This window comes from Caloenas nicobarica, chromosome 2 (genome assembly GCF_036013445.1).
Source record: "Caloenas nicobarica isolate bCalNic1 chromosome 2, bCalNic1.hap1, whole genome shotgun sequence".
Taxonomy (NCBI): Eukaryota; Metazoa; Chordata; class Aves; order Columbiformes; family Columbidae; genus Caloenas; species Caloenas nicobarica.
The window spans coordinates 47738977-47799924 of record NC_088246.1 but is presented as its reverse complement, the minus strand read 5'-3'; the positions used below and the strand labels follow the sequence as shown (position 1 = coordinate 47799924).

At 42.7% G+C, this 60948-nt stretch overlaps 1 protein-coding gene across 2 annotated transcripts; it reads right to left on the bottom strand.

The window, feature by feature from the left end:
* Positions 1 to 6862: 6862 nt before the first annotated feature.
* Positions 6863 to 34167, bottom strand: CDCP1 (CUB domain containing protein 1). Of its 2 annotated transcripts, XM_065629433.1 has the most exons (10): positions 34050 to 34167; positions 27306 to 27370; positions 19848 to 20051; positions 18161 to 18517; positions 16471 to 16839; positions 11949 to 12176; positions 10834 to 11214; positions 10011 to 10376; positions 8655 to 8736; positions 6863 to 7520 (listed from the first exon to the last, which is right to left on the bottom strand). In XM_065629433.1, the coding sequence occupies exons 1-10, from the start codon at positions 34133 to 34135 to the stop codon at positions 7073 to 7075; spliced, it is 2586 nt and encodes an 861-aa protein (XP_065485505.1). In that variant the 5' UTR covers positions 34136 to 34167; the 3' UTR covers positions 6863 to 7072. The 2 variants fall into 2 exon arrangements, with proteins under 2 accessions (XP_065485505.1, XP_065485506.1); XM_065629434.1 differs by lacking the exon at positions 27306 to 27370.
* Between the last annotated feature and the right edge of the window lie 26781 nt (positions 34168 to 60948).

Genomic DNA, 60948 nt, shown 5'->3' with positions numbered 1-60948 from the left:
AAGTATAAAGTAAATTGCCCATTTTCCTCAGATGTTTGACTAGTAAGGAAAAATATTAAATTGTCTTCTGGAATATTAGACATATGCATGAACCCATATACTTTCCTAGGCTGGTCTGAGATATTTAGAAACTTGTCTGTTAATCCAAATAAAATAAATTAGAGAGGAAGATCTAACGGCTTGCTGCCTTTTGGTTTTTTTTTAATTGCTCTGAAAGGCTAAGCTATAAAATGGTTACCAAACAATTGTACTAGAAGATTTCATTATGCCTTTGCTTACCTTTTAGGGTTTACCACTTATTAAATAAACTCTCATTAATTTAAGGAAACAAATGAAGGGAAAACACATGAGCCTTTTCAAACTTTTGAATGAGTAAAGCAGTAAGTTGTGAAAGTAATTACCAAGTATCTAAACAGGTTTGATCTGGCAGAAAGTAGAAGAGTTTAATTTACTATGGAAACGTGAAATCCATAAAGATTCAAGCTTTTGAGTTTGCATCTTACTAAGATGATTATTCTTATACAAAAACATTTATCACAGCATTTATCGTTAAAGTCCTCACTTTTGAGGACATCAGAATTCGCATTATTTTTCATAACTCTGACAGTTTCTACAGCGTGAGAAGGCACTGGTGGATATGCAGGCCTTCAAAGCTGAAAGCTTCATGAAATCATGCCCTGAAGTGCAAATGTCGTGTTTAGTATGAACGAAACTCTACTTGGCAGCTTAAACTGTAGAGCAGTCACTTTTTTGCCTTTGTACTTTACCATATGTTACAGAACAACATCTATGCATATTTGTTTTCAGGTTACTTTTTTCAGAATCCAGCAATTAAAGTAGCATTTGGAGAGGAGAAACACCCCATTAATTTGCTTCTCTTTTAATTAAAACAAAATAAAAACAAAGTTTTAAATAAAAGGATTGGCAATGATGAATTTGAAGCAGATGCTTGGGCTCAGGAGCCTGCAGTTTGTACTCCTGAGACCAAGGGGTGAATCTCACTTAAAGCCAGGTTGTTCTGTGCAGAAAACTAGGTTTATACACATATACTTAAGAGATGCCTTGCTGTGATTAATCTCATGTAGGGAAGAAGTCATCTGTATAGGGTCTGTCTGTTGTTTTTTAGCCCTTAAAATAATGATCAAAGACAGGGATACTTTTCACATGGTGGCAAATGGCAACGGTTCAGAATATCCTAATACAACCCTTCAGGCAAAACCATACCCAAGGCTTCTGAGAAAGAGGAACACCCAAACCTGTCCATGTTTCATTTGAGGTACCCCCTGAAACTGAAACATTCCCTCACCTCTCCCAGTATTTACCCACACCACCCCACTGGAGAATGCAGCCTTTCTGACCTTATAGGATCACAGAATCATAGAATGGTTTGGGTTGGAAGGGATCTTCAAAGGCCATCTAGTCCAGCCCCCCTGCAATGAGCAGGGACATCTGCAACTAGACCAGGTTGCTCAGAGCTCTGTCCAGCCTGGCCTCGAATGTCTCCAGGGATGGGGCATCTACCACCTCTCTGGGAAACCTGGGACAGTGTTTCACCACCCTCATTGTAAAAAATTTCTTCCTCATGTCCAACCTGAATCTCCTCTCCTTTAGTTTAGAACCATCACCCCATGTCCTATCATAACAGGCCCTGCTAAAGAGTCTGTTCCCATCTTTCTTATAGGCTCCTTTTAAATACTGAACGGCCGCAATAAGGTCTCCCTGGAGCCTTCTCTTCTCCAGGCTGAACAACCCCAACTCTCTCAGCCTGTCCTCACAGCAGAGGGGTTCCAGCCCTCTGATCATCTTGGTGGCCTCCTCTGGACCCTCTCCAACAGGTCCATGTCTTCCCTGTACTAAGGGCTCCAGAGCTGGACGCAGCTCAGCACGCACTAGTGATGGCCTCAAGTAACATTCAGAAATGAGCATCCATGGCTCCAAAGGCCTCTGAAAAACATTGGGGAAAAGGTCAGCCCAAGTGGGAAAAAGCCTGTGGGAGAGCTTCAACACCCTCCACTACCAGGAAGCCTAAGGCCACTCAAAACTTCTGCAGCTCTGAAGGAAAAAGTCCCATGCAACAGCAGAGGCAATGCCCAGGCATGCCCCAGGGAGAAATTGGTTTCAAAGTCCAGCAACGAGGTGCACTTCAGCCAAGCACAGCTTGCTGCTTGTTTTTTTTTTGTTTTTTCTTAATGAAGGGGCTGTGGCTGTGCAAGTATTGCGGTAAAAATGGGTATTCAAACCTTGCTGGGAAAAACAGCAGATATGTTGAAGGTGTCGCAGGGACCCTGATGTACCCTGAAGCTCTTGCACCTTTCACAAACTTGCTCTCATTTTGTGCATTTAAAAGAAACAAACAAAACCAAACAACAGCAACAACCACCCCAGCACAAACAAACAAAAACCCCCACCTCAGAACAAAAAGCACTCTCCTCCACCCCATGAGCAGATCACCATTCCTTTCAGCATGGATTTGCAGCCCTGTGTGTAGGACAGACATTCTCCTTGGTGAGCAATATCAAAACTCAGCTTTATGCTGACAACAAAATTTAAAAAAAAGGGACTACACACTTTACATTGAACATGTCCTTTGTTCTAAATAATACTTCTCAAAATCAAATAATTTCCAGTTAGAAAAAAGAAAATGCTGCAAAGATGACAGGATATCACCAGAATTTTTCCTCCCATTTTCTTCTGAGAAAACAGCTTACACAAAGTGAGGTCATTTCTCTAGCCTCCTGCCTAAAAAAAGTTCTGTGTGCTGACAGAATATTGCTCTGTTAGAGCACCTCTGACAGGATGCAGCGTGGCACTCTTTATACAGCTATGAGTGACTGTAGCTGTTGTACCAGGATTAAAAAACCCCACATCTATACATAAAACACACACACAAATATGGCAAGAAACGAAACAGCTGCTTCAAGTTTTTGAAGATTCATCTTGTCCAGAAGCACAAAGCCTGACTTGTGTGCAGCAGTGTAGCAATTCTTTCATACAAGAGAGGGATGCAGCCCAAATCACACACACAAAACTCTTTTTAAATGCTAGGAGTGTTGCTAATTGAAACAATTTGGCATGCTTCTTTTATGTTGCTGAAGAAACATGCCAGAAGTTTCTAAATCCCTGTAAAAAGACCATCCCTTCCTCCAGGCTAGATCAGTTTTCTGCACCAGAATTCCTCAGTTTCAAAGAAAATTAGGTAACCCATGCTTACTTAATTGCTGGGAAGCTGTAATTTATCAAAAATAAACCAATCATTAGATTGGATGTAGAAAGCCATTTAGACTACAGGAATGAATTTTTTTTTTTTTTTTTTTTTAGTTTCTGGCTTCAGAGTTTTTGGGGAGACAGATTTGTTCCCATCTTTGTGCACATTGCAGCCCACAATTAGACGATGGCTGGTGAAGATGTGCACATGGATGAGGGTTATTGAGCATTTTGCTTCCTCCCTGACCAACAACAAATTCTCATACTTACGTTTCTTCTCTGTCACACTCAACGGTATCCCAGAATAGTTTCTTCAGAGTAACATGATCATTTTTTTTCCACTAGGGTTGAGGTATTGAAGTCTCAATATTTGTCTGGTGAAACTACTTTTTCATTTCTTACTGGTGCTCTACAACTTTTGCTATAATCCAAAGACTAATCCAAAGGGTCTTGATTTGTCTGGAAATTGCACTAGATTATTCACATATATGCTTAAAATAAAGCACTTACTGAGTGTTTTGATAGACTGAAATTGTCCAAACCTCATAGACTCAAGCCGAAGAGGCAAGATGTATATTTTCATCTTTGCTGCTTTGGGCAACAAACATCTCCACTTCTCTTTGCTCCTTAAAAGCAAATTACATCCTGACCAGGTGTTTCTGGACTGCTGTCTATGGACCCCCATCTTCCAATTAATGGTTAAACAGACTTAGAAATTTTCATTTTGAGATAAAGACCACTGCACAGGAACTGCTCCAGGATGGCACAATCTCAGTGGATATCCAAATGATAAGTACCTTAATTTACATTCATATTAAGTGGCAGTTTTGGAGACTAGGGACTAGTTGATCCTTGCTGAGTTTTCTGTTCCTTCAAAGAGTAGATCTAATTTAGCCTAGGATCCATTCCCAGAAATTACTGGGATGCTCAGTAATGAGAATTTCGAACATCATTCTCTATGTGCATTAAACTTGCCTCAAAACAATTAAAAATCAAACAAAACAATCAACAACACAAAAACCAACAAAGCAATCAGTATGTACTGATTCCATGCACTTTAATTTAGAAAAAAAAAGGCCTTCACACATTTTCAAAAGGGTCTCCTCTGGGCTGAAGAACTAGCATTAAAACATACTTTTATTGTATTATCCCTGAAAAGAAATTAATTTAGAATTAGATTGTATGTGTCAGTTGGGTGTGAATAAATCACAAACATCATGACCCTACCGAGAAGCTGCTGAACCATTTTTATATTGAAAGCTTCAAATATTTTACAATCCTTCTCACTAATGATCTAAACGCATGCTTTTAAAACCCGCAATTAATAGCATATCACTGGTTATGCAAGAAAAAGGATAAGCACAGTCAGCAGTATATTATCCCAAGAAACTAGGTTGTCTAGAAACCCATTTTTATCATCTAGGGCAACGGGGTACCTACCAACAGCCGGACATAAAAATACTCAGGGCTGTTTACACACATAAGAAAGACATACGCTAGTTACTCCAGCTGGTAGTATCATTATATTTTATTTATTTTTTTAAAAAAATTAAGTCACAACTTTCTCTTAATGAAAACCCAATTCAAATTTGTGCCTGAACTCTAAACATACCAAAGTAAGCACTGTTAAAGCCAACCTTAGACTGGAAACAAGTATAAACTAGGGTTTGTATTGCCATACCAAAAGCTGAGTTAAAATAGAACAAATAAAAACAATAGTCAACAAGCATCATATTCTTCCTTCAAAGATCAAGAGCTTGTGAACAAAAGCCCAACCTCCATTATATTTTCTTCAGTTGGACAGAAAGAACATGAACTAAAAAATTTCATCTAAGAAAATGCAGAAACTGAGCTAGAGGGATGAGACAGTCTTGAATTTCTCTCATAGACTTCTCATTCCTTTTCAATAAAGGAGAAGTAAAAAACATTGACTGGATGAATGCACAACTGGAATACTCTGATAAAAAGGTATTGTGGCAATTCAGTTACCTGAGAAAAACAGAAATTGGTATTGCAGAAATCTTTTTAAGTTCTCAAATGACATGAAAATGACCCAGTAGACTTTGAAATATGTGATCCCAGTGACTAGCCAGAGATCTAGGAATACACATTTCTATATTAAAAGTGATAAACGTAATCAGGAAAACACCTGAAACAATTAAAAGGCTCTTTTGGACAGCACATGTTTTGCTATATGCTACAGAAAACTGAGTCAGGTATGACATTATACTGAATCTTACAGTGGTCCAAGCCGTATAATGGTATATACACTGTTAAATACACACACTTGATCATATAAATAGTCAATTTGCAACGCTAGCATGGTTAATATAGGAAGAAATCCACATTCTTTTTTGATGTAAACAGTAAGGTTCTTAGTAAAAACATTTTCATTTTAGACACTATTATATGTTTAGTATTATTGCATGCAATACTGTATAAAAGCTTAAAGGCACCTTTGTGTATCTTTAGGCAATTAAAAAAATCACAATAAGACATTTGGAGAGAAATTCTCAAGTCGTTTGGTCTAGCACTGCATGAAAAATTGGGAACATCCTCAGTAGCTGCACACAAGCCAGATGTTTGTATAAAAAAGGCAACTTAATATACCCATAGTCCTCTGCATGAAGATCTGACCCTCAAGTTTTAAAAGGCACAGAAATTGAGGGGCGTGCTACTACAGCACTTAAAAATGAGACCTACTGTTTACCTGATTTCAAGAGGTGGCTTTCAAAAGCAGCTAGATGACTGAAGTATAAGTCCCACTAGAAATCAAGAGCTGTCTGCACCATCATTTCAACATGGTGGTTAAATTCAGATCAATGAAAAAATAAAAATAATAATAATTTTTTTAAAAAAATCTAGGCTTTCCTTATGAATTCATTCTCATACTTTGCATTTCAGAGAAATCACTTCCTGGAAATGTTTTCTTCACTCCTTTTTCTGATCATTATTAAATAATAAAATCATTATTTCTTCATTGAATAATTACTCTTACTTGAGCCAGAAGTGCAAAGTGTAAATGCTACAGGCATCTGAAGAGAATCGCAAATTGTTTCAGACTTTTGAAACTGTTTTTGTAAAAAAGTAAAGAAAACACAGTCTTTGGTGTAGGCTCACACAGTGCTATCCAAGTATTATAACATCAGTTGGAAACTAGAGAAAACCCATAACTTTACTTCCGAACTAGAAGAGCCCAAGCTCAAGCGTTCACACTGATTTACAGGCACAGAGCTCTTCCGTGCAGCATACGTGGTCTTTCACTACACTTACATTGCCACCAGTCTGCTAAATACGGTGAAATTTCAAGCAGCAAGTGATGGAAATGACAGCGTCCTCTCCTTTCCTTAGACATCTGCGCAACCTGGAGCTGCCTTGAGATGGCGATGTCGCCTACGCCTTCGAGGAGTCACCGACCAACACTCAGCAGCAAGTAACTTGTGAGAGAGGAGGGAGGGCATTCTGGACAAAACACTCTTCCCGCTCTATTTAAGCTGGGAGTTAGGAATTAATTTTCCTGATGTCTTTATAATAGAAAGCAGGAGTGTACGCTTACCACCTGTTTCACAACTAGAAGTGCATGCAGTCCTGGAGTGTCTCAACTGTTTTTGAGTTTGCTGGATGTTAACTCTAAAACTGAAAGTTATCAACAGCTCAATTTAAAAAAAACAAAACAAAAACAAAAAAACCCAAACAAACAAACAAACAAACCAACAACAACAAAAAAAACCCAGACCCCCAAAACTCTACAAACACAAAACATCAAAACACATTTAAAAATAACACTCCTCTTCAGTTTTCTTCCCTAGACCCTTTTCCTTACAGGTAACCTGTATTTCCACAGGAAACTGCTATACCTGGCATAAAATCACTCCACTAAACCATCCTGTTCCTGATTTTCCAGCAAGGATGTGCTCGTATCTCCATTAATCTTTTCATTTTTATCTCCATTGTCCTCCGTTTGCCCCGATTTCTGATGAGCAAAAGTGTAAGTGTCATGGTCTGTGTCCGTCAGAGGTGGAGGTTCCTCACTGTTAGGAGAATGTTTAATGTCTTTTCTGAAGGAGAATGGAGGTGGAGAAGGTGGCAAGCTACCAACGGGTCCATCGAAAGGCCTGTACACATCAACTTCTGGAGTGACAGTGCCATTGGATTCCTTCAGCAAGTGCCCATAGACCATAGCATCATCAATAACTGCATAGATGTGAGACTCATTGTTTTTCCTCCCTTTTGCGAATAAGCCTTTTTTTCCGGGCACCTGGGTATTCACGTTAGCATTGTACACTCCCACCATGGGATTTTGGCTTTTCTTCTTCCTGTTACAGAGTTGGAATTGTTAACAGGTCAGAAAGAACGCATGGCTGCTGTGTTTGAACTCAATAATGGCAGCTTCTGTTTACCCAACCCACCTACCGAGGGTCAGACGACCTACCTGGATCGAAGGCTTTACTTGCAACCTTAGGAAAAATAACTCTCAAGTCTAGACCTGCTTTTTTTGGCAGAGCAGAAAATAACTTCACACTATTTGGTTACCTACTGCTGTTCTGCTGACCCTGAAGTCTTCAAGATTAACTCCAACAGCCTCCCAAGTACAGGGGTCCAGCTGTGCAGTGTACTGAGCCTCCCTACATCCACAGACACTAATAGGACCTAGAGGCCATCAGATCCTCACAAAACACGGCTGAGTGTTGCTGAAGGCCAGTAAGATAGTGGGTGCTCTATGAAAGTTGAATGAATTTTTCTTGACTGTATTTGCAAAGTCTTTCCTGTGCGGCAGAGAAATGTGCTCATAACGGCTCCAGTTATCATATTGCACAATTGCACTCTACAGCTTCAGGACCCAATCACCCTGCCAGCACCGAGCATACGTGTAGAGAAACCCCAAGCTATCAGTGACTTCAGACTCTGCTTGCATGAGTAAGGCTACGCCTGTTTGCTTTGCACAACGTAGTTCTCTCCCCAGGGGCTCATCTCATAGAAAAATGCCCCCACTTGGTGTGCAAACTCCAGAAGAAGCTGCTGGAGTTTGTGTAGATGAAAGATAGCTATTAGTGTATCTCAGTGAGTTTGCAGCTTATCTGAACAAAGCCTTGTCTAGAGGCACAGGAGCCACATTCATTGCGATTTCATTTCACAGGAATTGCTGATGAAGCCAAATACTTTACTTCAGTACAGCCAGAAGTCCATGCTAAGTAAGGCCAAAGCAGGCAATGCACTGGGGGTGAAAGTAAGGCCACTCAAAGAATGGTGCTCTACTCCTAAAGTCAATCAATTTAGAGTAAAGCAGCGTTCTTGGGGGCACACTACTTCAACCCCCAATGTGTTGCCTACCTCATGCTTCAGACCCTTGCTCAAGGGACCCATGTGAACACGTGAAACAGAGGCCCCAGCAGCTCTCTTGAAACACCTTCTTGAACTGCTAAGTTACACATGCCAAATTATGAACTTACTTCTTCTTAACACAGCATACAGCGAGTCCGATAGCCACAAGAACTCCAGCCCCAGCCACCACAGCAAGTATCACTCCCAGGTCTGCAAACAGACAAGGTACAAGGACATTGAGTGAGACAGAAAACATTTAGCTTTTTTCCTAAAAGCCAGCTGGGTTTGAACCTCCTCAAGAGTTTCTAAGTGTATGAGCTGCTTGTGCAGCAGGAGTTTCCAAGGTGTGCTCACCATGGGGTAACACAAACCATTTCCAAGAGGTTGGAGGCCAAGCAACAACAAACTCCTGCTGCTAGCAGTGAAGCACAGACAAAAAACCCAACCAGCCCACCATCCTACCTCCAAGAATTCAACACAGCTGATGGGTTGCTAAACTTACATGAAACGCCTCGCATACCTCTGGCTGAATAGGCAGGGAAGAGAACAAAGTGCAGAGAGAGACAGAGAGGGATTCAACAAAGGAAACAGTGACATTTCACCAACTTCTCCTCAATACAATCGTTTCCACTGAAATACACAGATTATGTTGACCTAGGGTTTTCTAAAAGTCATAAAATTGATCAGGAAAGTCCATGTGTGAGCAAAGAAAAATGCCGTGTGTTTTAAAAGAAATATACATTACCAAAAAAAGAAAAAGAAAAAAAGAGGAAAAAAAGAAGAAATTAATTTGACACTGTTTCATTTCTAGCCTGTGCAGCCAATACTTTTACAGGGAGCAGTCTCCCACAGATGAAGAGGAATGCAAATGTGAAGCAAATTTATACAAGCAAAGCCTACCCTAAAAATGCCTTTTTAAAAAATGATTTATGTTTCAGAGAGATGAGAGACACGAAGAATACAGATTTTGCTGTTAGTAGTCAGTACACTCTCCACTAAATGGTTAGACCTGTCCCAGGGATGATTATTTGCTCATGTGAACACTGAGACTAATTGAACTGCTAACATGAAGTAGAGACTACTTGGATGAATACGTTTGCATAATCAAGTCCCAGGTTGTTCACCAGGTCTGTGACCTTGGGAGTGAAAAAACATTACTTGATCTTTTAATATCTTCTAACTGTGATCTCCAATTTAAGAAGCTAAATTAAATAAAGAAAATAAAATCCAGACTTACTTCCTCGGGCCCTGCAGTTCCCTGTCTCAAAAAAAATCCCACCCAAACACACTAAAAACCTTCCTTCCTCCCCAGCCTCTAGGAGCACCCAGCTGTAACTCTCAGAGGTTTTTGTGGGACATGTATTTCTGAAAGCAGAGATTTCATAAAACCCACACCCAAGGTGGACCAGCATCCATTACTGTTCCCCCAAGGAAAAGCAAGGAAATAAGCAGAAAGCAAACCACCACAGCCTCACAGGACTCACCTATCTGCTTGTCAGCTAAAGCCACCCAGAACTGCAAGGTCAGCTGCGTCTTATCCACAGGTTTACAGTTGGAGACGTTTACCCAGAAGTCGTGATACATATTTCGGGGCTTGGGCAGAAGCTCATCCTCACGGCGCACGATCTCCTCTGCCCCCAGCGTCTCTTCCTTTATGTTGACGTAGGCACGGCCCGTCTCGCACGTGATGCCCATGCGGTCCTTGGAGAACCCTAGGCGGGCAACTTGCTTGCTGGGCACAACGACGTACCAGGATATGGAGACATAGGGAGGTAGACCATAGGGCCAGTTGGGAGTCTGCAAGTAAACTTTAGCTTTTGGATCTGGACTCACAGTGAAACTGCACTCATCTGTAGTAAAGAAAAGGAATAACGGAATTAAAACTTTGTTTTGACACTTCTTGGTTTTAATTTTTAAAGGTTTCTCTTTCAACATGTAAAATTATCTGGTCTTTCTTCTACATAACAAAAAAGTGTCACACCTGCGATCAGCAAATTTATACAGTCAATTGCATCTCAGTACTAGCAATACAACTCACCTATCGTCCCTTCCACACCAGTAATTATCCCAATTAGCACAGATGTATCTGCAGAATTTCCCACAAACAACTAATTGCCACATAGAGTAGAAAGTTCCTTCCTTCTTCCAGGAAAAAAACACTTCATCGATTCAGATTGATGCTAGCAATGGCTCCAAGATTAGACTCTAAGGAATTTAACTCTTACCTCTAATTATTTATATGTGCTCTAACGAGCCTATGGAGAGGTCCAACACTGTACAACAAAGAAGTACAAACCACTACCTTACCTTTAATATGTGGCACAAAAGACATTTTTAGATCCTGGTGGTTAGAGTCATTGAGGAATCCTTTACCGAATGTTTTTAAGGATATGGTGATATTATTCCTCATCTGAATCTTTTCGATGGATCCACCAGGGCAGAATACACCAACATTCAACTCTGTCTCTGGAGTGGCACTAACAATGCTGTAACTGTAGCTTGTGTTGCACCTTTGCTCTGGGACGTGTTGCTGAAGTTTCAAGGACGGAGAAGTAATTTCTACGTTGATCAAATCAGGAGCTGAGACCTTCCAAATAAACTTATGCAGCCGAATTGGCAATTGGGTAATAACCTTGGGCACCAACAGGGAATACATCTTCCTCTGACACCACCGAAGATCGACACAGCCTGCAATCACAAAAACAAGTCCCAAGGGTTGTATTTTTCTTGCAGAGGCAATATCTAGGAAAAGCAAGTTTTCTTGTGTACCAGAGTACACATACCCAGAGTACCGTCAGTTTTGTGTTACAGACTCAGAAAAGCATTTATGTGAGAAAATACCCTCTCTTAGCAACCTTCACTCAAGCATGTACCATTTGTTGTTAAAGAGCTTTCCTTAAAAGGGTGCATAACATCAAAGAAACCAACAGATAAAAACACATTCAAAATTCCTCACTCAAGACAATACTTTCGCTATATCACTGGTTGACTGGGCCACAGCTGCAGCCTAGTCAAGGTCCAGATACATACTTTAAAACTCTACTGGTAGTTAAAAGCATTTGGGAAAATCCTACACTAAGTGGACATGCGAGCAGCACAAGACGCATTCCTGGTGGCCACCTTGGTCCTGAATTTTCATGGCTCTCCTATTCTAATTCCTTATTTTACAGTTTTCAGCAAGAGGATTCTTAGGTGCCTTCTGTCCCTTCCCTTCTAAGAATAGCTATGCAGTTTCTATTTTTAAAGGTAGAATGACGTAGCAAATAACAAGGTCACCTCCAGGTTCATTGTACCCATCTCCCAGCTGGCCAGCACCTGGTTTCCAACCCCACTCTATTTAAAGGCCAAGCAGGAGAGAACACTGGGGAAAAGCACACAAAAGCATTCCCTAGGGAAAAAACATTAAGGCACTTTTGCCATACTTATGCCTTTTTCAGCTGTGATCCTCAGACGGGACAAGTCCTTGCACAGAAAGGAGATCTTGTAGATGGCACCAGACACCAAAGTCAAGACACGGTCGCAGGTGCGAGGATCCTTGCAGATCAGGCATATCGGTTCAGACATGAGTGGGACGCGGCTGGGCCACCCTTCGAAGTGTATCGTTACAGTCACGTTCCATTCCTTGCTCAGGTCAACCAAATGGGTGACATCTGCAACGAAGAACACCCCAGAGCAATTACTGGCAAGATGCATGTGAGGCAGAACCTCCTCGGTCTCTTCTCACCCCATCAGATGAGCAGCTGTCACAGCTGTTTCTATATTACCTAAGACAACATCATTTACTTGTTTCCATTAGTGTAATACAAACTCAGGCAGTATTGTATCACTCTCTGAATTTAGAAGTTTTAATCTTTCCACACACAAAACCCATTTCCCCGCTGTTTTCCAGCTATAACAGGGTAACATGTATGCTAGCCCCTTTTAAACAGGTTAGGCTATAATGTAAGGAGCTCAACTGACTATGTTAGGTTTGTTTTCCTTAAGATGTCTCTTGTATTTCTTTTAAAATCAGTTCTACTGATTACACAACAGTTGATCAGAAAAAGGTTCTCCGTTCTCAAATTTTGTATTTATTGCAAGATTGCCATCTCAGCTAACTTTTTGTTAGTTTAGGTTTTTCAGAGCAAAGCTGAAGAAAATTGTCCAAAGTAAGTAATTAAGCACATCTGGTTGTCTGGAGTCAGTTAAAAATTAAGCTAATCTAAATGCAAGCAGCAATATGGTTCAAAAGTGAAAAAAAATGCCAAGTGCTGTACTTCAGCTGAAGTGCTGGCAGTCACCATGAGGGTCACTGGAGTCTTCAAAGATGCTTTCTAAAAGCATCTTCTGTTTGGCAGTTAAAAACATACAGAGATGCTGCAAATTATCAGTCTGTCACCATGCCAGTGGGAAGGCTGAGGACCAAGCCTTGCTAGACTGCTTTGTTTCCTTCAAACAGCACGACTGAACTACCACACTGCCCTTCCATTTAATTGCTCAAAATCATTCTTCCAGAAATTTTTTCTGACTTGCTTTAACAAGCAAACCAGGGAGCTGGCAGAGTTAACTCTGAAAAGTAAAGAGCAACCTTCCTTTTCCTCAACACTAGCCACCACTTCTCTTGCTGTCCACCCCTTTCGCCGTACCAACTGCACACCAGCTGCTGCAGGAAGCCTTGTAACACCCTCTGAGTTCGCTGGACCTGAGGTGCTCAGGTGCACAGTGACCATCATCCCTGGCAGCCTCTCTCAAACCTATATTCAGTCCAAAGATCTGCTTAAGGAGGCACATACTGAGGCCAAAACTGCTTTCACTAGTGGGACAGAGTGCACCCTCAGCAAGTTTGCAAGAGTAGGGCTGGAAAGACACTCTGCAGAAAGACCTGGGGATCCTGGTGGACACCAAGTGGAAAACGAGCCAGCAGTGTGCTGCTGAGGCAAAGGTGGCCAACAGCCTCCTAGGCTGCGCTAGAAAGCATCAACAGCAGGTTGAGCAAGGTGAGTGTACCCCTCTGCTAAAGCACTGGTGAGACATCAGAAGTGCTGGGTCAAGTTCTGGGGTCCCCAGTACAAAAGAGACATGGATGTACTGGAGTAAGGCCAAAGAGCCACAGAGATGCTTAAGAGCATCTGTCACAGGAGAAGAAACAGAGAACCAGGACTGTTTAGCTGAAGAAGGTGGCTCAGGGGGATGTGTGAACCTGCGTGTAAATGATACGGTGCCAGACTCTTCTCAACGGTGCCCAGTGACAGGGCAAGAGCCAAAAATTGAAATATAGGAAATTCTGCTTAAACATTAAAAAAAAAAAATGCAAGAGAGGTCAAACACTAGAAGAGGTTACCCAGAGAACTTGTGAAGTCTGCAGAGAGACTCAAAATCCAACTGGACATGGTCCTAGGCAACCTGTTCTGTTTTACCCTGCTTGAGCAGTGGGTTGGAACTAGATGATCTCCAGAAGTTTCTGCCAACCTCAGCCACTTCGTAAGTCTGTGATATCCTAGATGACTTGCTACAGCAAGTCGGAACAACAGGGGTAAGCGGGGATGACAAACACCTTCTCCCACATAAGCTAATGGCAGTTGCAAATACTTGGAACATCTGGAAGGGGGAGAGGAAAACAAAGAGGAAAAAAAATTAAAGATTATGGCCGTGGCCTAGTTCACAAAGATTAACTATCATGTGCAAAGACAGACACCAGACGCACAGAGCATCCTTATGCTGTTAACAATGCACGTGTCTCTGATGACAAAGCAAGCAACCTGATCTAGCGGCAGGTGTCCCTGCCCGTGGCAGAGGGGTTGTAACTAGATGATATTTAAGGTCCTTTCCAACCCAAACCATTCTGTGATTCTACGATTCTATAAAGGACAGATTAAAAATAAATAAAAAAATATATATACACACATATACACATGATTATTACTCTTAATTTTTGGGTTTTAGTTATGGATCTTAAAGGCATAAACAAAAGGTGAATAAAACAGCTTTCGCCTGTGTGGGAACTCATGCACACAAAAGGGCAAATAGTAAGGTGGAAATCTCCAAGTCATCGCCACAACCAAGCACAGAAGCTAGGATTACTACCACAAGGTTACTCATTCTTCAGAGGTTTGTTTTTCTGCTGCAGCTAAACACAGAAAGGGTTAGATCAATAAATCATTTTGATTGGAAAGAGCTATATTTTCCTCTTGTTTAATGACAAGCATCACAGGCAGCTGTGGAATACTCAAATGTTTGGGAGGCTTTGAGAATATGCAGATATCAATGCATTTTTAATAAGAGCTATGTTTAACTTGTACACTGCAGATGGCATTTTTTGCGTTTTTTTTTTTTAATAAAAGTTTCGGTACTGTCTTGGGGGCTGAATTTGAATCTTTGGCAGAACTTATATAACTACAAAATCACTCATGAAATCCTACAAAATCCCTAGAGAAACCGCTGCTGTCTCTTAAATCCAAGTGGTTTATTACTTGCATTTCATTCAATAAATGACAACTTGGTTTTTATTTTTCAGGTGATTATCATCTTGTCTACGGCCCATAAACATATTAAAATTCGTCTTTGCTTTCCAAAGTAGAAAGGAGATAAAGCTGATTAACTTTATACAACGTTTTCTCTCTGTCTGGCTTCCGAAGTGCAACACACCGTAAATGTAAGCAAACATGATTTGGTTAACAACAATTTCAGGAGGATTTCCTGTTCACGAACGGAGCCAGACTAGGCAAAGAACTGAGGATTACAATGGTGAGATGCTATAGACCCTTTCTGGATGCATGACTTTAAGGTCCATGCCATTCAAACTTCATCCCCTCTAAAATGACTTAGAAAGCCTCTAAGTAGCTCCTGCTGCAGTGGTAGTCCAAAGCATGGAGTTCCTTTCACCTGCTCCTCTGCAGTGAGGGTACCTTGACTATTAACCTCCACCATGAACTGAGATCAGAGCTAAGAAGCCAGAGGATAAATCACTTTTTTCATAGCTCATTACTTAGCCAGGTCTTTAATTTTTGGTTTTAGATAGATGCTGTGGCACTACACGCCATTGTGTTAAGCCTGTCTGAATTTGGGGACAGAAAACAGAAAAAAAAAATTTTCGTAGTGTAGCAACAAGAAAACTAATGAACAACCAAATGTGTAAGGCATATTATCATTGGAGTATCTTATTGACACCTTTCATATCTAATGCGACTTCTTCACACTAAAAGATGTTTAGGCTTCCCTAGGAAGCAAAATAAAACTCAGAGGAACGAAAGAAATGCATATTGATGCCATTAGTAGTAAGAAGACAATTTTACGTTGCCAGTTTCACCAGTTCATGCTATGGATCCTGACCAGCTGTGACAGCAGGTTTCACCTGGCTAAGCACAGCTGCTTACGTACAGAGCAGAAACCTGGGCTCGCATTTTAAGAATTACCTTTAAAATGTTGAATCTTACAGCTGAAAATTAAATTCTCCAAACAAGCCTGAACTTTATTTCTGTACTGCAGAAAAGGCAGTAACACGTCAGCCTTGACAATTCTGATCCACCTTATAGTCCTTGCCCGACAGCTGGATCAGGGCCCAGAGGGAACACAGTTGCAAGGAAAAGCTGGCTTTGTTTATACAACATGCAAGACCTGATACCACAGGTGTTAAAAGTATTTTTCAATTACATGATGCAGGTGCTGGAAAGGATAGGAATCTCCATTTACAAGCTACAGTGTAAAATCTATGATGGAGCTTTGCACTCCATCACAAATTGCAAAGTTTAGCATTGCTGTTCGCCTTGCCATAATGACAGCCAGTGGTACCCAGGGTAGCAAAACAGGCCTCAGTGTTGCTTGGCAACCCACCTCCTTAAACACAAAGAGGGACCAAAGTTCAAGAAAAATTATGACCAAAAAAACCCCCTGGTATTTCTCTTCCCTGTGGTGTTTTGCCCAGCTGACTGTAAGCAAAAGCCCTGGAAGGGGCAGGCAGGTACTCACTCTCATCGACCTGCGGGTGCTGAACGATGACTTGGAAGAGCAAGCGGAGGATGCCAGGATTCTGGGCATCCTGATCGCAGCCCTGCAGGGACAGGTTGAAGCTGCCAGCGATATTGGCAGGCTGGCTGTCGCTCAACTTGAACACCTCCGGGTTGCTGAAGGAGCCGGGGAGGTAGTACTCCACCCTCTCCTCTTTCCTTTCGCAGTTGGAGAGGCTGTAGTTGTGGAAAAACACACTTGCTCTCATGTTGGAAGGGATCACGAACTGCCACGTCATGAGCTCATCTTCTGGAAAGCCCAGCGGGTAGTTTGGGGACATCAGGGTGATTGCAGACTCCCCCTTCAAAATGGATTCAATAATGCATAACCCTAAAACATGGGAGGAAAAACAATATACAAAACAAATTGCAATTAAAGGTGACGCGCTGGCAAATGTAGCACCCCAGCAGCAGAGTATTTTTATTTTGACAGTGAGATCATCCACTTCAGCTATAGGTTAGGTTATTGCAAAACCTTCAGGCTAAAACACATACTTGAGCTGATGCTTTTGTTTTCAATTACATAAAAGGTAAGGGATATTTTAATGCCATATTTTCAGTTTAGTGGTTTTATCTTTCAAACACACAGATAGAGAGGCCTTTGTGTTTTGGAAAGTAAATATCCTATCTCCTACTTCTGATCCTGGCTTTACAAGAGCAAACATGCAACCTGACAAATGCTTCGGCTTCACTGGGTTTTAGGAAATAAAGATGTGAACTTTTATATCAGCACAGTCCAAAAACCTCCTAGATCTAACAAAAGCATGTCAGCAAAGAGCCTCAACCACACATGATGAAACATGAGTAGAGAAACTGTGTAAGACACTTCATGCTTGGATGACCCTTGGCAGCACGAAAGTTGGTACACAGAGATTACAGTCCCACTCTAGCACTCCGGTGAGGATGTGCAACTGTCAGGACTTAGAAAAACTCATGTTCTAGAAGCTCAAACCTGGACCAGATGTCTTCTATAACTGACGGCAACAACTGCAGAATTCAAGTAAAGAGCAAGAACATTTCCCAAAGAGGGTTTGTCACAAAATCACAAAGTAATGCACTGATTGCTATATAATAGTCCAGGAATTTAAGAAGATTATTACACAACTTTTTGTGTTACTGTGCAGGTTGAAACAGACAGCTGTATTTAAGCAGCTTCATGTGCCTTCCAGGCACTGCTTCCTCTTTGCTCACCTTCCCCTCCTGAAGAGAGGCATTGGTTCGAGACACCAGCAAAGCACGAAACATTTATTTAAAAGTAAACAAACCCAACTACACACTGTAAGCAGCAAATAACTTTCTTGGCTCATTCTAATTATGCCATCTAGTCTCATCTGGCTGAAAAAAATAAAAGCAACAGAGCAGGTATGTTTAAGTTTTATGAAATTTAAAATAATTGAAAATGAGAAATGTGCACCAAAAGCAGCTTCACAAAGTTTTCATAATTTTTAGGTTAACCAATCAAACTGAGATATTTTGATGCTAGAAGACCAACAGCTACCAAATTAAAAACCACACAACAACAGATGAAGTAGAAGCGAGTCAGGGGTAGCAGCACCAAAGCCAGGAGGTTACCCAAGAAGAAAGGTTTAAAGAATTCTGCTGCACTCTGCAGGAGGCGATTACAGGCAAGGAAACACTGCTCAGGTACGTACGTTTTATGGAAGCCCTGTTAGCTATGTTGAAGCCCGAGGTGGTGAGAGGCGAGTCCCACGGGAGGTGCAGAGACATGATGACTCCTCCCAGCAGCTTGACGCGAGACACCGAGCCGTTCCTGCAGAAGGTGCCAATGTTGACTGTGGCCTTATCGATACAGCTGTTGATGTTGTAGCTAACGAAATCTGGGCACGTCTCTCCTGGGTCAATCTGTCTTAGCCACGGGGTAGAAAATTCCAGTTCAAGTCCAGCCTTTGTACTTGCCTTCACATCCCAGATGAAAGTCCTATTAAGGTGAGGTAGCCCCGGTGGGTAAAGATGAACATCTCCATAGGGACATGGACCTGACGCACAGTCTAAATGCAGAGAGAGAACAGCCATGATACACTATGGAAAGCATCCAAATTAACAAAGAAATCGACACTTTCCTCTTCATTGCTATTTTCACAATTTTTAGGTTGCACTTAACTTCTATATGCATTAAAAGACACTCCTATGAGATGGTCACATGTTATCACTATACAGGACTCTTTGCCCACAGAGTAGACAGGACAAACCTGCTTTAGTCAGGCTGACTAATAGCAGGGATTCATTGTAGTACTACTGCCTTGTTTGCTAAAGAATTTAGAAGGTATTTACTGAACAGGGTAGAGAGCTAAATGAACAGAAGGGTAAAATTCAACATCAGGAGAGCTGGAAATCATGGATCTAGAGAATCAATTTTATCACCTCTCACTCAGAGAATTCCTGGCAAAACATTAATCTTTAAATTTCCACTGCTTGCCATGAACTGTATCTTTTCCTTGGTGCCCAGATAAACAACCTCAGGCTCAGATTTTGCAGAAGTGATGAGTAACAACTGACACTGCAGGATTCTGGGGAGAACCTGGAAAACTTTTATCTGAAAAATCCAGATTATTGATATTTCAACCTGGACACTAAAAATAAGCACACTTTAATCTATGTATAGGCTCCAGTTTAAAAGAAGAAATATCACAAGTGCATCTTACAAATATATAATGAAATATTGTGAATATTACTGTTTGCGTGAATCATATGAAGAAAACTACAAAATGTGAAGAGAACTATTGTTGAATACCACCCACAAAATAGGAAGGATGTTACCAAAGACTGAATGCCCAATCTTGTTGAGAAGTAGCACGTGCTCATACCATTAAAGAGTACGTTAACATACATACACCAGGGATAACATTCAAAGAAAATGAAGGTTTAGTTCCAACTTCCAAATTTTCAGTTTCTTGACTTCAATAATGTTTGTTGATTAAATATAAGGAAACACACGTGTGTCTAAAATGTTTATGTTGCCCTTATAGACACAATCAAGCTGTTCAACAAATAAATGTGGGTAACATCATTATCAGTGCTTAGAAGCTTTGGAAAGGAAAAAATATTCTTTGACAGGTTTTTAAACTGTGGGAGAAGTGAAGGCAGCAAGGAATTTATGGAACAAACTATCATTTAACTATTTCCAAAAGAGCCAAGTAACATTAATTCTGCCAGACATAATAGAAAGTTCTTTAACTTGTGTAGTTTCAACAATTCAAGGTTATTTATCAGTGTTCAAAGATTTCTTCTTATCCAAGATTATAGGAGACACCTTAATACAGTAACTGGAAAAAGAAGTATGTGGTTTTACTGGAGGAAAATTTCAAAACTGTATCTTACCAATATTTTTCTGAATTTCCATGACGAAATACTTCTCTGGAGTACTACAAGTGAAGGTAAAGGTTATGTCGTCCCCAGGTTTTATCTTGAGTTCAAACACGATGGCATGTTTAACACGAATTGGGCAGATTGGTAAAACACCAGGTCTCAGTTTAATCACAACTGTGATGTTGTCCACCTTACGAAGAGAGATTGTAAAGGAAGCTAAGAGAGAAAAATAAATAGACATGTTTTGTTACAAGCATGTACGAGTATCACCAGCCTCTCCACACATCCCACAGATGTGATGCTGTCAGAAGGAATATTTGCATCCGTGTTCTCAAAAGTCCCTGGCGTTCTACTTATAGAAAGTGCTTCAGCTCTTCCAGTCCAGCACAGACAACATAGAAATCCACTTGCTGCATGTGCCCAGAGAGAGGTGTACATGGAATTTGTGTAGGACCAGTTCTGCTGCAGTTTACTTTCACTGGTGTTATTTGTTTCACATTTAAGAAGTAGCTCAGCTATTCCTTTCAAAATTCTGTTGTCCAGACTTTGGTTTTCAGTCTTTTATGCCCATCATAGAGCCTGCTTCATTTTTGAAGGCAGCCATCAAGTTGTGACTCAATTCAGGAGGTTTATTCAGCAGCCAAACAACAAATGAATCCTCAACTTAAATTGTACATGACAGAAACAGGTGAATCTCTGGGTATGCCCCAACAATTGCTCCAGGCCAGACTAGGTACTCCAGCGATACCGGAAGTACATACCAACAGACAGGTATACATGTGGTCACGGCCTTCTCCCACCTTCCCCACCTTTTACAACTAATTCCTTGAAGGTATAGGACATCCGTCAACACCCCTCAGCAGCACAGAAGACATTTGTAGCCTGAGATGGACCACGTGTGCTTGGATACATCCTTTCCATCCCAGACATGACCATCATAGACTTACTGCTTTTGAGGAATACATAGCCTCAGCCCATCCTCAAGCACTACCAAATGCAGTAGCAGCTCCCACAGGAAATAGTGGAGCCACAGAATAAACCAGTTGTTGAATAATCTTCTCATATCAAATTGCTAGCAATTTATCAACAAATGGACCAAACTTGACTGTCTTCTAAAACCTACATGCAATAGAAGACACAAAGGAGCACCGGCTGGACATTCAAGAAGACTAGAAAACTTAGTAGCATCAGTTTGACGATTAGCAAAGATTGAGCCCAGACCCGGCTGAAGCAAGTAAAGTTTGCATTGAGGTTAACTGTATACCAGCCCCAGGTGAAAATCTGAGGAAGGCCACTTGACAAGTTTTCTGCCACTGGTTTTCACTACTCTCCCTTCCTTATTTCTCTGTACAGAAGAGAAGATACAACCAGTGTCTACAGCACTCTTGCTTTTAGTGTTTATGGAAAAAAAACCAACTTATATATATAGAGAGAGATCTAGAAATAAAGTAACCCCAAGTTCTGTTCAAAAAGGTTTGTTCCTTGAGTGGGACATCACGCAGGGCTGCATGACAAAGCTCTGCCCATATGCCAGGCTGGGAATCCTCTTGCTCATTAACCCTGATAAAGAGATTTACCCTAGCAAACCCAGCAGTGCAGCACCCCAGGAGAGCCCCTGCAGCCATTCCCACTGCCAGGCAGCATGCCAGCAAAGTGTGAGAGAACAGCTGACTCAGAAATGCACATCTGCAGGGCAACCCAGGCCCTACCCAGCTGCTCACCATCCCTTGAGCATCTAAGCATCCAGCCTGGCCCACACCAGCTGCTGTCACCCTGGTGGTGGTAAAGAGGCTGGCCAAAGCTCAGAGACCCAGGGGCTCACCTGGAGAGGGTTGTGGGGAGCAGGGCTGAGCACGCCTTGGGAACTCTTGGTTGGAAAAGCCCTCTCGTGGGAGACGAGCACACCAGAGACCCTCAACCAACCCACCCAACTCAAAACTTCAGCTGTCACCGCTGCAGAGAGAAGTGTACAGCTTTAGTGACTTATGTTCCCACAAAAAACCCTGCCTGTCCTATTTTTAAGCCTCCCTTTTAAATTCTCCTGATTTTTACAGCAATCTCATGGTTGCGGGGCCTGACTTTGATTGCAATGTTTTGCAAAAGCCCCAGGGATCGATCAGTCAGCACGGGCTATCGTCCTTCCCTGCCACGGGGAACATTGCAGCTCTGGGTTTGCAAACACCAGGCATCAAAAATCTCACCGCTGGGTGGAACAGGGCAGAAGAAAGTACACAAAGAGATACCCCATTGTGCATTTATTTGAGTTTTGTTGGTCTTGAGCCTTTTTCCAGCCTTTTCAGCTTTTCTTCGCAATATCTTAGAGTCAAAAGACTTAGCAAGCCCTTGAAACTGCCTTACCTATTTGCCACCAGGATCAAAGGCTTTAAATGAAAACCTCGAACATCACGAGGCTTGCCAAATTTCTGCACATACTTGTAACTATGATTTTACCAATCCTCTATAGCATTAGTAATAATCTAGTCACTTAGTAACTTTCCTATGGCTTTTAAGTCACAGAACAGCTCTCTGCCCTGAGGGTCTACACTGAATTCCCTCACCTCTTCCAATGGCTGGCACTACTTGACATCTGCGTTTCTGACTTGGAAATGCTCTCATAGAGGTTTTCAGTCTGGGTTTTCCCTGAGTTTTTAGAAAAATAATTTTTAAAAAAGACCACACGGGCTAGGAACTGCCTCGTGCAATGACCTTCCAAACACACAAGGGACAATCACAGGGGCAACGTCCACGGGGTGCAGCAACCAGGGCTGCTCCTCCTCCTGCTTCAGGAAGAAGAAGTTTTCAAAACACAGACTGAAACAACTACTTCCAGCCTAGCCCAGAATTTTGTTTTCCATATCACTGGAAGATTTTGGGCTTTATTTTTGTTGTTGGTGTGTTTATTTGTCTGTTGTTTTGGTTTTTAAAATTATTGTTGTTGTTGTTGTTGTTGTTGTTGTTGTTGTTGTTGTTGTTGTTGTTGTTGTTGTTGTTGTTGTTATTAATGCTTAGTGCACAAAATATCCTTTGACCTTGATGGTCATAATTATTCTGATGTTTCTGTCATCCAGATATGAAGTGTAATAGCATAATACCAAAAATTCATAGCTATGGGCAAAAGAGACTTCTTTCTTACATAATGGTAATTGTCACTCCCATCTACAGTCTACAAGTAATGACTGAAAAGTCTGTTCCTCACTTTCTTGTCAGTTATCACTCTTCCTTTTCCCACTCCTGGGACAGCACAACCACATTGCCAACCTGGCAGGCTGGAGAAACCCACTGGGGACACTAACAGCCAGCACTTCTGCACCAAATGCTTGGGCACAGCTCTATGACCATTTTTAGTCATGAGGATTAAGTTTAGGCATAACCTTAAGGCCATGACTAGCTTCAAAACAAAACAAATGCATGCCCTGAGCTGAAACCAAGGAAGAGACATTTTGAATGACATTTTGAAATAAATTAGTAAATACTTCCTACAAAGGGCCAAAACAAAGCATCATCTTCCCTAGCCCTTGAAAGACCTGACTTCTGCTGCCTGGGTTTTTTGCCTCCCCCAACTCCTTTCCAGACTTCATGACCACGTAAACATTCATTTGATCTCCCTGCAAGAAAGAAGACATCAGGCAATGGCAAGTGAGACAAGGCTCTTGACAGCATACAGGAGAGACTGACCTTGCTCTCGGCTGCAAGGAAAAGGCATGCAGATACAGGTAAAATAAAGCAACGTTGCCTCTGGTGTTCACAAAGCCAGCCTCATGAAACTCCACAGATAATCATTTTGGACAAAGAAACAAGAGCACACTGCTGTGATGTCAACAGCAGCTGGATGCTAGAGAGGTGCTGTCAAATCATAGGGGGGAAAAAAAAAATCAGCAGAAAGTGATCTCAAAGACACTAAAAATTACTGAATTGCTAACATCACCAAAACTATAGCCACACACATGCAGCACAATAGACTACTTAAAATCACTTTTATTGCACAGCTTTTATAGACATGAGTGAGTCTCTTGGTGACTCATACTGATCTGTCATTGTCTACGATTCCCACTGCATGCCTTTTTGTTAGGATTACCAGTAACTATACATGTTTCTGGTAAATGAGGAATTTCCACGCCTCAATTATGCTGCACAGGGATGACACACAGGATATCCAAACCAACAAGAGGAAGCATTGCTGAGCTGGATCTAGTCTCTGTCTACACAACAAAGAAACTGTTGGGCTGGAAGATGTCAGAGGTGAAGCCTTCAGTCCTCAGCTGGTTCACAGGCTGACACAGACATCTGATGTCATCCTAAATTGTTTTCCTCTAAGCAATTACAGTTCTGCAGCCTCCCTTGGCTATTTCTTCTATTGCTCCAGTCTCATCTGCATCTTCCCTACCACAACTGGATTTCACTGCTGCTCATCCTTAAGACTGCTCCTTTGTGACAGTTGTCTCACTTCAGCATCCCTGTATCACTCAGTAACACTCCTCTCTGCAAAAATGCACCCTGGCTAGCTTTTTCTCAACAGCATGATTTTTCCAAACCTTTCATCAATTTTATTGCTCAGAGCTCTCCAATTTGTGTTGGAAACAAACTGCATAGTGTAAAACAAGTTGTATTACTCCTCAGAGTTTAGCCTAAGTTTATCTACTGTGGTTGCACCTGACACTAATCCCCAAGTATTTTTTAATATGTATACATAAATGCCAAAAGGAAATTTTTCCTATGCAAGAGGGGAATGCAATGTGGAAGACGGAGAGACAGAGAGCACGCATATGTACGTAGAAGGCAAGGACTGCAATTTTTATGGCTATGTACAGTGCCTTGCTAAACAAATCAGGAGTGAGAACAGAGTCCAACTAGTTTTGGGTAGAGAGCTGCATTTTATTGCAGCAATTTATCCATAAGGATCTACAAACTGTTTCACGGCTTCACTGGATGGATTAAAACAATCAAACCACTCCAGACAGACCAAGAAACCAAAGCCCATGGGAGTACTCAACAAAAAATTAATTTATCCCAAAATAAAGTACAAAAACTGTTGGTTTGCTAATTCTGGTTAAATCGTGGGCTTGTTCTACTTCAGCCATTTTTAATAAGAACCAGTTGGACGGGCTGACTCAGACACCACTCACAAGCTGACGGCAGCTGGAGGAGACAGGCTGCTGCAGAAGACGAGTAGTGGCAACGCTTGCTCCGGATATGAAGAACCTGGATCCAAACCTCTGTTCTGCCTGAGGGGGATCCGAAACCACACAACCAAAACACCTCTCCAGAGAACAGGCTCATCCACCACAACACTTGGTGCCACCGCCTCGGGACAGGGATAGCACCGCAGTGCTGTTTGTCTCTAGTGCTTGGTAGGCTCTCCTGGAAAGCTCCTCATCTCAGATTCTGAGCCCTTGCAGGGATGTTGGCCTACAGGCATGCTTGTAGCCTGCTGAGGTTGTTCCACCACCCATAATCTACTGCAAAGGTCACGGCAAGATGGTGGGAAGCAAGAAGTATGACTCAATAACACAGTGATCCCACCATAAGATGAAAGATTTCACTTTCAAGTCACGTGAACTCCTGTTGCTGACCTAAGCGCAGGAGACAGCAGCATTGGCAGGACACATTCAGAGCAATCCATCCAAAACACCCTTTCTTTAGTGAGGGGACCTCAAGGGTGTGTCCTGGGTGATGGGGACTGCAGGCTCCAGATCCTGCATCCCAAGCAAACACCCTAATGGCTCAGCTAAAAGAGACAGAATCATAGAATAATTTTGGTTGGAAGAGACCCTCAAGATCATCAAGTCCAACCATTAACCTAACTCTGGCACTAAACCATGTCCCTAAGAACCTCATCTATACGTCTTTTAAAGACCTGCAGGGATGGTGACTCAACAACTTCCCTGGGCAGTCTGTTCCAATGCCTGACAACCCTTTCCATGAATAAATTTTTCCTAATATCCAATCTAAACTTCCCCTGGCACAACTTGACACCATTTCCTCTCGTCCTATCACTTGCTACTTGGGAGAAGAGACCAACACCCTCCATGATACAATCTCTTTTCAGATAGATGCACCAATGTTACACCTGATCATCCATTTCCCCATCCCCTCCAACACAAATTGTTGCACAGTTGACTCAAATTTGCCAACAACAGGTCAAAGTATATTTCAAAGAGTAAATGTCTCTCTCCTTTGCTGACTCTACCATTTGGTACCTTATTGAATCTTTCTTTGTCAATTTGAGTCCAACAACTCTCCAGTTTAACTACAGCACCCAGTTGCCCAAGCATCATCCATTCCTCCAGTTCCACTTTCAGTGCCCATCCAAGTAATTGCCCTCACATTCTTCAAGCTTTAGTCAGGGGACCCATACAACATTTACACTCTTCTCTCCTACTAAATGGTGCTTTGAGCAGCAAACAGAGATCACAAGCACAACCACAAATTACTGCTTGCTGCAAGCTGTTGAAATCCTGCTGGACTTTATAAAGCAAACAGGTTTTCTGTTTACATTTAAAATGTAAACTATGTACTCATTGCTCAATGATCTCCTTATGTTTGAACCCATTTTCCAATACCATGCTTGCTTGGGATATGAGGTTCATATTTTGTGAAAGGATTGCTTTCAGGTAATCACCCAGAAAATTAAAGCTTAAAATCTGCAAAGGCTGTAAACGCTTTCAGATAGATGCTGTCAATGACTATTATGCCAGGGTAAAAACCCACATCTCAGGAGAGGGCACCTGGGGGAGAATATCCATTCCTCAGCCACCACATGACAGTCCCCTAATCTTCACTCATGGTTGACTGATATCCAGGATGGGGATGCAAAGCAGGCGAGGTGTCATACATTCCATTCTCCTCCTCATCAGGGAGGAAGGGTGGACAATTCTGTGGTAGTGATGTTACAAGCCATCCCAGCACAGTCCACCACAGAAGCTCTGTCAGTACTCCAGGTCAACAAGGTTGCTCACTCAAAACTTGTTAATTCATTAAGTTAATTTGCAATGCCTCAAAGGAATAAAGTATCTTCAGATTAACAGTAACTTTAAAAAAATGCCCTAATTATAAATTTAATTACTTTTACCACTTTCTCTGGAACCTTTTTAGAAGGATAATTAAGACACTCACAAAATTATGTGTGTAAGAGGCATTTTTATAAGAAGCTTTTTTTCACCAAAAGCATGGAAAAAAGACATTTTGGGACTTGGCAAGTTTAGCCATAATTACAGAAGGGAGAATGTTGACTCTGGGCTGCCTTTTACGTTTTATTATTAATATTTCACAGGGATGAAGTTTTGTTGCTTCTGTAGAAGAGATACGCAGAGCTCAGTGAATGATGTCCGCAAGCTGACCGCCAACTCACGTACAACATTCAAAACGTAAGGTCTGTGCAGCTTGACCAGAAAACGTCACGCTGGCATGAGGAACACTAACACCACACAAGTTGCTGCAGAAGCCTCCCTTGCTTGCACAGTTTATCCCTACCTTGATGTAAGCCAGCGAGAGGACAGCATCTTGGAGCGTGTCTGAGCAGCTCTTCGGTCTTGGCTCTGGTTAACGAAGGTAGAAAAGTGCGTTTCACAATCTGCGGTCCCTCCCATGCCAGATACCCTGACAACGGCTCTGTCTCTCACTTCTGAGGAAGGATCATTCCTTTTCACCCCTTGCAGTTTGCTGTCTCTCAGCTCCACCCACGGACCCAGAAGAGCCAGGGCCAACTCCCAAATGCCAGCGTGACTGTACCGCTCAGAATAAGCATTTGCTCTGACAGCAAGTAACTGCACTCACTTTGTTCCCCAAGAAATCAAAAGGCACAGCTCAAAGCAGGCTGTCCCACAGCACCCTTGAGGATGGTCATTAAAAGGTGTCCAATGGAACAGGCACAGGTAAGACTTTTGCCCTCCGCTATATGAGATAGGTAAAAAAAAAGATAATAATCTGTTTTCCCACAGTACAGGCAGCCTGGGCACTCAGAAGCAGATGAGACCTTACTAATATACACGAAATGCACATCTACCAGATGTTATGACACGATTCTTCAGCTGGCTCTTCCTGAAGGTCTTCTGGGAGGTCCCATCAACACTATCTGCATGGCGTAGGTTCAGCTACAGGCAGCAAACCCTCACCTCTGTCACCAGCTAATACAGAAACAGAAGATGTTGCTCTGACATAACAGCCCACAGTCAACAGTTTACTAAGCACAGCACAATGCACGTCCTCTCCTTCATGCCCTGGTGGCACAAGCAGATGTTGAGAAAGAGGAATCTGTACAGTCACGCCTTCGTCAGATTAGAGAAGTCTGAGTTGAGGGATGGTGCCCAGGCTCTATCAGCTGAATCCTATGCTAAGAGAGCACTAAAAGTCACCAGGTGCTCTCCAGGAATTGCTTAATGGTTGGACTCCAAGAAATCAATGAAGCGGGTGGTTTATCCGCACCAGAGCTGAGGTTTGACAGGGGTACCCGAACAGCCTCAGTAAGATGGCTGATGTCGCAGAAACTGCTGGAAGTGCTCTGTTAAGGTAACATCTTTAGTCTTTAATACTAGTCAGGCAAAGGTTTATAAATTACAAAAATTACTAACGCTCTATAAGTGTAAAAAATATTTTAACAGAAACTTAAGCAAAGCAAGCGGAGAGGGCACAGGGCTATACAAAAAGAGTCAGTTTAGATCAAAACTGGAGACCAAGACCCATTTTTCCCCATATCCTCCAGTCTAACACACTTTGCTGCAGCAAGCCTTTCTTGTGTGGAGACCAAGACCAGAAAGCATCCAAAGGAAAACCTCAAAGGAGCACCCAGAAGACAGTGGGAGGTCCTTGCTGCAGACATAATAAGAAAAATCGCCAGTCAGTTTAGCTGAACAGCCCATTCGTGACAGTGGTGAGCAACACTCAGCTTCCCACCACACCGCCCCAGTGACAACCCAGCACTACCAGGTCACAAGACAATGGGGTAGATCTCCACACACATTCACTGCTCTCAGGTTGCGTTTGTGTATCACTGGCCAGGACCTGAAGAAGGCCACGTTTAGTCATCAGCAATTACTAAAAGCAAATGAAAAACCAAATCAATAAGGAGAGACTGGCGAAGAAGGATGTTACTCCCCTATTATCTACAGTAATTTGCAAACACAGCATATCCCTGCCAGACATAGGTGTTCCACTCAACACAGGTAACGCCAAAAGCATCTTGACTTTGTCCTCAGCAAAAGATTGCTCCTCATGCTATTTCTAATATGAAATATTTCTGGAATGAATGAAGTGCAAGGATGTTTAGCCTCTATCTAAGCCTGATGTGGATTCCAAAGCTTTTTTGTATAACACATACACATGTAGAAATATGACGTAAGCTGGGTGATAAGGGCTACACCAATAAACCAAACCCCAGCAATATTTATTTGTGAAAATATTGCTACTACATATTTCAAGGAGTCAAAGCTTAATCATTTCAGTAGCTTTCTTCCTACTTTCTTTACTAGTCCAATATTATTTACAGATAAGATTAATTACTTTAAGTAATTAACAAGCCTGAACACAACTGACCCAAAGGATACCTGATATCAGGTGGGAAAGGTTCTTCCCTTATTTCATAAAGCAAGCCCTGATTTCTGTCTAGAAACTCCCATTACAGGGTATCAAGACAATGCACTGAAGTCAGAATAAAAATGAGAGGAGGATAATCTTCTGGCTGAAGAACAGTTTCCTCCATGTCACAGGTCCATGGTGGTACCCTGGACATAAGCTTCAGCAGCCTCCAACCCTCCCATCCCTTGTTTCTCTCCAGACAAGTCCTTTGAGCACACGCCTTGAGCCAATGCCAAAAAAATAACTATCTTCAGCCTGCTCTCCCTTAATTTTTTTTTGTTTGATGAGCCACCACAACTCATTAAATGACAACCCCAGGCACAAAAGAATCACCAGCCACCAAAGGAGTGAGGAGCTGGCCCACTGCATCACCTTTCTTCTCTCCTGCTTCACTTCTTATCCAAATGACTGCTATTTGTTCGTGTTTTCAGTTTTGCATACGAGTAACCCCATGATCAAGAGCACGGCTGTCAAAGAAACTTCATTCACAGACGACTCCAGAGACCACAACCCTATCTGAGGATCTCTGGTGGGGGCACTCAAATTGGTGGTCATTTGTGCTGCAATGGACAACAAGTTCAATTCTGTGTATTAATCCTCAAATATTAATCCTCAAATATTTTCATGTTCCCACCACCTCACATTCCCACTTGGGCTGTCACATTACTTCTGCATCCTTTAAGACTTAAAAAAGACAAACAAATGAAACCCACACATAGACAAGGCTCACCTGCTAAAAACAAACATCTCAAACCCCCAAAAAATGGAACTGAGAAAAAAAAAATGAAGCGTATTTTCTGGTGGAAAATTTAAGGTAGTAGCTCTAGAGCTGAGGCACACGATAAATAAGTAATTCACTACACACACATTATTTTCTAGAGAGTAAAAACTAAGCACTCCAGGCTGATAATGGCATCAGGCAAGCAACAACAACAACAACAAACAAGCAAACAAAGGTACAAGTGACTACTCATGCACATTAGTTGTGATCTTAAAAGGAGAGGTCTCGATCGAGTGAGCAGACAGCAATTCAGAATGGAAATAATCCAAGTTCCACTGACTTTTGGAGCAGCACAAAGACTGTTTATTTATATTCTGTCAGAACAGCAAGAAGACCCTGCTAGCACCTCATTTAAAAAAAAACCCAAAACTAAAGCAGCTTTGCACGTTAAGACTGATGCATGACTCAAAACAGTCAATTGCCAAGAAAAAGTTCACTGGAGGACAGACCAAGAAATAGTACAGCATTATCTTTAAATTCATTTATTATAACAATGACATTTTCAAGATAAACCCCAAAATACATATGCAGATTTTATTACATAAGGATACTTTAAATCTGAAATATTTGTTTATGTTTCATAGATGTCATAAAAGTCTGATTAATTTCACTATTAGTGTTTCAAAGAAACACATTCCTAGTTGAAAAACACATTTTCAAAGGTCAGATACGCAATGCTTCGCTCACACTCCCACGTCTACACACAGCTATCACACTAAATACTTCTTTCTGCAGTTTTCCACCTACAAGTTAACCAATGTTTCATTCGATAATCTATGTTATGCATAAAGTTGCATCTAAAGAAGAACTACAACCTCCTCTGAAGACAATGTGACCCACCATGCTTCACCTACACGTTCCTATAGAACAATAAGGACAACACTATAATACTGCACCTGCCAGGAAAGGGTGGAAGGAGGAGGTGAGAGAAGAAAGGACTTCATCAGGGATGACAAGAGACAGCTTTAGAAATAGGTGCACCAAGATTTGTAGCCTTCCCACCAGAGCACCACCAGTCCCTGAGAAGAAGTGCGTGTCCCTTATGATCACCTTGTCAGTGGTTCTGCACACCCAACCTAAACCTGGCCTCACCGAAAGTGAGACTGTGGCGATCTGCAGCCAAACTGTGGCAACAGCAAAGCCAGTACCAACCTCAGCACAGAGCAAGGGGAACTCCTTAAAAATCACAACCTATGTAGGAGTGCGGTGGAAAAATCTTAACCTGAACTATCTTGGGTTTTCAGTAGAAATCTTTACTCAGGGAAACATTCCAGCTACAGTTTTGGTTGTGCAATAACAACAGCAACTCCCACTGGGATGAAGGACGCACCAGACACACAAGATCTGCCAACAAACCTGGGAAGGCACTGTTTCCCTCTCCAGTCCCTCTCACAGCACTGCAACCACCAGCCTGCCAATTCATGCCACTAATGCAGCTGAGGCTGAGCCACCTCTTTTTTAGGGGGCTGAGGGTCCACAAAGAGAAGGAAAGCACTGGGTTAGTGAGTTTGACGGGATGACAGAGGACCTGGCACACAGGAGTGGTGGTGCTTGTGCAGGAGAGGGACATGCGGGCAGAAGCACGTCGTTGGAAAGGAAGGGGTTGCAGGAGGTAAGAAGAAGGACCTCCATCAGTGGCAGCAAATCGCCGGGTCTGCCAGTGGTGTTTTGTGCCACTTCACTGTTTCCAGTTTTGCTTTAGAGAGGAACTTCATGTTTTGCCCAAGGCCAAGGTCACTGGCAGGGGAGAACTCTCTCTCCCAGTTCCTCTAGATGAAGCTAAGAAAGACCCAGACCACACAGACATCTTGTTCATAGGGAAGGTTTGCACAACAAGGATAGACTAGGTATTTTTCATCAGACTTACCATCTTCCTTCCATTTCCCATACCTTCCCACCTGATTAGGTTTTCCCACCTCCCTGACAAGAACTATTACAGTCACACACGAAGCAGACTTGCTTGGCTCTCCGGAGACACAGCCTGCACCCACTGCCACCACACAGCTGGTATCCTGCTCATTATTACACCCAACCAAACTAACGGTGTGGTCTCAACCATCCATAAAGCAGGTATAAAGTGTTTTGGTTTGTTTTTGAAATACCAACATGGATGCATAATTTGTTTGGATGTTTTACGCACAAGAGATGGGAAGAAGCTGGAGCAGATGATGACAATAAGCAAAAAACCAAAGACATTGGCTCAAAAAGAGCTGCACTGTGCCTCGAAAGCAAGTCCATGAGGTTTAATGGGAGGCATCAAGAAGATTGAGGGGGAAGAGAATAAAGGAACAAAGGATTTTGATATTTTGAAAACACAGTTTGACCAGAGGGTAAGGAATAACGTGAGAACGCATGGTTAACAGGTTGCTGCATCTGCCAGTGAAGGTCTAGACCTATGTATGAAAAAAGATTTTTTCCTTTGCTACTACAACAATACAAGATCCTTGGAAAGTCTAGCTCCTCTCTTTCTAGCACTGACCCCTCTAAGGTTTTAAAAGCTTGATTTCTTTGAAAACAACATGCAGTTAACCAGAGTATAATATTCTTCCTTTTTCCTTTGAAGAGGTTTAGAGATGCAAATCGCTGCCATTCAGCTGACTCAGAGGCAATACATTAAATGCAAATATTTTAGTTTAAAGACTACATAGCTTGAAACTTAAACCACAGTACTGTCCAATTTCACAGCCAAGGTTTGAACTGTATTGTTTATAATAACAACGGCCACGAACCACACTTCAGTATAACCAACGCAGCTAACGGTAATAGAAACATTAAAAAGGCAGGAATCTCACATCAGATTCTTTCATAGTCACTGCAAATAACTCAGCAGGTTTTTTGTATAAAAGGAGTTATACTTCAAGAGTCTTCAACAGGACCAGTAGCTACAAAACAGACTGTTAAGATTTGTGGATGGACATCTTTTGCAATCAAGCAGCTTTGGAAACTAAGGAGAACCCTCCACGCTGTCTCTGTGTTCATAAACAGAATTCTTTTGTGGTCGCAGACAGGATTTAAGAAAATTATTCATGGGTTACATACATGGGATTGCATCAAGCATCCAGGAATTTCAAGAGACTCAGAGCTGGTTGTGAGCAGCAGCCTGCCGCTAAACTTCCCGATGCGCCTGGGCATACACGTACAAACCATTCTGTTTCCCTGCACGCACAGTTCATCCATTGCTCTACATAAATACCATTCCCTCGCCTAAAGGCTTATGTGACGGACACAGAGCACAGTCCCGTGAGCCCCTTACAGATAATCCAGCTGCCTCTCTGGCATCCAGGGAAAAGGACTTCGCGAAGTTACTCGCATAATCAATACTCTAGCAAGCGAGGACGTAAAGATCAAATCAATTATCTTGTCAGCATTTATTCCACAGAGAAAGAAAAAGGAATGCTCAAACCAGAGGTGCTGAAAGCGGATGTCCCTATCTCAACGTTATTTATCAGCGATGCCCGAGCACCCCGGCGCCGCAGGACGCCTGTGCCGGGCACCACCCGCACCCCCGGGACGGGGAGTCGGGCAGAGCGGCGGTGAATCTTCCCTCCGGGAAGGAGACCGGTCACCGCACACGCAAACCCCCCGCCTGCCATAAAGCACCGACGGCTACCACTGCCAAAAAGCACCGCATGGACACTACGGATGCGATTCGACCCTATTCCCCCCTCTCTTTTAGTAACTGATACTTATTAAATGAGCACGCAGAGATTAAACACAGTCACCGCTCTCTCGCCTGCGGTGCGGACAAGCGAAGCAAGGGAGGGCTCAGCCTCACACCGGGCGCGTCCCCGCCCTGCCCGGGCAGCCCCCCCGGGCGAGCCGCGGCTGAGCGGCCGCCGCCCCCTCCCCAGCCCCGTCCCTACCTTCCCGCTGCAGGATCTGCCCCGAGGCGGCCAGCAGCAGGGCCAGGAGCGCGGCCAGCGCCCGGCCCGCCGCCATCTCCCCGCATGGGCCCGGCGCCGAGGCGGACGCGGGTCCCCTCCGACGCCGCTTCCTGCTCCACCTCGCACCTGGCGGGGCGGGACGGGGCAGGTGAAGGCCCTCCTCTTCCTCCCGGGCGGTGGCGGGGGTGGGATGGGATGGGATGGGATGGGACGGGCTCGGCTGGGGGCGGCCCCGGGCGCTGCCACCGCCCCGGCGCGGCGGGATGCGGGCGGCTTGGCGGGGACGTCCGCGGTGCGGGTCGCAGTCTGTGAGAGGGATCGTGCTGCCGCCGCCGCCGCCGTGTTACTTAGAATCATATTACAGGATCATTTTGGTTGGAAAAGACCCTCAAGATCATCGAGGCCAACCATTAACCTGTCACTAAACCGTGTCCCTAAGAACTTCATCTCTGCGTCTTTTAAACACCTTCAGGGGTGGTGACTCCACCACTTCCCTGGGCAGCCTGTTCCAATGCCCAACAACCCTTCCTAGGAAGAAATTTTTCCTTCTGCTGTTGTATGCATTTCCAACATTATTAACTCCTACTAAAAGAGTTTTGAACTTTTTACAATGAGGGTGGTGAAACACTGAACAGCTTGCCCAGAGAGGTGGTAGATGCCCCATCCCTGGAGACATTCGGGACCAGGCTGGACGGGGCTCTGAGCAACCTGATCTAGTTGAAGATGTCCCTGCTCATTGCAGGGGGTTGGACTAGGTGACCTTTGAAGGCCCCTTCCAGCCCCAACTATTCTATGATGTGATGTTTAGAAGTGCCACATTTCACCCAGAAATAGGTTCCTCCCTGTGAACAGTGTTTTGTATCATGCTTGTTTCATGTTTGGGGTCTTGACAATAAAAAACTCTGAGCAGAAACCATTGTGACATAGTCAGGAGTAGATGTTTGCCCAGCTTACTAGCATGGGATAGCTCATCTTCTAGCAATTCTATGACATTGCTTTGTAGCATTTGTTACTTTGGCAATATTGCTGAAAAAAAACCCGGTACATTTCTACTAGCCCACAACAGCACTTGGCTATTACAGAAATATACACAGGGATATTCATGTTCAAAGAAGGAGAAAAGTCAAAATGACGTCAGAAGTTCAAGACCTGATACAGATTTAAGACCAAGCTTTTGAGAAGACTGGAGACCCTTTGCCCTTGCTGATTTCACCTGGCAACAGCACGCTCAGCTTTCCTGGGAGATCTTTACACCTTTTTTATAAATAAATCTATTGTTCAGTGGTCTTCTGCATAGTGCGGCTTTTTACTCATCTTAATGAAGAATATGCAATTAAAAGAAAATGTATATGGCAAAAAATAAGTCTTTCAGAATAGAAATTAGTAAGTAATTTTTAATAAATTGTTAATAAGAAAGTAATTAACTGATTATCTGCAGAGGAATGAATGGATAGGAGTTTTGCAACCATATGAGGAGGAACAGACTTGTGTCTTAGACTCAAATTAGTTCTGATGCCACCTCGTTAAAATAAAGAAATAAGGAAGGGCTAGAGTTTTTATTTTCTGCTTTTGGAGAAATAGGGGGGGTTTGGGCCAGCTCACAGTTTTTACTGTTGTGTCTTATCAAGTTTCACATCTTCATAAATTTCAATACTTTCCCACTGAAGGTAATTCTTATGTCAGCTTCATATTACCTTACAGTTCCTTTTTGCTCTTTTCCAGATCAAAACATGGGAAAAGGTTGGTAGACTTGCCAAAATAGATGTGGGTTTATGTGCATTTTTGTTCTTAACATTATTCGGTTGTTTGTCATTCTCATGTAGGAACACATAACTAAAAATCACCAGCTGTCTGGTTGTTCCTATGTTCTCCTCAGTAGCCCCTCTAGTTGCCAGCATTTCCAAATGGGCACATCATAATCTAATTTCCTTCGTAAACTCTAAACATCAGCTAGCCAGTCTAACACCACCCCTGTGAGACAGTTGAGTTCAGTTCCCTCTGATTTGGAGATGATGGACCAAGGGAGAGACAGCCCTTATGAGTTCCCCAGTGTGACAGGATAGTGAGTGCTTCTCCATAGGCTTGAGAGGGTTGTGTGGTGACAGACCAGCTAGTTATGAGAGTCACTTCCTAGTGGCTTTGGACATCTACTGTTGCATAAACAGTGTAGATAGCTGGATTAAGATGCTTAAAATATTTGGCATGGGAAAGCATACAGAAACAACTACTACAAGTCAGAAAACATTGACTGTCTGTACACTTAACTCTATGGGAAAAAAAACACCAACACAAAGTGAAGGCATTTTTTGCTGTCTTCATTAAGGTTTGCACAGCTAATGCACACCCTTACAGCTGTAGCAGCCCTGGTTGCTGTAGTATCAGCTACAGTTAAGAAGTCAACCTCTGTCAAGACTTTTTGTCTAGACCTGCCAGGATGTTATAGACGAGTCCTGGGGGTTGGCAAGGTTAAAGAGTTGTTTCATATGTCCACCCCAAAAACCCCTGACCCTCAGAGTACGCTGCAAATGGAGTGGTACCGCTCTCCATGATGATGCTCCAGCATTCAGGAGGTAAGAAAGCATGCTCTGAAGGTGAGTGCAGGTACCTCACTAAAATCAGACTTCTCTCCTTCCATCTGCAGAGTGAGGACCAGAGGTGAAAAAGTGTCATTCTAGTGACAAGAGTTGATCTGCTGAGCATAAAAGTAACTTAACACACTTTGCTATGACTTTAATTGCTTCAACTTTGTCTTGAAAATTAAGTAAGAGGGAAAACAAGAGGAAGAGTGAGGAACCTCATCCTTTCACACATTATTTTTCAAAAATTTCCTTTGAAATTGCTACGGACTTCCACTTCAATGTATTTTCTTGAGAAGGTGAATAGAATACTCTTGTGATACTGTCAATTTGACCATGTGTCTATTTTGGCTGATGCAGCTGATGAACAATTCCCCAAGTCAGTCTTTTTCTTGAAAGCAGAGATTTTTTTTTAGTTGTCCCTTTTTTTTTTTTTTTCCTGTGCTCAAGACATTTCTGATTTTCCTCTCTTTTTGATTATGCTTATATAGTGACAGTAATGGGAAGGATTCTGATTTGGTTCTAATGTGAGTTAAATGTGAAAGTGTCTGTACGCAGACCTACCATCCTGCAGGCAGCTCTCGCCTCCATCTCAGGCTGGAGGTGAGTAAAATCAGCACGTATCATTTTACATTCCTCCTTCCCACTCTGCAGTCATTTGCTCAAAAAAGAACAAGAGTCAGTGGGGTCAGATTTGGGGGCCAGCCTTACTGGATCAGTTTAATGTGGTATGAAAGTCTATAGATCGAAGCTCCCAGGGATTGAGAAATAATTGCATTTGCAGTCAGAGTGTGCCCACACACAATGAAAGCTCCATCAAAACTGGCTAATTTGGCTTTCACCTCTCATTAGCTTAATGCACAGTGCCCTGGTCCAGCTGGAAATGGTGTAGAAAATCAGAGGTTTTAATCCTCATTAACATAATTTGTTGGTTTTATGGTATTTTTCTTCAGCAAGTCTTGAAGTGCTTTGGAGTAGCTGTTTCACATGGGCCATGTATCATCAGTCAGTGGTGAATTTTACTGACTGGCTGACCACAGTGATGTCGATACACTTTTGAGGAAGAGCTGGGATTAATCATCTTGGAAATGTGAATTTAGCAAGGGAAACCAGGGAAAAATGGATAAAATGAGAAAAAAAAGTATGCATGTGCTGGTTAGTCAAAACTATTTCTCTCCTTTGTCTATGGGAATCATAACCTTTGCCTGGAAATGCCCTATAGACTAACACAGAGCAAGTTACAAGAAAACACTGAAAAGCTATAAATGGAATCACATGAATTCTAAACCATACTATTTTTGAGGAGCAAATCTCCCACTTCAGCTTCCTTAACCCCACACTCAATTGCTAAATGAACACATCAAAGACTGAGCCAGTGTTGTTCCTACCAACAGTTGCTAATGAGACATTCTGCTCCTTACTTTTTTTCACCTAGAATGAAATCATTAAAGTAATAACCCTACATGGCACATGGGCATAGACCCCCAAAGTCAGCCTGGGGAAAATTCTGCTGAGAAAATACCGAGTAGCCTCAGATGGAGAGAGACACAGGTAAAAGTGCTCTTTGTCCTAACGAGACAAAGTTCACTTGAGTAATTTTTAGGTTGGTGGTTTCTACCGTGCTCTGACTCTCAACAGCAAAACAAGCTCAGCAAATCCTGGAATGATGTGGTGTGTATTTAGTGCAGATGTCCATGAGGCAGGCGGTAGAAGAGGCGATGCAGCCTCCAAGAGAGTAATCAAGATGCAGTTCATCATGCTTGAAACACAGCTGCTGTATGAGATACCATTTGCTTTCACTGTGTAAACCAAAGCAGCTTTCAGCCAGCTACGTGACACTCATCCAGCTTCCCAAAGGGTACTGGAGTACTCAATGCTGGTAGGAATTAGGGCACTCACTGGGTAGTCTAGCTGACTTTACAAGTATTTCATCTCTCTGTTATTAAAAAGATCAGACTGAGCAGCTGCTTTATGGCTATATACTGTGGTGATGCCTAGGGACCATACCTACCAGGGACAGCTTCACCTTAGGCAACGCTGAGAGCGAGCTGTGCTTCACAGAGCTTGCAAATACGTAAGCAAAAGGTGGCAGAAGCCCATAACGGAGAAGAGGATGTGTTAGATGGAGCAGAACCCAGTGCTGTTGGTGTCTGTACACACTGAACTGGGGTGAGTGCAGCTTCGCTTTACTGGGATCTGACGTACCGAGGTAATTGCTATGCACTAGCTCTCCAGTTCTGCTGCAGTTAAGAATAGCAACGATACTCAGCATCTGCTTCCCCATGCTGGAAGCTCAGCTCAGTATGGTAGGAGAATGGTGAGAAGTACAGTATCTCTTGCAAGAGCACAGGAAATACTGCATTTTTCAACCCTAGCAAATTCTGGGCATATTTTTTTTCGTTATCTCAAGCCTATTACTGGAATATACTGAATGTGCTACCTCCTGACTGAGGTACGCATGGAAAAATGTAATAGCACATATTTTTAAAGCTGGTTTTACTTACCAAGTTTATGAAAGTGATCTATTTCCCTTGTACAGTAGTTGCATCATCCTAGCAGACTAATTAAGGCAGAGCAGGTTAATATTAAGGAAAGACCAAAGAACTTAGAATCACAGAATCATTTTGGTTGGAAGAGACCCTCAAGATCATCAACTCCAACCATTAACCTAACTCTGGTACTAAATCATGCCCCTAAGAACCTCATCTATGCATCTTTTAAACACCTCCAGGAATGGTGACTCCACCACTTCCCTGGGCAGCCTGTTCCAGTGCTTCACAACTCTTTCTGTGAAGAAGTTTTTCCTAATATCCAATCTGAACCTCCCCTGGCACAACCCGAGGCCATTTCCTCTCATCCTATCACTTGCTACTCAGGAGAAGAGACCAACACCCTCCATGCTACAACCTCCTTTCAGGTAGCTGTAGACAGCAGTAAGGTCTCCCCTCAGCCTCCTTTTCTCCAGGCTGAACAGCCCCAGTTCCTCAGCTGCTCTTCTTAAGACTTGTGTTCCAGACCCCTCACCAGCTTTGTTGCCCTTCTCTGAACTCTCTCCAGCACTTTAATGTCTTTCCTATGTTCCCTTGTCTCTGTTCAAGAGAATCAAAGTCACTATTACCTCTCCTTCACTTCAATCCTAGCAGGAATATCCAGCTACACTAATATGGCATATCTGTCGTGGCACTCATGGGACGCAACACTTCTCTGCTGTGTGGGGCAGCTGCGTGGAGAAGGAGGATTTGGAGTCTCATGACTACCTCAATAAATATGGAAGGAGATGGGATTTTTATTGCCTGCAGGGCTTACAGCCCCACGCAGTTTTCTGCGTGTTTGTGAAGACGAGAGCCATATGAGCACATTTCCATTCCTTTGATAACTTCCTAAAGCAGTTCTTCTACTAGAGAAATTCCTCTTCTAAAGTGATTCCACAGGGTAAGTCTGCTCCAGTGCCCCTGACCAGGTTGGGTGAGTCACTTCTCAGGGCAAGCAGGAAGGGAGCAAACATAAATACCAACGTGCATTAAAGTCAGGGCTCTTCTGATAAATGTAGGTAGGTACTCAGATAACTTGGTAGTCAGCATGATCAATGTCATATTGACACTGGCTCTAGTTTGCTCAACCCTCTGGACAGAGGATTAAGTCCATCTCTGCAGGACAGAAAAGAATTTCCCACAATAAAATACTATTATTTGCATGTATTTAAATTCCGTTGCTTTCAAGTTAGGCACTTGCTTAAGGCCGTTCTTGAAATAAAGACTTTCCTGGGTTGAACTGTATCTGTGCTACAGCTGTAACACACCTGTTTGCTGTATTTGGGATTTACTCTGTCACAATGTTTAACAAGGACAAATGTGATGCTAAATAAGCAATAGAGCTCTGCATCATCTGTCATAATATATACATCATTGATCATAAAAAATGGAGGAAAGAACTAGACCCAGCTATAATAATGATGGGTAGGATATTTTGGAGTCAACAAATCAGTCTTCCATAGACTGAAGTCATGCAGCACATAATTTTGGTCAAAAGCTTAATTATTTCCATGTTATTCATGGTGGTTAGATTAATTATAGGAAGCACAGGGACCACTTGAAGCACTTGAATACAGATTCTAATTAGTTTTTGAATATGAGTGAGATTTAGTGATGCTTGGATGCAGGTCTTTGAGCCAAGGCCTGTTACCTGAAAATACACCCACAAAGCACCCCAAGAGCCCAAAGGAAGTTTTGTCTTGCCAAAACATTTATAATGCTCTTGTTGATATCTTTGATTTGACTTGGCAGGTACATGGCACAATGAGTACAGAAACATTTGTTACAGCTTGTTCAATGATTTTATGCTGCAAAAGAAGCCACTCTGAGCTGACTGGAGTTACCCTTCAGTCAATTAGTTAGTGTGGGCGGGGGAAGGAGTCATCGTAACAGTGAGGAAATTCTGGATTGCAGCTGGTCATTAGACAAACAGGCTTACCTTAAAGATGCCAAGTTACATGTGAAAGGTCTTATTCTGCAATCTTTTGCCCTTTGCCTGAGACTTCACAAGAGGGGTGGGTTGGAGAGGGAAAAGCAGTGAGGGGATCCGAAAAGCTGCCCCCTGAGCAAAGGAGGAGGTGGGTCACCAACTGTGTGGTAACTCTGCCCCTGGCCAAACAGCTCATTCAGATTAGAGTTACTCATTCACATAAAGAAGACAAGCAGGATTGATCCCCGAGCATGCTTCAATAAACAGATAGCTTGCAATTTTCCTGTGAAACTGGGTGTGAAGCATGTGGTGCTGTTACAGTAGCATGGGAGAGAAATTTTTGCCTCTGGTGCATTTCATTTCTCTTTGGTATAAAGTTATTGTTTTCTTCATGCTCGTATTTTAAAGGGAGTTTAACCAGGAAAAGAAATAGAAGCAGGACTTTATGATGGCCTGCCTGCCCCTCTGCAAAATGCAGGGGAAGAAAACATATCAGAACGCAAGAGTGGATATTCCGTTGGTTTGTATCCCTCTGCTTCCATACGGTGGTTCGGCATAAAACATATTGCCTTGCCAGATGCAACACCGTGGCCTCAAAGGGGTAACCTGCTTGTATAGGAAGGGAGCGCTCACCATACATCACACAGACAGGCAAAGGAGACAGCAGAGAGAGTCTCGAGGCTCAGGCATTTTTGAGCCTCTGGGAAGAAACCCAATTTTTTGTCAGGGAGAAGTCATATTCCATCATCTTTATCTGTTGCTAAGTGAAATCATAACAAACCAGCTTAACAGCAGGAACATTCCTTGATGCATAAGGATCGGTTATTTACTGCATACTGTATGTATCTCTTTGTCAGTTTATACAGACATCACTGGTACAGATGTTCAGGCCCTGATAACAAAAGATATAAATAGTATGTGTGGTAAACATCTTGTAGAATAGGATGCCACTACCAAATAACGTGTGCCTATATGTGTATTTAGCAAACCCAGGGACAGCATGAGTCACATAAGGGACTCCAGGGAGAGACCAGCGCTTCCCCGCGGCTCTCACGCTGACATGTTTGTAACGGGTCCTTTATATATGGGAGCTATTAGTGATGTGCCTGCACTGTTAGCTGTTCTGATAAAAACAGGAAATTTGGAAAGAGCTTGAGACATTGAGGTTTCTTCCCTGAGCTGCGCATGTGGTCTAACATTACCGTGCCTTCGTAAAGGTCTACAGCTTCATCAGGAAAGTGATTCAGGTGCCTACTGTATAATATTCTGCCCTTAAATAGGCTGGTTTAGGTACTGAAATGATCCAGTTCACACAGACAAAATTACACCTGGCACTGACAGTCTTTCCATCACAGATATATAAAGCTTCCCAAGCAGGGGGTTTGCACCCCAGGATTTTTTTTTGTCAGTCATACCTGGTTCCATTCTGGCAAAATATTTGCCCTCTCAGGCGGACAAGGTAAAAAAAAGGGACTAGGTCAGTGATTAAAGACAATTGTGGACTTCAATGAGATTTTGTGGTAATGATGTACGTGCAATTGCAGCAGGTTGTCCAGGAAACTGAAGTAAAGTTCTTATTCCACACGTAAAATTGCAAAGACTTTCCTGGAAATGTTTAATGAGGAAGAAGCGAGCATATGCTGAGGCTATTTTAACTTATACAGAATGTATCAAAAAAGTGAGATTCCGCCCAACAGGATAATGTGAAGTGTTAAAGTTTTTTTGTCTTAACTGAAAAGTTTGTGGTTAGTTGTCACCAAAGCCTGGAAGAGCTGGATGTGATGCTCCCATGATGTTGCATTTACACCTTGATTGTTCAAGCAGCTCCTGATGTTACTGTAACGATTTCTGCAGGCTACAGGATGCCAAACTAAGAAGCTGCCATCCAGATTTGAATTCAGTTTTCCAGGAATCCGTGGTGTGTAGGTCCAGCATCCTAACTCAGGTTTGTAGGAACAAAGTGTGATATTAAAAAACCTGCTCGGGAATGGGAGCACAGCAGTCAGCCCTTACACGTGGCCGTAATTAGACATCTGCCCATCATTTCCCACTCACCCGCGCTCTGCACCTCATTAGCCCTGCTCCGCCAGGCTTCCCAGAGGGGTGAGTTAACTAGGTGGAGAACTTACTGGGCTGTACTGGGGTTTGTGTCACCTTCTTTAGATCCTGCTGGTTGAGAGCTGCCTTATGTCCTACCATTGTAGTTTTAGCCCCTCTTGTGCCTCACTTAGCTAATGCTTAACAAGGAAAAATAGCAGCACCTTTGTCATCAGTGTTTAGAAAGATTAAATACATTCAAAAGGCGGGGCGGGAGGAGGAGGCGGCTGTTCTCTGACTCTGTGGCAAGAGAGGTTGTATAAGTGTGAGAAACTTTACTGTCAGACTTCAGTGGGTCTCTTGTTTTCAAAAGCAGCTGGAGAAGAGGCTGCTTTGCCCTCTGGGCAGAGGAGTTTGGTTTCAGAAGAGCTGAAGCCCTCCTAGAAGACAGATAGCCTGGGTGCTGAAAGGGCACAGGTCAGCAGAAAATTTCTGTAGAACCTGTTAATACCAAGAACAAACAGTCCTGGGGTGAGGTCTAGCTCTATTTTTGCGTCCATAGATCATCTGCTGCTCTCTTGGGTGCTAACTTTGTAATGTGTGCTGCTGTACTTCTGCCACAGAGACAATACATTCGTGAATCCCCAGGCTTGTTGTGCTGGTTTGGCTGAAAATGAATTCATTTTATTCATGCAGTTAGACACCTTTCTTTTTAATAGCCAGCACAGTCATTATTTGGATTTAGTTTGAGAACAAGAGATAACATCGCAGGACAGAGTTAATGTTTTTAATTGCTGTGGCCTGAGAGTCAAGGACATTCTGAGTGCTCTGCCCACAGGTGTGAGGCAGCGAGGAAGGGGGGCATGGATGGGGCAGAGCTTGACTGACATCCAGACTGATCAATAAGGGTATTCCATCCCATTAGTGTCATGGTTCACGTTTAAGGAGAGTCAGGATCTTCCGCTCTCTTTCTCACTCTCTCATTCTTCTTTGTGCTTTTTGTCAAAGCCGGGAGTGTTCGGTTTGGGACATTTAGTTCGGTATTTTGCCATTTTGCAGAGGCCTCTGGGCCTTTCTGCCTTTTTTCCTTTTGTTCTCTCTTCAGGATCAGCTGTTGGGACCAGGTGCTGTTTCCTGGGACTGGCTGCTCGGTGTGGATGGAGTTCCTGAGGAATTCCCTTGAGTATTTTTTATTTTATATTCTATTTCTATTTTATATATGTATTTACTAGTAGTGTATTACTATTTTGTTACTTTATTAAACTGTGTTTATCTCAATCCAAGTTTCTCCCCGCCCTTTTGATTCTCTCCCCTATTTAGGGGCGGTGGGGAGGGGGGTGAGTGAGCGGCTGTCGTGGTTCTATTGCTAGCCCGGGTTAAACCACGACACTTGTACATTAAAGACCAACACTCAGGTGAAAGGCATGATAGCAGTCATTATGGGAAAATCAGCATTTCTCAGAAAATAATTGCCACACATTACCTATAATGATTCTACAAATACCATTGTATCTGCAAGTCAGAATGCATTTACCTGGAACAGACAACAGCTTTTTCAAGAGCAAATAATGTCTACAGTAAGGAGAACTTCTCTCCTAGGATTTTAGAGCTGGACTTCAGAAAACATCTATTTTATACTATAAAAGCTTAGCAAATCCCTAGGAGAAACACGGTCTAGTTGAAAAATTATTCGACAAATCTCCAGTTTATTGGACAAGGAGAAGGCACTGGTGGTGGCAGGCAATTTAAGATCCTTCTTCCTGAAAACTCTCAACATCTTTTTCTTTCCTGATCACTGCCTGTGCATTCAAGCTCAGCAGAGGGCACCGAGCCCTCTCAAATGAGCCCTTACAGGCAGAGCCTGCTACTTTCTTCCTAACAAAGCTGTACAGAAAACAGGAGGAGAGAGAGCACATTCTCTAGGACACTGCATCCATACTGCGAATTAATCGTAAAAATCAGTTGGCTCTCACTCCACATATGTCAAAACATGAATTAACATCTTCTACCTCAGAGAAACATTTTAAGAAAAGTAGGTGCAAAATGTCTCCATTTAATTCTGTAACAGGACATAACGTAAGCCCTTGCTTTATGTTTTAAATTATATTATTTTCCCTGCTTGGTTTCATTTGACTTTTCCTTTGTGCTGTCAAACATTCCTGCTGTTCCACACAGGTAGAGGCAGCTGAGTGCAAATGTCACTGCTGCCAAGAGATCATGCACAAACGTGTCCCCTGCTGGCACCTTTAGCCCTCTGACAGCTTTTTACATCGGGGAATTTCACATTCATGGAAGTGAGTAGGGGCAGATCCTGGCATGACATCTATACTTGTCCCCTGATTAGCTGCATAAACTTTCCCGGCTTTCTGCACATGTGGTTCTGCAAGGCATTCGAAAGAGAGGTTACAGCTGATGTCCTGTGGAGCTAACATGGCAAAGGGGCACCAGGTTCTGTAGCAAGAGCAGAACAAGAAGGTGCTGCATCCTTGAGTCCCCAGAGAGAACAACAGGGTAGCCAGGTATGCACAGATCAGTTCAAGAGAGGCTTTTGGTGCAGGTTTGTGGGGACAAACAAGGAGATGAGACACCTTTGCTGTCCCCTCCTTCCCAGCAGTATGCAGCAAATGTAAAAAAACTCTCTAGGTTTAGAGCTGGGATGCAAACTCAGCCGAAAATCCTAGTGAGTGCTCCTAAAGCTTAGCCACTTGGGAGCATGCAGTACACAGATGCTGATTGCCTCCTGAAATATTCTTGAATACCTTCATGATGTCAGATGTCTTTTTTTTTGTGAGCTACACAAGATGTCACAGCTTACAGCATCCTTTTATGTCAGTGGTGCCTCCTGATCATGCAGTAATTCCTTATACACTGTCTCCAGGAAAACGGTGAGGGCAGCAGGTTTCCTGGAAGGGAACAGAGATTGGTGGGGTGATTCAGACTGATTGCTCTGCCAAATGCCACATTCACTGTGTGGAGGCTGAGCACCCCTCAGGTTATTTCAGCAGAGTGATAACTTACCTAAAGTGATGGCTTGTTCATTTTGGAGGGAGACTATGGTAAATGCAAAGCCAGTTTCTCATTTCTCACTAGATAACAGCTGCAAGCAGAAAAAAATATTAGTGCCCATCAGTTCACTGGGACATATGTTTCTTTGCAGAAGTAAAAAATCTTATACCGGTAGTATAAACTTATGCTGGATCTGCCAAGGTCATATATCTTGCATGGGGGAATAGTGCTTCTTTTATTAAAGTCCTTGCTGAATACCTGAAGATATAACTGTACAGCGAGGAAATAATGATAATCATCATCATCCTCATCATAAACAGCTCTATACCGTAGGAGGTACCCATAATATCATACATGGCATTTGATGAGGTATATGATATTCACCCATTATAGACTGGAAATGGCACCTCTGGTTAAGATTGCCTGATGCTTCCCCCTCTAAAAGTTTTTTTGATTGTTTGTAAGCTTACCATACTCTTCATGCTGAAATTTTTCATGGCAACTATGTATTTCAACCTGGATTCTTTGCATACATTCTAGACAAATTGATTGAACTGATTCAATAATTTTTTTTTTCCCAAAAAGCTCTGCAGTTCACATCCTTTGGAGCAAGAACTAGAAATAGTGTGGAGGTAGCGTGTCTGTCTGGGGTTTTGCAAGATTTCCAGCAGTCTGAAAGCTCCTTGGCTTCTGTTGCTGCTGCTGTGTAGTTTTCAGGTGTCCCAATTTGCTGAGCCAACAAGCTTATGCAACAAGCTCTAGAGGTGATGTGAGAAAGGCAAAGAGGGAGGAGATACAGCAGCACTGTTGTAAGTCATGGTAAGATGTTTCTAACAGTGTCTCAGGCTAAAGCAGCAGAACAAACACTTTTGGCAAAAGTTTGTCTTACCTGAAAATTCCATCCAGCCAGATCCCAAAGCAAATAGCAGAGAAAATCCCAGGAGGAGGTCTGCAACCCTGTCTCCAGCATCCTGCCCGGCGAGGAAGGTGCACAGCTTTGCCCATCTCGGTGGAGAGAAAGCAGGAGGATGATCTGCTGGCATTTCCATGAGCACCATCCCTGCTGTCCTCTGCACCCAACACCTGCTCCAGGAAACAGGTCTCAGGAGCTCGGGGACCACCCCTGCGTATTGGCAGCTGTGGAAAGCTGGAGGTTACAGGTTAAGAAGTAGAAAAATCTTAATTTATTTTTACTGCATGCTCATGGATCCCCAAAGCACACGAAGTTTCTACTTGCACATCACTGAGGATCAAAATGGCTCACCAGGCTCCTGCAAGTTTAATTTGCAGCCAAGCATACGTGCGCTTTCTGTAGAGAGTGTATTTGCTATGGATCATCTGACCTTTCCACGGATCAAAGCTTGCTTTATTTTGTGTAATTCTTCTTCCGAACAACATTTTAATCAGTCAAGTTTTCAAAAAATAGGTCTGGAAGGAAGGCTTACTACTGCTGTGTGGAAGGGTAGAAAGAAGACAGAAAGAAGAAAAAACAATGAACAAGATCTCCCCAATGAACATAAAAACACTCCCAGACTTTTCAGTTTGTTCCTCAGTTTTCTTTACTTTGCCATTGTGAGTAGAATAAGCAAAATTTGTTTGTCATTATTCTTCCCTCCCTGGGACAGAATATTATCAATACTTACTGCAGCCAAGGAAATAATTAAAAATGAATAATTTATACAATTAATGCAGTCTTTTTACCCATTTATACAGTAACTGCTAGAGGATCACAAATTTCTTTTGAGTTTATTTTGTAGCTAAGTTTATTTGATACATCTTACTGATCCTACTGCTCTGTAGATTGAATGTTAATTTTAAGTAATTATTCACATTTGTTAATATGCACAATGTTTTCTAGTGGCTGGCCAAATAAATCAAGTAATGTCATTTTTATTCCCTGGTGGAATAAATCTGCAGTCACTTCCAGTACAAATGTTCATAAACATGAATGCAATGCTTAGTTATTTTAATAGTCAAACACAAAAACTTTGAAAATTTTCTTCTGAGTTTATTTGAACTTGGAAACCGTAATTTCCCCCATATCTGTGAGAAAAAGAACACAAAAGACGTGACAGCACAACTAGAGTGAATGTATTTAAAATTCAAATGGATATTGGCTTGTGGTTTGTTTATTTGTACATCTTCTTCCAGTCCTTCAAGGGCAGCTGATGCATGCAGGCCTCTGCATCAGACTGCTATATAGAAGACATTATTCCCTCCAAATTCTGGTATCTTCATCTCTTTAATGCATTCCCAGCAGATGAACAACATCCTTTTGTCCTGCTGATAGACATTTAAGAGCTTCTTTATCCAGTCCCCAGCAGCAGAATGTATGTAATGAGAAATAAAAATTATCTTCCTGATATTGTGTGGCCAGACCACAATGACCTGCTTTAATATGAGCTTTTCTTTCAACTTCGGTGGCAGATGGATCCAGTTCTGGCTCATTTTAGCAGATGGTTACTTTGCTCAGAAAATCAACATTTTTTTAGCAGCAGTGTGCAGCCTTTATCAGAGGGAGAAGGGTACCCACCTCCCCAAGGTCTCTGCTGTCTTTAAGAGACAGTAACTTTTTAGTGTTGTATCAGTCCTCAGTAAAATCCCTTCTCATCAGTGCATTGAAACCTAAGGGTTAGGGTTTTCTAAGAGCAGAAACATCATTACTATGATTATCTCTTGATCTTTGTGAGAATTTCAAGTGTGATTTAAAATCATTTAGATACTTAATGTTGCTAAAAATAATGTATACAACCCAATATAATACAATAATAATTCAATCAGTATAATATCATATAATTTAATATAATATAATGAAATTTTAAAAACTATACCACCAAAAAGCTATTTTTAGAGTGAAATCTACAGGTACTGTGGATGGCAAAAGCCCTCCCTCCACACACCAAAAAGTTTTTTGCCCAAGAAGTATCTCCTCAAAAGCTTGCCCAGAATAATGCCATATATTGCCCTGTTGTGAATGCTGGGTATTACTGATGTGGTGGGAGGAGGCTTTGCCACTCTGAAAGAGCTAGGACAGCTACAAAATTAGTTCAATTTCATTGATTTACTGGTGTAGGCTTGAGGACAGCTGGAACAGGTTCTAGCAGAGGAGTAATACACCAGGAGATGCTACACTGGCTGGCAGACGTTCAAAGAATGATGATTTTGCCCTGATTCGTGGGTTGCCATGGTTAGTGCAATCTACTGCCCAAAACAACCAGCTCAGTGTCACAGAGGCACTTTGTGTTCAAGCCAGCATTTTAAGCAAGAGCCGCAGGGTGCTGAGCTCTCACCCTGACTTCAGCTTCTCCTTCCCCACCACTGCAGAACTCTCTCCTGGCTTCATCTCTCTTTTTCATTCTCTGCAGATTTTTGCTTTGCCACAGATATTACTCACCTGCCCAGCCTTTGTTTTCCCTTCTATATCTAACACACTCAAATATCCACTTGATAAAGCATTTCCCCTCTGATTCCACCTCCTCCAACTGTTATTCACCCAACCCTGCCTTTCCAAGGGTATCCAATTTAACTGAGGTGCCTCCTGGGATTAATCATGGGAGATAAGCAGCACAACCTTGCAAGGCTCTTCATCATCTCCTTTGCAAGTCTGACTGTCCTGCTGTAATTCGTACTTTTTTTTTTTTTCATTTTGATTCATTATTATTTTTGCATTTGTTGTTGTGAGTGCCAAAGCTCTAACAAGAAGGGCTTAATGCTTGTTTAAGTATTTAAGTAGATAAACTAAAGGAGGTTTCTGTGATAATATTCAGGTATCGAGAGTTTTAATGGTCCACTTGGCAGCCAAGACAGACCAGGAGTAACCTTGTGCAGAGGCAGGACAAACCTCCATGGTAACCCAGGTAGACTGAGCCCAAGGCAGAGCCTCCAACCAGCTGGAGACAAAGCAAGGGCTCAGTCCCTACTCTGCTCAGACCAAGCCAGGTCTGCTGCTAGGCTAAACGGGTCTATTTTACCAGGCATGTGATGACAGCCATAGCAACAAGTTTGTGAAGAAGTTTGAGGATAAGGTGTCTTGATACAAATAATTCTCTAAATATCAAGATCAGTCAGATGAATAAAAAAACCATAAACATTGTAAAAGCTGGGATTATAGGGGAATTGTTTGATAAGCCTAGGAAAAATTCATTCAAAAATTAATTTGGAATACTTCTTGTCCATGTAAAAAATGAGTAAACATCCTTGAGAAGAAAGCAAGCAACTTTTTTTTTTTTTAACAGTTTTATGAAAATATCACAGTAAATACTTGGCTTTGTACAAATGGATGCTATTGATTTGTACATAGACATCAGTTTCTCATTCTTCAGAAATGTACCTTTGGGATTGATTTAGATAAAACTCTTCCCTTTAGTTAGAAAGAAATCAAAGAGGCTGTTGGACACAGAGGTGTTTTTAAACAAGATGATGTTGATGTTTTTAAACAAGAAGGATTTGCACTAGTAAAGAATCCCCATGCAAAGTGCTTCGTTTGCATTTTCTCATCTGGAGGAGAGGAGCATTGTGTTCACATAGGGAGCTGCCTGCATCAGAGCACTAGCAAGCCAGACTGTTCATACTCTGAACCAGACCGCTATGGTCTTTATTTTTTCCTGAAGAGGATGCTTGTGCTGAGGGAACAATTACAGGTTTAGGAGGTCTCTAGATAATGATCCTGAAGGAAGCTTTTAGCATAATAGATTTCCCATTATTGTAATGCATCTATTCCGCTGTTATAATTGTTCCAGACAGATCCAATGCTTTCCATTATGCATTGCTCATGTTGCTTTGATAAACAAAACATTTGCTCATGTTGATTGTAAAGTGAGAAGGAAACTCACACCCTAACCCAACTTAAAATATAGCCAGGAGGTGGATGTTGATTACAGCATGAATATAGCCACCATCACATCAGTGTGAGCCCAGTTGCTGGATTAAGGACTAGGCAGTTCAGTACCTGCAGTGCTGTGGGAAAGGAGCGGTGCCCACTCCCAGTACCCCTGGGAGTCTCAGAGCTATTGATTTTCCTTAATCTCCCACCCTTACCCATTATAAATATGCTCCTCGGTGCGTTTATGAATTCTGATAATTTCAACCACGTAGAGGTAGGATGGGAAAAATAAATTTGGGTTAAAATGTGAGCACAGAGCCTGAGTCACAGTTTGTGAAAGAAGGGTGTGATTTTACTGGTTAGGCTTGCTTTGAAAAAACTCTGAAAACTGAAGAAGGGAAAGAAAGAAAAAGCAGGAGCAGTGGAAGAGAAACAGGAAATTCAGGGGAAAAGGGAGGAATGGAGACAAGCAAAAGACAAAGGAAGGCATTATTGGGGAGCAGCATGAACATTAACGGGAAGTGATAATCCCAACCTCTCAGAGAATCAGGCTTCATGTTCACAGATCAAACCTGTTAGAAATAAAGAGGCTCTGCTCTTTGTTCAGTTGCTTTCGTTAAGACAAAGAAGCATGTGGCCTCAGTTCATTTCAGGTCTCGTCCCAGTTCCCACATCGAAAAGCCACCTACACCAGCGGCCTTTTTGTTACCAGTGTAGGCACAGATGTCAGGATATGCAAGATCAGAGAGCCTTCCTCTTGCTACAGGCTCCTGTCCAGCCCCATCCCTGCAGTGCCTGAGCGGAGCGATAATCCCATCTGACATATGGGGAAAGGAAGCAAAGCGATGCTCGAGTTCAACCAGGCAGCCCATGTGAGAGCGGGGATTGAATCCCCTCAGTCCCAAGTCCAGCCTTCCTTTCAGCCATCCCTTTTTGGCAAGGTATGCATGCACTGTAGCCTCTGTGCCTTCTCCTGAAGAAAATGGGGCTGGCACTTGTCATCAAGTAGCAAGGCACCAGGAAAAGACTCTTGTTTTCTGCCTTTCTAACGGAGTTTACTTGGGAGGGGAGTTGGTTTTGAGTAGCTGAATTGCTGCAAACATTATGAACTTCAGATTAAGGGAACTGCCTTTGTTTTCCTTAAGGAGTAAGTTCTACAGGTATATCAACCAGAAAAGAAACATCAAAGAAAGTGTACTCCCACTGACGAGAAAGACTGGTAAACTGGTAAGAACAGATGAGGAGAAGGCTGAGGGTACTCAACAACTCCTTTGCCTCAGTCTTCATGGGCAAGATCTCTTCCCACACCTGAAGAGAGTGGATAAACTGCAAGAGGGGGTCTGGAGGAGCAAAGTCCCTCCACTGTAAGTGAAGATCAGGTTCGTGGCCACTTGAGGAACCTGATCATACATAAAACTGTGGGACATTATGAGTTGCATCCCAGAGTCCTGAGGAAACTGGCTGCTGTAATTGCCAAGCCACTCTCTATGATATTAGAGAAGTCACAGCAGTCAGGTGAAGTCCATGGTGACTGGAAAAAGGGAAATTTCACACCCATTTTTAAAAAGGGTAGAAAGGACAACCCCAGCAAGTACTGACCTGTCACCCTCACCTCTGTGCCTGGGAAGATCATGGAACAGATCCTCCTAGAATCTATGCTAAGGCACATGCAAGACAGGGAGTGATTTGAGACAGCCAGCACAGCTTCACCAAGAGCAAGTCCTGCCTGACCAACTTAGTGGCCTTCTGTGATGGAGTAACTACATCGGTGGACAAAGGAAGAGCTATGGATGTCATCTATCTGGACTTCTGTAAAGCCTTTGACATGGTCCTCCACAACATCCTTCTCTAAATTGGAGAGGTATGGATTTGATGGGTGGACTGTTTGGTGGATGAGGAACTGGCTGGATGGTTGTACCCAGAGAGTAGTGGTCAATGGGACAACGTCTGGATGGAAACCAGTGACAAGTGGTGTCCCTCAGGGGTGCATACTGGGACCAGTACTGTTTCATATCTTCATCAATGACACAGACAGTGGGATTGAGTGCACCCTCAGTAAGTCTGCGGATGACACCAAGCCGAGTGGTGCAGTTGACATGTGTGAGGGACAGAATACCAGATAGAGGGACCTGGACAAGCTTGAGAAGGGGGCCCATGCAAAGCTCATGAGGTTCAACAAGGCCAAGTGCAAGGTCCTGCACCTGGGTCGGGGCAAGCCCTGGTATCAGTACAGGCTGGGTGATGAAGTGATTGAGAGCAGTCCTGGGGAGAAGGACTTGGGGGTACTGGTGGGTGAAAGATTGGACAAGAGCCAGCAATGTGCACTTGCCGCCCAGAAGGCCAATCATAACTTGGGCTGCATCAAAAGGAGCGTGGCCAGCAGGTCGAGGGAGGTGATTCTGCCTTTTACTCTGCTCTAGTGTGACCCAACCTGGAGTCCTGCGTCCAGCTCTGGAGCCTTCAGTACAGGAAAGACATGGACCTGTTGGAGAGGGTCCAGGGGAGGCTACAAAAATGATCAGTGGGCTGGAACAGCTCTGCTGTGAGGACAAGCTGAGAGTGTTGGGGTTGTTCAGCCTGGAGAAGAGAAGGCTCCAGGGAAACCTTATTGCGGCCTTTCAGTAATTAAAAGGGGGCTATAGGAAAGATGGCGGCAGACTTTTTAGAAGGGCCTGTTACGACAGGCCAAGGGGTAATGGTTTTAAACTAGAAGAGGGGGGATTCAGGTTAGACATGAGGAAGAATTTTTTTTACAATGAGGGTGGTAAAACAGTGGAACATGTTGCCCAGAGAGGTGGTAGATGCCACATCCCTGGAAACATTCAAGGCCAGGCTGGACGGGGCTCTGAGCAACCTGATCTAGTTGAAGATGTCCCTGCTCATGGCAGGGGGGTTGGACTCGATGACCTTTGAAGGTGCCTTCAAACCCAAATCATTATATGATTCTATGATTCTATGCTATTACATCTGGGGGTAACCTCTTGATGTTTGCAGCAACCTTCCTTCACACAGCCAGCAACACACCCCTGCATGGGGATGACCCAGCTGCTGGGGCCTGGGACCAGGGCTATACTTGGGTAGCCAGCAAAATGCTGGAGATCGTGACCTACGAACCAGCCTCCTCGGTCTAAGGTTGTATTAGGGGAGCCAGCCTGTACAGAAGACACCATTGCTGCACAATTGCATTCTCCAGTTTCTACATCCCAGCAGTTATTAAAGCTTCCCTACCTGGCAGTTGTTGCTAGGCAAGCGTCATCCTGCAAGTGCTCCATCACTGAGGTCAATTAAATGCTGTCCTCAAGGAAGCGGCTTTGAACTGGAGCCTGTGTGAAAACAGAGACAAGATCCTTGTTCTTTTCATTATAGGATGATTTGAGATGTTGATAGAGTTGAGCCTTAGTCACAGCTTTTAATTTCCTCAAGTAGAAAGGAGGTTTGGACAGTAATTTTTAGGACTAAGCAAGGACACTGAATTTTTAAACAGAAAGCAAATGCATCCAACCTAATGTACATAATTTGAAATAGCAACGCAGAAAGGTCTGAAACCCATCCTCCCTTGCATCACTTTTTAATCTGAAAGGAGTGTCAGTGTTGAATGACACCATAGTTCATGTCCATGTAAATGGTAGGATCCCTAGTTGTACCAATGGAATGAGGCACATTTCTGTTCAGATTTGGGATTTACTGCAAGAGAGGGAGAAATATAGGAGGGTTGCTAATGTTTGAAAGAGAGAGTGAAGCAGAGAAAGCATAAAAGGGAAGTAAAAGGTCATGGGTAGGCTTAAAGGTAAGGATATTTTCTCACAGATACTAAATGTACCAAGAAGGCTGAATTCATTTAAAAAGGTCATTGTGGGGAGGAAGAAAAAAAAAGACAGATGAAAAATGTTTTGATAATTGAAATCAAAAGTTTTGTGCATATTATTTCATCCTGGTTTTCTATCAGCTCAGCCAACTAGCTTCTGGGCAAGCAGTGCTGCAGCCTGTAAAGAAGCCTATCTCCAAGCCAGGACCACCTGGGCCCCTGCTCTATCCAGCTCTGCACAGCTCCATCAGGCAGACACAGCCAGGGAAGGAGCCTTGGACTGCACAGAGCAGTTCGATGAGTGGGGGAAGTGCTTGCCCTGGGGTTGGGGGAATAGTCAGAGCTCAGCTAAAAGAGCTGGAAGTGAGATTGTGGTTGAGATTTCCCTCATTTCAAAACTCGTGGATTTCCTTTTAGCCCCGCAGGTAGAATTCTATTTTTAAAAATTACCATGTAATGCTGATTTTTTTTTGAGAAATTCTGATTCCAGAATGATAATGTAACAGACTTTTCATGCCTCATTCAATGCTAGTAAGTACCTAAATTAATTTTTGTAGCAAATAATTTTTTTGTCAGTGAGAGACATTTTAGGAGCCTCTCTGCTTATTAAAGTTTCATGCTGAATTTATTGAATAGTTCAGCCAGAAACAAATATTTAGAAAATGTCAGATCATTTTACTTTGAGTTTTTGGTGTTTCATTCTGCCATAGTATTGCAAACAGAGGAAAACACTTGGTGGCATCAACTCCTTCACTAGACTGGGCAGTGGTGTGGGAAAATTCACATCTTACTGCTCAGTAAGCTGGGAACTAGAACCCAGCTGCCCTTCACTTGCTGAGCCTGTCACCACCAGGCTATGGAGTTGCTGGCTCAGTGTAATTTTAAGTATTTTAGAGTCTTTATAAAGAAATGTATTTTGGAGCTACAGCATTCACCTCAGAGATGAGGAAGTCCAACTTTGTCCTCCCGCATCTAGGGTGTATCCCTCAAACGCTGGGCTTTTGTGGGAAGGGGTAAGAAATACCATGACTATGCCAGTCTTCAGCATCCAGAACAAACAGTGTGATGCTGTTCCTGGATGTAAATAATTTGGGAACTTTTTAAAGAAACAGGAATGTCACCTTTCCTCTTGCTCCCTCCCAGCTGTGTTCTGCCTCCTCCTGCTCAGGCTGCAGCAGAAGCTGTTGAAAGCCTCTGTGAAATGCTCTATAAATTATTTCATTTAACCTGAAACACCATTTCACAGCTTCTAGTTTTGGTGTGAAAAATAATGTTTGATTTTGGGTCAGTCCAAAATGGATATCTCTTTATTGTATTATAATCCTGTAGTAGTACAGTGCATTATTTTATTTCCCCCCTCAAACAGCTTTCCACCAGGAAAAAATGAAACCCTTATCCTTTCTTTGATTTCTGTGCAGGCATCCAGCTGGCAGTAGTAGGCAATTTGCTATTTGTCATGGGATGGTAGCAACTCAAACATATACCTCAGCTGGTGAACCATTTGTATTTTGAAACCTACGTTCTGCAGCCTCTGGATATATTTGACACCCCAAACTAGCACACTGGAGTAACAGGGGCTGCCTGCAGTCAAATCCGCATTTCCCAAAATGCAAAATATGTGGATCTGTGGGCTTGGTTCTGACCCAAAAAAATCACAGACATTTTTTCTCCAGTTCTCCTCCCACTCTGAAGTACCTTTCCCAGCTTGCCGCAGCTATGTCATGCCAAGGAGAAGACATTCATGAATTCTTTCAGCCAGGCCCAGTGCCTGCAAAACCGCAGTTGTGTGCCCACAGGGTACTTCTTACCAACTTCGTTTCCCGGCAGTAGCTTTCAAGGGCTTTCCTCAGTGCTGTGGAGGTCCCTACAGGTGACACACCACAAGAGACCTTCGGGTTGCTTTATGTAGAAGCCAGCGTGATTTTAGACAAATGAGTTAAGAAATTGTTTGCTCCCACTTCTGGGGCTGCAATCCTGCCCTAGCAGGAGAAGTGACAAATGTTGCCCATGGGAGGAGACTGTGGTACACGAAAACTCGTTGGGTAAGAAAACAAATCTTAATTATGTAAGCAAAAAACCCCACCCCAGTGCACACAGAATATCACAGGCAACTGCTGAATTTTCCTGCTACTGCATCTCTCTCCTTTTTACTGCTAGAGCCTCCCATAAGAAGAGTTGAGCTACTCACATATGTCAAGATTTGCCAGGGTTTTAATCTTTTCTGCTGTGCCAGCGGGGCCAGTGGCAGAGCAGCCTGACAGTGATTTTATCCAGCTTTAACATGAAATGGAACAATAGCATTTTGGCAAGGATGCTAAATGGGGGAGTCAAGTTATCACAGCACATAATTTCTCACTCAGCTTGTTCATGCTTCCCTTTTTTTTCCCTTCTGGACAAGCTACCTAACTGCAGTCATCTTTAGTTGCCTTATTTTTTTGTTAGAGACAGAAATATCTGTGCCACGTTTCCATGCCTACTCATATTTACAGAGTTTGTTCTGAAATCCTGAGCTGAAAAATCAAAGGAACGGGTTGCTAATAATGTGACAAAAAAGCAGTATACCTCCCGCATCCCTTGTTTTGCCCTGAGTCTTATCTCCCAAGAGAACAGTTATTCAAAAATGGAGGTCAATAAAACCCTAAAGCCAAGCTAACTGAAAAGTTCGCATTTCTTATAGTCTTTAATGATGTTCAGTGACATGAAATTGTTGCCATGGAAACTAGTTTAACAAAGGTGTTATATGTGCAATTTCCAAGGTTCAGACAAGGCTCCTGCCTCTACCAGTGAAGTTTGTTAAAGGAGGGGATGACTTTTCAGTGTCTTCATGGGTCAAACATCGCCCATCTGAAAATCTGCAGGCCAGTAATTTGATGTTTGCCTGACTTCACTCAGATAGGACACTCATTGTTCCCAGTACCTTCCTTTTTAACTAATCAGTAGAAATATAAGATACTATTAGCTGAAGACTCTTCAGGAAATGCTAGAACTTAATATAGCATGAAACTGGACCTACCAAATCAATTACTTTCTACTGCTTTGCTGTAGGCTGTTTTAGAACAGAAAATATATGATTTGGACATTCAAGATGGACTTCACCACTTTTCTTAGATGCTGAGAAAACAGAACATTTGGCATGTTTAGAGGTTTGATGATGAACCTACTCTCATTGTCAAAAGACATATTTCCATGGAGCATGCTTCTGAATTCTGTCCGGAGTTTATAGCAGGCGATTTATTTTTCATAGAATACTAAATTCCTGTTAAATTCTATTCCTATTGCAGTCTTCTTTTAATTCTGTCACAGTAAATCACATGAAGAGAGAGAGAGGAGGCCTTTGGCAGTCAAGTCTGAGAGATTTGCTCAGGTGCTCCAACACCAGCAGTGGCTACAAGGCAGGAACTGTGGCAAGATCGCCTGTTGGACCAAGGTGAACGCAGCCCTGCAGAAAGCCTACAGAGGCAGAGGTCTGCCAAATGTCAGCTGTGTAGGTAAGTTATGCCCGAGGATGCACTGTCTCAAGAAGCCAGCCTGCTGAGGAGACCCCTAATGACACCAATATGAAAGTCTGGAAAAGAAGACCTACAAGTAGAAATAGAAGGATGCATGGTTGTTTAGTCAAAGAAGAGAGCATTGAGGAGTGATGTAGGAAGGGTCTTCAAATACTTCAAGGGTAGCTATAAGCAGGATGGGACTCTTTGTTTGGGGAGGGCGGGGTGTGAGAATGACAAGGAATAATGCATTTAAATTACACATGGAAAAATTCAGGTTTGCCTTTAGGGGTGGTATTCATCTAAGCAAATGTAGGTATCTACCATGCAAATGCCCCATCTGGGCTTCATACATAACAGTGGAAATAAATAGTCCCTTACAGAGCACAGATCATCTCATCCTAAAATAGCCATATAAAATAGCGCCTTCACAACACCTCGTGCTTTTCATCCAAAGCAATACGAACCTGGGTGCAAACCCAGTGCTTCCAAACCAGTTCCTGTTCTCTCAGCCCTAAATGTTCCAGTTTGCAAATCCACCGTGCGTGCAGGACGAGGTGCCAGGGGCTGCTAACCCTGCTTATCCTAGTTTGCCAAGATGAAGAGCAGACCCGGGACCAGGCTGAGCTGCTGCAAACCATTAGTGCTGTGACCACAAGCCCATATTTAGCAGCTATAGCACACCACTGTAAGCACTAATGGCCACATTAGAAAGACTGCATATTTATGCGGAATATAAATGTCCCTGTTTCCTGCTGTCGTGCTGGGAATACTTGGCTCCTATAATTCCTTTCCAGAGGACAAGGGAAAGAAAGGAAGGAGCAACATCACCTTGGTGAAAGACAGGTTTTCACTTGCAGTCTAAGCTGACTGTGTGGCACAGATGTCTGTGTGGCAACACAGTTTTGGAGATACGGAGAATTAGGGTGTGATGACCAGATTTTATATAATCAAAGTGAAATTATAGCTTAGGTTGTCAGAGGGTAATAAATTAAATGACTCAAAATAATACCTTCCCTTCACCATACTCAGTTCTGTGCTAGAGATGCTCCTTTTCTTTTTCATGTAATTCTTTATTCCAGTATTATCCGTGCAAAAGGCCAGCAGCAAAATTTTCTTCCTTGAAGTGTGCTGACATAAACACACACACACACACGTATATGCTCCTTGTGTCTTTGATGATGCCTGTAAGAAAAATGCAGGGATACTTCTAAGGGCTAATGGCAAACAGGAATAAGGGTGCACATTGATACATTATTATTGTCTTTAAAAAGAAAAGCAAATTGCAACAGCTGTACCATGAGGAAAGAAAAAAAATCCCTCCAGCTAGAGCAAATGGAAATGACTGCGCTGTGCCCATTTCTCTTCTAAGCCACAGAACTCAGAAGGGCTAAAGGTTGCTTTTAATGATCTCTTGATGAAGTGTAATGAAGGATACTTTTACTGCCCAGAAAGTCCAATCCCACAGCACATTTTGCTTACAGAAACTCTTCGAACATTGAGCTGTGGATAAGCCACCCTGCCTTTGAGACTCTGGCAAGCTTCTGTATATTTTATCAGATACAATAAATAAATACCAACCAAAGAAGCAGAGAAACAGGCAGGGTCAGTACACAGAAATCAGGTCAGCACACTGGTACTTGTAAAACATGGTAAACATATGTTACACCACCAGCACAGACATTAAATCAATACATGAGAAGATGAGGTGTTATCAGGAGGCAAACAGGTATAGATACCTTCTAGTTTAATTGTATTTCTGCACCTCTGTGAGCTATTAGAGGTGAGTAACTATGCCAGTGTAAAGGCTTAATGATGACTTACTCTAGCGCTTCTGTAACACTTTCCATCTTCAGAATGCCACCCGTCTGAGACGTGTAGGTAAATATTAACCCTGCTCTACAGCTGACTTGTTTATAAGCTGTCAGCAGGCAGGTTATGCTGGCGGGCTGCAGAGACTAATTTATAGCTCAGCCACGAGGAGTCACTTGGTTTGTTTGCACCTCAGAGTAATCTCATACTGTCACTAGTCCTTCAGCCTGTGGATGGTGATTTCCTTGTGGGCCAGGTCCTGTGGTGGGAGGATAACAGAAACCTGGATGCAGGAGCCCCACCAACCTCCTCTCCTCTGGATTTCATGGCCAGCCCTGGGCTGCTCAGGTCCAGTCTGCCAGAACAGTTTGTCCCCCGTCTTCTTAGCAATTGCTAGGGACAGCCAGGGACACTTTTTTTGCCTTTGGAAGAGCCTTCCCTTGCCAGAGGAAAAAAGGTCTTGATCTCATATTCCCAAATGTAAATCTCTAGAAACTATGTTGAAACCGATGAAGCTGCAGCATTAGGGCTAGAGTGGTTACAAGGGAGTGAATTCTTTATTATCTACTGATTGCGCAGAGGATCTGATTCTTGCTGGGTTACAGAGAGTCAACCAGAGAAGAAAGGACATTTTATTAAGGAAAAAAATGTTTGGTGTGGGTTGTTCTAGAGGCTAGGAAACTGCATAACAAATTATTTATGGCCACTTTTACCATCTTCCCTGGTAGCCTAATAGCACTGTAACACACTTAAACACCTATTATTTCCCAACTCACTATGACCAGTTAAAAAGCAGGTCTTAAAAGACAGATAGGTGATACTTTCTGGACACTGGCTTATTGGCATAATACTTCTCGCTGTCTTGGAAATG

Coding starts and splice junctions, on each gene's coding strand:
- CDCP1 (XM_065629433.1), bottom strand. CDS start 34,135: ATGCGGGGAGATGGCGGCGGGCCGGGCGCTGGCCGCGCTCCTGGCCCT. Junction 27,371..34,049: donor GCAGATCCTGCAGCGGGAAG/GTAGGGACGGGG, acceptor TTCGTTAACCAG/AGCCAAGACCGAAGAGCTGC. Junction 11,215..11,948: donor CACAGCTGAAAAAGGCATAA/GTATGGCAAAAG, acceptor TTGTGATTGCAG/GCTGTGTCGATCTTCGGTGG.